We start from the raw sequence: 72,089 nt of genomic DNA on the forward strand, positions 1-72,089 counted from the left end.
ATGGGAGTACGTTCTCCCCGTGATCTGCGCGGGTAAATGGGCGCCACGGTGGCACAGCGGCAGAGTTGCTGCCTCACAGCGCCAGTGTCCCGGGTTCCATCCTGATTACAGGTGCTGTCTGTACGGAGTTTGTGCGTTCTCCCCGTGACCTGCGTGGGTTTTCTCCGGATGCTCCGGTATCCTCCCACACTCCAAAGACGTACGGATTTGTAGGTTAATTGGCTTGGTGTAGTTGTAAATTGTCCCTCGAGTGTGCAGGATAGGGTTAGTGTGCGGGGATCGCTGGTCGGCGCGGGCTCGGTCAGTAGAAAGCCCTGTTTCCGCGCTGTATCTCTAAACCAAACTGAACAAAAGGGAAATGGGCCAATTGTGGGCAAATGGGACTAGTTCCTTTCAAGGCACATACTTCCTTGAAAGTGGCATTAAAAAGGCTTTCGACACATTGGGCCTTAATCAATCAGAGTATTGAGTGCAGAAGTCATGTTGCAATTATTTAAGACATTGGTGAGGCAACATTTAGAATATTTTGTTTGGTTTTAGGCATCATGTTATAGGAAAGATGTTGTCAAGCTGGAAACGGTGCGGAGAAGATGTACGAGGATGTTGCCAGGACTAGAGGAGGGTGTGAGCTATAAGGAGTGGTTGAGTAGGCTGGGTCTCTATTCCATGGAGCGCAGGAGGATGCGGGGTGTTCTTAGAGAGGTATACAAAATCATGAGAGGAATAGATATTGCCAGGACTTGAGCGTCTGAGCTATAGGGAGAGGGTTGGGACCTGTTGTAGGGAATTTTGACAATTGTACGGAAGCCTGCTTTTCAGCAGAATTAGTATTAGCTATTTGACCCTTCTTCAGTCTTCAAAACCCAAACTTTAAGTCCTGACCCGAAGCATCATCTATCCATGTTCCCCATAGATGCTGCCTGACCCGCTGAGTTACTCCAGCACTCTGTGAAACGTCACCTATCCATGTTCTCCACAGATGCTGCCTGACCCGCTGAGTTACTCCAGCACTCTGTAAAACATCACCTATCCATGTTCTCCACAGATGCTGCCTGACCCGCTGAGTTACTCCAGCATTCTGTGAAACGTCACCTATCCATGTTCTCCACAGATGCTGCCTGACCCGCTGAGTTACTCCAGCACTCTGTGAAACGTCACCTATCCATGTTCTCCACAGATGCTGCCTGACCCGCTGAGTTACTCCAGCACTCTGTGAAACGTCACCTATCCATGTTCTCCACAGATGCTGCCTGACCCGCTGAGTTAATCCAGCACTCTGTGAAACGTCACCTATCCATGTTCTCCACAGATGCTGCCTGACCCGCTGAGTTACTCCAGCACTCTGTGAAACGTCACCTATCCATGTTCTCCACAGATGCTGCCTGACCCGCTGAGTTACTCCAGCACTCTGTGTTTTTTTGTGTGTAAAATAGGTAAAACTGTAAATTGTCCCTTGTGGGATAGAATGAGTGTACAAGCGATCATTGGTTGGCATGGGCACGTTGGGCCGAAGGGCCTGTTTCCACGCAGTATCTCTAGAACCAAAACTAAAACCTAAATGTTTGTCATTTAATTGACGTTGTACATTGTCCCTCGTGTGTGTAGGAAAGAGCTTGTGCACGGGTGATCACTAGTCGGCACGGACTCGATGGGCCGATGGGCCTATTTCCACACTGCATCTCAAAACTAAACTGAACTAAATCATGGAGTCATGGTATCATATTTTTAAAGTACAAATAAACAATGACACTCAAAAATATGCTGAATTAGATCCGATAGATCTGAAGAATTAAAACACTTCAATGACTCAAGGCCACACTTAAAACTTTCTATGTTCCCGTCTGCCCTCTGTTCCTGTTCAATTTATTCTACGCTAAGAGTTGATTCAGAGCGTATACTTGACTGCGAGAGCTCTTCATCCCCAGACCATCGAGTTTGTTGCTTGCTGCATATATTATACGGATCCAATCTATATATTCCCTGATGGAGTTTGAATATTTGAGCAATATTTCCACAGGTTTGCAGCGCTGCCTTTACTTCTAATAAGTCTGGCGTTGCAGACTCTGTCTTATTCTTGGCTTCCGAGGGAGTTTGGTGGGAACAGTGCAATTTTGATAATTTATACAATGGACAATGGGCAATAGGTGCAGGAGGAGGCCATTCGGCCCTTCGAGCCAGCACCGCCATTCAATGTGATCATGGCTGATCATCCCCAATCAGTACCCCGTTCCTGCCTTCTCCCCATATCCCCTGACTCCGCTATTTTTAAGAGCCCTATCTAGCTCTCTCATGAAAGCATCCAGAGAACCGGCCTCCACCGCCCTCTGCGGCAGAGAATTCCACAGACTCACAACTCTCTGTGAGAAAAAGTGTTTCCACGTCTCCGTTCTAAATGGCTTACTCCTTATTCTTAAACTGTGGCCCCTGGTTCTGGACTCCCCCAACATCGGGAACATGTGTCCTGCCTCTAACGTGTCCAAACTCTTAACAAGCTTATATGTTTCAATGAGATCTCCTCTCATCCTTCTAAAATCCAGAGGGTACAAGCCCAGCTGCTTCATTCTCTCAGCATATGACAGTCCCGCCATCCCGGGAATTAACCTTGTAAACCTACGCTGCACTCCCTCAATAGCAAGAATGTCCTTCCTCAAATTAGAGGACCAAAACTGCACACAATACTCCAGGTGTGATCTCACTAGGGCTCTGTACAACTGCAGAAGGAATTTATGGTAAGGTTTAATTCGAGATGGCACGGTGGTGCAGCGGTAGAGTTGCTGCCTCACAGCGCCAGAGACCTGGGATCCATCCTGACTATGGGTGCTGTCTGTACAGAATTTGTACGTTCTCCTGCGTGGGTTTTCTCCGAGATCTTCGGTTTCCTCCCACACTCCAAAGACGTACAGGTTTGTAGGTTAATTGGTTTAGTATAAGTGTGAACTGTCCCAAGTGATTCTAGGATAATGTTAATGTGCAGGGATCGCTGGTCGGTGGGCGGAAGGGCCTTCTTCCGCGCTATATCTCTAAACTAAAGAATTGTAGATGAGTACAACGATTGTGGTTTATTAGTAGACTTTACCAAGACAGTACACAAAGATTTGCCATGTTTCTGGCGGCCATAACGTTTCAAAGTTGAGTGAAGGCTTATCTTGGCCTTACAGGCCCGTTGCCATGGTGAAACAGATCCTCTCCTCCGTCCGCCGCCATCTTGTAAACGACTCAAAACGTCACCAATCCAGTCCTCCAGAAATGCTGCTTGACCGCCTTTCACCCCATCAGCCGTCGCAAACACCACATCATCCTCCGACATTTTCGCCACCTCCAACAGGATCCCACCACTAGCCACATCTTCCCATCTCCATCCCTTTGCACTTTCTGCAGAAACCGTTCCCTCTGCAACTCCCTGGTCAACTCGTCCCTTTCCCACGCAAACCATCCCCTCCCAGAGTACCTTACCCTTGCAACACCTGTCGCTATACTACTTCCTCCCGCGACTGTCCAGGGACCCCGACAGTCCTTTTCAGGTGAGGCAGAGGTTCACTTGCACCTCCTCCAACCTCATCTACTGTAACCGCTGTTCTGGGTCCTGTATATCAACAAGATCAAACGATGGTTTCGCTTGCGCTCAGCCTGCCTTTGCCTACGCGATCTCCCGATTGCCAAACACGTTAACTCCCCCTCCCATTCCCACACTGACCTTTCAGTCCTGGGTCTCCTCCACTGTCAGAGTGGGGCCCAGCGCAAATTGGACGAACAGCACCTCATATTTAACTTGGGCAGCTTACACCCCAGTGGCATGTGAATTGATATCTCTAATTTCCAGTAACTCCTGTATTCCCTCCCATCTCCCTCCCCCACCTTAGTCATCCTAGTAGTTCCACTGTTCGCATCATCGTATCCCTTCATTATCACCTCTTCCCCAGCCAACAATGGACCATTGTAGGCTCCACACTTCATTGGTCATCTGTTGCCGGCCATGCTTTTCCTCTGGCCTTTTCCTTCCCCCAGTCCCCATCCACTCTGCTTTCAGTCTGAAGAAGGGTCCTGACCCTGAACGTCACCCATCCTTTTACTCCAGAGATTACAGCGCCGGAGACCCGGGTACGATCCCGACCACGGGTGCTGTCTGTACGGAGTTTGTACGTTCTCCCCCTGACCCCGTGGGTTTTCTTCGAGATCTGCTGCTTCCTCCCACGCTCCAAAGACGTACAGATTTGCAGGTTAATTGGCTTGGTGTAAATTGTAAATTGTCCCTAGTGTGTGTAGGATAGTGTTAGTGTGCGGGGATCGCTGGTCGGTGTGGACTCGGTGGGCCGAAGGGCCTAAACTAAAACTAAACCTAAAAGTAAGATACTGCCTGACCCGCTGATTTACTCCAGCACTTTGTGTCTTTTTTTTGTAAACCTGCACCTGCAGTTCCTTGTGTCGCTGTTTGAATGGCACTTTGCTACCTGCCGGTTGCTGCTTAAAGCTTGAACCTGTTTCTAAATGCATCATTCTTTTGAAAGAATGTGAAGCTTAGTTGCTCTGATAAGTTTTCAATCTTCAATCCCTTTTCTTCATGAAATGTCACTCCTCGTGTTGCAAAGCAATTGACAATCCCGGAAATGTTATATCCATCGTAAATCCCGCGGCCCTGTGTGAACTCCTGCCACAACACCTGAGCTCCAGTTGAAGAGAAAAGCAGGAACCAGAACATAAGTTCATGTTCATGTCAAGTGATAGGAGCAGAATTGGGCTATTCGGCCCATCGGGTCTACCCCACCATTCCATCACGGCTGATCTATCTCTCAATAGACAATAGACAATAGGTGCAGAATCAGGCCATTCGGCCCTTCGAGCCAACACCGCCATTCAATGTGATCATGGCTGATCATCCCCAATCAGTACCCCGTTCCTGCCTTCTCCCCATATCCCCTGACTCCGCTATTTTTAAGAGCCCTATCTAGCTCTCTCTTGAAAGCAGCATCTCCCTCCTAACCCCATTCTCCTGCCTTCTCCCCATAACCCCTTGACGCCGGTACTAAACAACATTGTCAGCTGATCTTCGTACCTGGCCATTGATCGAGTTATACAGCGCAAAACAGGCCCTTCGGCCCAACTCATTCATGCTGACCATAATGCCCTCTCTAAGAAAGGCCTGCCTGCTTGAGTTTGGCCCATATTCCTCATGATGGTAGAGGGGCGACACGGTGGCACAGCGGTAGAGTCGCTGCCTCAGAGCGCCAGAGGCACTGGTTCCGATCCCGACTAAGGGTGCTGTCTGTACGGAGTTTGCACGTTCTCCCCGTGACCAGCGTGGGTTTTCTCCGGGTGCTCCGGTTTCCTCCCACTCCCCAAAGACGTACAGGTTTGTAGGTTAATTAGCTTGGTGTATTTGTAAATTATAAATGTCCCATTTTCCCAAGTTACTGACAAATTCTCCTGAGTTTTCCCCTTGATTCAAACTCGTAGGTGCTCGGGGCTAAGTTTTTTACTCGTGGACATTTTTCAACATGCTGAGTAAACGCCCCGACTTACCTGATGGCCCGAGTACCTACGGCTGGCATTACGAGCCGCTATGGTATATCTACGGACTCCTGCGGCCTCTTACGGACTCGCTACGGACATTCTTTAGCTTTCATAGCAAAAGGATTTGAGTATAGGAGCAGGGAGGTTCTACTGCAGTTGTACAGGGTCTTGGTGAGACCACACCTGGAGTATTGCGTACAGTTTTGGTCTCCAAATCTGAGGAAGGACATTATTGCCATAGAGGGAGTGCAGAGAAGGTTCACCAGACTGATTACTGGGATGTCAGGACTGTCTTATGAAGAAAGACTGGATAGACTTGGTTTATACTCTCTAGAATTTAGGAGATTGAGAGGGGATCTTATAGAAACTTATAAAATTCTTAAGGGGTTGGACAGGCTAGATGCAGGAAGATTGCTCACGATGTTGGGGAAGTCCAGGACAAGGGGTCACAGCTTAAGGATAAGGGGGAAATCCTTTAAAACCGAGATGAGAAGAACTTTTATCACACAGAGAGTGGTGAATCTCTGGAACTCTCTGCCACAGAGGGTAGTCGAGGCCAGTTCATTGGCTATATTTAAGAGGGTGTTAGATGTGGCCCTTGTGGCTAAGGGGATCAGAGGGTATGGAGAGAAGGCAGGTACGGGATACTGAGTTGGATGATCAGCCATGATCATATTGAATGGCGGTGCAGGCTCGAAGGGCCGAATGGCCTACTCCTGCACCTAATTTCTATGTTTCTATGTTTCTCCGAGTTTCAATCAAGGGGAAAACTCGGGAGAATTCGTGAGTAACTCGGGATAGTGGGACAGGGCCTTACTCCAGCTTTTAGTGTCTATCTTCGGTTTAAGCCGCAGTACACTCATCAGATATTCAACCTGTCTCTCCCTATTAAGATAAAAGTTGTGGCACCGAGCTAATCACTCTCTATTTGAAGAGATTTCTCTTGATTTCTTCATTGGATTTTTTTATAGTCTCTTATGTATTAAGGTCCTCATTATCTTGGACTCCCACACAGCAACTTAACAAGTGATTCTTAAAAAGGCACCAGCCAGCTGTTTTAAAAGGATACATTTGTGTTTTTCTTCCGACATGAAGTACTATGTGTTGTGACAGTTTTAACTCTTACGTCAATAGCAATTGCTGTTAGATAATCGTGAAGGCAATCAAAATCTGAAAATGCCAACCATGAGATGCATAGATAATGCTTGATTTGGAATTGCTTCCAACTATTTATAACAAGTTTAGTTCATTTTAGAGATACGTACAGCGCGGAAACAGGCCCTTCGGCCCCCCGGGTCTGCGCCGACCAGCGATCCTCGCACCCTAACACTATCCTGCACCCACTAGGGACAATTTACATTTATACCACACCAATTAACCTGTACGTCAGTGGTCGACAACCTACGGACCCCGGGCCGAATGTTCAAGTTCAAGAGAATTTATTGTCATGTGTCCCTGATAAGACAATGAAATTCTTGCTTTGCTTCAGCACAACAGAACATAGTAGGCATGAATACAGAACAGATCAGTGTGTCCATATACCATCATATAAATATATACACACATGATTAAATAAACTGATAAAGTGCAAATAACAGATAATGGGCTATTAATGTTCAGAGTTTTGTCCGAGCCAGGTTTAATAGCCTGATGGCTGTGGGGAAGTAGCTATTCCTGAACCTGGTTGTTGCAGTCTTCAGGCTCCTGTACCTTCTACCTGGAGGTAGCAGGGAGATGAGTGTGTGGCCAGGATGGTGTGGGTCCTTGATGATACTGCCAGCCTTTTCGAGGCAGCGACTGCGATAGATCCCCTCGATGGACGGGAGGTCAGAGCCGATGATGGACTGGGCAGTGTTTACTACTTTTTGTAGTCTCTTCCTCTCCAGGGCGCTCAAGTTGCCGAACCAAGCCACGATGCAACCGGTCAGCATGCTCTCTACTGTGCACCTGTAGAAGTTAGAGAGAATCCTCCTTGACAATCCGACTCTCCGTAATCTTCTCAGGAAGTAGAGGCGCTAATGTGCTTTCTTGATAATTGCATTAGTGTTCTCGGACCAGGAAAGATCTTCAGAGATATGCACGCCCAGGAATTTGAAGCTCTTGACCCTTTCAACCATTGACCCGTTGATATAAACGGGACTGTGGGTCCCCATCCTACTCCTTCCAAAGTCCACAATCAGTTCCTTGGTTTTGCTGGTGTTGAGGGCCAGGTTATTGTGCTGGCACCATTTGGTCAGTCGGTTTGGTTTGATTTTATCATTTAAAAATAAATTGGATAGGTATATGGACGGGAAAGGAATGGAGGGTTATGGCCTGAGTGCCGGTAGATGGGACTAGGGGAAAATAAATGTTTGGCACGGATTTGTAGGGCCGAGATGGCCTGTTTCCGTGCTGTAATTGTTATATGGTCATATGGTTATATGATTGAATGGCGGATTAGACTTGATGGGCCGAATGACCTAATTCTGTTCCAAGAACCTATGACCCCAAGACCCCAAGACCCCTCTGCACGTCAATGGTAGTATGCGAGAAATCTTTAAATCTTGTCACCTAACTTTGACATATCAGATTAAGCCCTGACCTGATAGTCAAGAAAGATAGTCATTCTGCTTTAAAATATTTAACAGGAGAAATTTACAGAGGCAAATTTTTGAAATGTTACATAATTGAAAATAAATAGATTGCTACCACTTCAAAGGGCACTTGAAAGGTCGCAGAGATTTGCTTGCTGTTTTTACCTCTAACATTTCCAGGCATGAGCTTTTAACTATTTTCAACCATAGAAGTCAAGCAAGCAACGTCCTGTCCACACACACAGATTGCTCTTGGACGAGTGGTTGCAGTTGATGGTGAGGAGCTGGTGGTAAAACCGAGAGAACAAATTATGCAGGGCTATTCCACCAAGGTTTACTTTAGTTTAGAGATACAGCGCGGAAACAGGCGCTTTGGCCCACCGAGTCCGCTCCGACCAGCGATCCCCGCACACTAACACTATCCTACACACACTAGGGAAATTTACAATTTTACCAAAGCCAATTAATCTACAAACCCGCACGTCTTTGGAGTGTGGGATGAAACCGGAGCACCCGGAGAAAACCCACGCCAAACACAGGGATAACGTACGAACTCCGTACAGACAGCACCCGTAGTAGACAATAGACAATAGACAATAGGTGCAGGAGTAGGCTCTTCGACCCTTCGAGCCAGCACCGCCATTCAATGTGATCATGGCTGATCATCCCCAATCAGTACCCCATTCCTGCCTTCTCCCCATATCCCCTGATTCCGCTATTTTTAAGAGTCCTATCTAGCTCTCTCTTGAAAGCATCCAGAGAACCGGCCTCCACTGCCCTCTGAGGCAGAGAATTCCACAGACTCACAACGCTCTGTGAGAAAAAGTGTTTCCTCATCTCCGTTCTAAATGGCTTACTCCTTATTCTTAAGGTAGTCAGGATGGAACCCGGGTCTCTGGCGCTGTGAGGCAGCAGCTCTAACGATGCGCCACCGTGCCGGTCCTGTGTCGGAAGGCAAAAAGTTGCCTGTGCAAATTTCTCCTGTTAATTATTTTAAGGTCGAGTTACTACCTTTCTTGACTAACAGGTCGTAGCTTAATCTGATGTGTCACAGTTAGGTGAAGTACGGAACTACAGATGTTGGCTCATGTGAAAGATTGATGCAGTCTATTGTGTCTGTCTTCTATATGAAACAGCATCCACAGTTCCTTCCTTCACCTAACTTTGACATATTAGATTAAGCAATGACCTGTTAGTTAAGAAAGATTGTAACACTATCTGGAGTAACTCAGAGGGATAGGCAGCATCTCTGGGGGAAAAGGACATAGGTTTAAGGTGAGCAGGAAAAGATTTAATAGCAACCCGACAGGTGAAGTTTTCTTATGGAAGTGTATAAAATCATGAGAGGGATAAATCGGATAGATGCACACAGTCTCTTGCCCAGAGATGGGGAATCGAGGACCAGAGGACACAGGTTTAAGGTGAGGGGAAAAAGATTTCATAGGAACCCGAGGGGTAACTTTTTTACGCAATGGGTGGTGGGTGTATGGAACGAGCTGCAGCAGGAGATAATTGAGGCAGGGACTATCGCAAGGTTTAAGAAACAATTAGACAGGTACATGGATAGGACAGGTTCAGTGGGATATGGGTCAAATGCAGGCAGGTGGGACTAGTGTATCTGGGACATGTTGGTCGGTTGTGAGCAAGTTGGGCCGAAGGGCCTGTTTCTGTCTGTATGATTCTATGACTATCAATCTTAATAAATAAACCAAAGCAAACCAAATATCCATACGCCAATCCAAAAGCCAAACAAAGTTATAACAAAATACTTCACTTTAATGTTGGCATTCCAGAACACTTGACAAGCAATAGACACAGAGTGCTGGAGTAACTCAGCGGGTCAGGCAGCATCTGTGGAGAACATGGATAGGTGACGTTTCACAGAGTGCTGGAGTAACTCAGCGGGTCAGGCAGCATCTGTGGAGAACATGGATAGGTGACGTTTCACAGAGTGCTGGAGTAACTCAGCGGGTCAGGCAGCATCTGTGGAGAACATGGATAGGTGACGTTTCACAGAGTGCTGGAGTAACTCAGCGGGTCAGGCAGCATCACTGGAGAACATGGTGAGATGAAGTCAACCAGCCCAACAGGTAGAGCAAAGGGGAAGATACAGAGTACAGAATATAGTTCTCAGCATTGTAGCGCATCAGTTCCACAGACAAAGTCCAATGTCCACAATGGGATAGAGGTGAATCGGACAGCACCCTAGCTTATGGAAGGGCCGTTCAGAAGCCTGATAACAGAGGGGAAGAAGCTGTTCCTGAGTCTGCTGGTGCGCGCTTTCAAGCTTCTGTACCTTCTGCCGGACGGGAGCGGGGAGAAGAAGGAATGGCCGGGTTTGGTCAGGGACAAGTCTTTGATGATGTCGGCTGCTTTCCCGAGGCAGCGTGAAGTGTAGATGGAGTCAATGGTGGGGAGTGTGGTCTGTGTGATGGACTGGGCTACATCTACAATGGTGGGGAGTGTGGTCTGTGTGATGGACTGGGCTACATCTACAATGGTGGGGAGTGTGGTCTGTGTGATGGACTGGGCTACATCTACAATGGTGGGGAGTGTGGTCTGTGTGATGGACTGGGCTACATCTACAATGGTGGGGAGTGTGGTCTGTGTGATGGACTGGGCTACATCTACAATGGTGGGGAGTGTGGTCTGTGTGATGGACTGGGCTACATCTACAATGGTGGGGAGTGTGGTCTGTGTGATGGACTGGGCTACATCTACAATGGTGGGGAGTGTGGTCTGTGTGATGGACTGGGCTACATCTACAATGGTGGGGAGTGTGGTCTGTGTGATGGACTGGGCTACATCTACAATGGTGGGGAGTGTGGTCTGTGTGATGGACTGGGCTACATCTACAATGGTGGGGTGTGTGGTCTGTGTGATGGACTGGGCTACATCTACAATGGTGGGGAGTGTGGTCTGTGTGATGGACTGGGCTACATCTACAATGGTGGGGAGTGTGGTCTGTGTGATGGACTGGGCTACATCTACAATTCTCCGCAATCTCTTGCGGTCGTGTGCAAAGCTGTTCCCAAACCAAGCTGTGATGCAACCCTCTGCTTCCTGTGGTTTTGAGCGTGATGTTACCTTCTTGGCCATGGGGTAATGGAGGCATGAAACGTTCAACTGGGAGTCAAGACTACGAGTGTTTCAATCTCATGAATGAATGGCAGGCAGTGACTAATGGGGTACCGCAAGGCTCGGTGCTGGGACCGCAGCTATTTAAAATATACATCAATGATTTAGATGAAGAGATTCAAAGTAACATTAGCAAAATGACACAAAGCTGGGAGGCAGTGTGAACTATGAGGAGGATGCTATGAGAATGCAGGGTGACTTGGACAGGTTGGGTGAGTGGGCAGATGTATGGCAGATGCTGTTTAATGCAGATAAATGTGAGGTTATCGACTTTGGTAGCAAAAACAGGAAGGCAGATTATTATCTAAATGGTGTAAAGTTGGGAAAAGGGGAAGTACAAAGGGATCTGGGGGTCCTTGTTCATCAGTCATTGAAAGTAAACATGCAGGTACAGCAGGCAGTGAAGAAAGCGAATGGCATGTTGGCCTTCATAATTGAATTGAATTGAATCCTTTATTTGTCATTCAGACCTTTCGGTCTGAACGAAATGCTGTTGCCTGCAGCCATACATGTAATAATAACAAAACACAATAAACACAAAATTAACATCCACCACAGTGAGTTCACCAAACACCTCCTCACTGTGATGGAGGCAAAAGTCTTAGAGTTACTGTCTCTTCCCTCCTCTTCTCCCTCTGCGCCGAGGCGATATACACCGGGCGATGGCATCAGTCCCGCGGTTCAAGCTCCGCGGCCCGGGGGTGGTCGAAGCTGCCCGCAGCTGTTGCAACGGGTGCTCCGGAAAACAGGCACCAGCCTGTGACCTGCGAGCTCCCGACATTGTCCTCCACTGGCCCGCGGCCGAGCCCCGGATCCAGGTCGCCGCCGCCAGAACGCCGCCTCAGCCGCCGTAACACCGTCTCCGCCCCGCACCGGGCCGCCCACAAGGCAGCGTCTCAGCCCCGCACCGGGCTGCTCACACGGGAGCGCCTTCCAGCCGGTAGCCGTGCCGCTCACACAGGAGTGTCTCAGCCCCGCGCCGTCCGCCCCCACCGGAGCGCCGAGTCGTGCCGCTACCCGGACGTCGCCACAGCTTGAAGACGGCCAGCCTCGCGTTGGTGAGTCCTGGCTGGCTCTACCTCCGGACCCTCTAGGTCGGTCGCAGGTTGGAGGCCGCCAGCTCCGCCATTAGGCCTCAGCGCAGATGGGGGAAGAGAAGGGGGATACGACAAAAAAGTCGCATTCCCCCGAAGGGAGAGACAGAAAGCTCTGTTTCACCCTCCCCCCACACACATAACACCACCTAATAACCAAAAAAATTACTAAACTAGACAAAAAAACAACACAAAAAGTAAAAACAGACAGACTGCAGGCGAGCCGCAGCTGTATCACAGCGCCGCCACTTCCGGAGCAAAGAGGAAAGAGCAAAGAGGTCCTTCTGCAGTTGTACAGAGCTCTAGTGAGACCACACCTGGAGTATTGTGTGCAGTTTTGGTCCCTAATTTGAGGAAGGACATTCTTGCTATTGAGGGAGTGCAGCGTAGGTTTACAAGGTTAATTCCCGGGATGGCGGGACTGTCATATGCTGTGAGAATGGAGCTGCTGGGCTTGTATACTCCGGAATTTAGAAGGATGGGAGGGGATCTTATTGAAACATATAAGATTATTAAGGGTTTGGACATGCGAGAGTCAGGAAACATGTTCCCAATGTTGGGGGAGTCCAGAACCAGGGGCCACAGTTTAAGAATAAGGGGCAAGCCATTTAGAACGAAGAGGAGGAAACACTTTTGATCAATGGTGTTTTATCATTAATGTTTTATTATTACTAATGTTTAATTTTTCCGAATCATTCGTAAATGTCACTGTATGCCATGTTGTTACTTGTGGGCGGAGCACCAAGGCAAATCCCTTGTATGTGAATACTTGGCCTATAAACGTACTTACTTTTTCTCACAGAGAGTGGTGAGTCTGTGGAATTCTCTGCCTCAGAGGGCGGTGGAGGCCGGTTCTGTGGACACTTTCAAGGGAGAGCAAGATAGGGCTCTTAAAGATAGCGGAGTCAGGGGATATGGGGAGAAGGCAGGAACGGGGTACTGATTGTGGATGATCAGCCATGATCACATTGAATGGCGATGTTGGTTGGAAGGGCCGAATGGCCTCCTCCTGGCACCTATTGTCTATTGGAACTGAGAACAGTAGCTCGGGCAAAATGGAGTCTGAAGAAAGACGGTCAGAGCAGATGTTACGTTGCGGTGCTGTAGACAGCGGCCAAGCCTTCTATAAAGCAATCATGCTTAGTTGTCTGCATGGCGATTAATTAGATGAAAAGTTGTTGAATAGTTATAAAGAGATCCTGGGCCCTGACTGAGAGACAGCATGAAGCTCATTATTTAATAATGTGACTGCACAACATGCGTTAGGAGAGGGAAGCGAAGCGGAATGACATCCACAAACTCCTCTGGGAAATAACAGTTGCTGATCACAGGATGTTTCAGGCAAAGGCAAGGAGCTTGTTTTTGACTTCCTGATGGAAGGGGCAGGCGGGCCTCAGCAGAACGCTGCTCGGGAATTTTAATTAGGGAACGGAAATTGCGATCCGTGGCGGCGGCGGCAACAGGACTCCCCGTCCCGATCGCTACCACGGAAGTCGAAAGGTCACCTGTGGTAGAAAGCGCTTTCTCTGTGATGAGAATGTATTGTATCTTTTCATCCCCCACTCAGATGCTGACCCAAGATGCCAGTTACAATTATTGCCACTTGGAAGGAAATGTCCCATCAAATTACATCTGAAGATGAACCGTTACCTGACTCTGGTTGGATTAGTCGGGCTGCGGCTAAAATTGCTCAGAAGTTCCTAAGTTGTTGGAGCAGGGTGAAGTCATCCAGCCCATCAGGTCTGCTCCGCCATTCAATCATGACTGACCTGCAAATGACAATAGACAATAGACAATAGATGCAGGAGTAGGCCATTTGGCCCTTCGAGCCAGCACCGCCATTCAATGTGATCACGGCTGATCATCCACAATCAGTACCCCGTTCCTGCCTTCTCCCTATATCCCCAGATTCCGCTATCATCAAGAGCCCTATCTAGCTCTCTCTTGAAAGCATCCAGAGAACCTGCCTCCACCTGAGGCAGAGAATTCCACAGACTTACAACTCTCTGTGTGAAAAAGTGTTTCCTCGTCTCTGTTCTAAATGGCTTACTCCTTATTCTTAAACTGTGGCCCCTGGTTCTGGACTCCCCCAACATCGGGAACATGTTTCCTGCCTCTAGCGTGTCCAAACCCTTAATAATCTTATATGTTTCAAGAAGGTACCCCCTCATCCTTCTAAATTCCAGAGTGCACAAGCCCAGCTGCTCCATTCTCTCAGCATATGACAGTCCCGCCATCCCGGGAATAAATCTTGTAAATCTACGCTGCACTCACTCAAAAGGAAGAATGTCCTTCCTCAAATTTGGAGACCAAAACTGCACACAATACTCCAGGTGTGGTCTCACTAGGGCCCTGTACAACTGCAGGAGGTCAACATGCCATTCACTTTCTTTACTGCCTGCTGTACCTGCATGCTTACTTTCATTGACTGATGAACAAGGACCTCCAGATCCCGTTGTACTTTTCCCAACTTAACACCATTCAGATAATAATCTGCCTTCCTGATTTTGCTACCAAAGTGGATTACCTCACATTTATCCACATTAAACTACATCTACCATGCATCTGCCCACTCACCCAATCTGTCTAAGTCACCCTCATAGCATCCTCCTCACAGTTCACACTGCCACCCAGCTTTGTGTCATCTGCAAATTTGCTAATGTTACTTGTGATCCCTTCATCTAAATCATTAATATATATATTGAAGGCCTGAGCTACAGGGAGAGGTTGAACAGGCTGGGTCTCCATTCCTTGGAGCACAGGAGGATGAGGGGTGATTGATGAACAAGGACCCCCAGATCCAGTTATACTTCTCCTTTTACCAATGGGACACCAGCTAGGTGCTGTCACATTCACCTCTAGCCCATTGCGGACATTGGACTTTGTCTCTGGAAATGAGAATGCTAAGAACTACATTCTGCAGTCTACAGCATGTAAAATCATATCGCTGGGGTGTTAACTGCACAAGCAGCTGTCATAGACATAGAAAATAGGTGCAGGAGGAGGCCATTCGGCCCTTCGAGCCAGCACCGCCATTCATTGTGATCATGGCTGATCGTCCCCTATCAATAACCCGTGCCTGCCTTCTCCCCATATCCCTTGACTCCACTAGCCCCTAGAGCTCTATCTAACTCTCTCTTAAATCCATCCAGTGACTTGGCCTCCACTGCCCTCTGTGGCAGGGAATTCCATAAATTCACAACTCTCTGGGTGAAAACGTTTTTTCTCACCTCATCTTAAATGACCTCCCCTTTATTCTAAGACTGTGGCCACTGGTGCTGGACTCGCCCAACACTGGGAACATTTTTCCTGCATCTAGCTTGTCCAGACCTTTTATAATTATATATGTTTCCATAAGAACCCCCTCATCCTTCTAAACTCCAGTGAATACAAGCCGAGTATTTTCAATCTTTCCTCATATGACAGTCCCGCCATCCCAGGGATCAATCTCGTGAACCTACGCTGCACTGCCTCAATCACAAGGATGTCTTTCCTCAAATTAGGAGACCAAAACTGTACACAATACTCCAGATGTGGTCTCACCAGAGCCCTATACAACTGCAGAAGAACCTCTTTAATCCTATAACCATATAACCATATAACCATATAACAATTACAGCACGGAAACAGGCCATCTCGACCCCTCTAGTCCGTGCCGAACACATAATCTCCCCTAGTCCCATATACCTGCGCTCAGACCATAACCCTCCATTCCTTTCCCATCCATATAACTATCCAATTTATTTTTAAATGATAAAAACGAACCTGCCTCCACCACCTTCACTGGAAGCTCATTCCACACAGCTACCACTCTCTGAGTAAAGAAGTTCCCCCTCATGTTACCCCTAAACTTCAGTCCCTTAATTCTCAAGTCATGTCCCCTTGTTTGAATCTTCCCTACTCTCAGTGGGAAAAGCTTTTCCACGTCAACTCTGTCTATCCCTCTCATCATTTTAAAAACCTCTATCAAGTCCCCCCTTAACCTTCTGCGCTCCAAAGAATAAAGCCATAACTTGTTCAACCTTTCTCTGTAACTTAGTTGCTGAAACCCAGGCAACATTCTAGTAAATCTCCTCTGTACTCTCTCTATTTTGTTGACATCCTTCCTATAATTAGGCGACCAAAATTGTACACCATACTCCAGAATTGGCCTCACCAATGCCTTGTACAATTTTAACATTACATCCCAACTTCTATACTCAATGCTCTGATTTATAAAGGCCAGCACACCAAAAGCTTTCTTTACCACCCTATCTACATGAGATTCCACTTTCAGGGAACTGTGCACAGTTATTCCCAGATCCCTCTGTTCACCTACATTCTTCAATTCCCTACCATTTACCATGTACGTCCTTCATATTAATTCATTAATATGTCTATACTGAAATCCTCTTGTTATGAAGGCCAACATTCCATTAGCGTTCTTCACTGCCTGCTGTACCTGCACGCCAACTTTCAGTGACCGGTGTACAAGGACACCCAGGTCTCGCGGCACCTCCCCCTTACCTAACCTAACCCCATTGTCGATATGGGCTCCTGTTCATCAGCAAGATCAAGCACAGTCTGGGCAAACATCTAAGCTCAGATTGAGGCTTACGGGATCTCCCCCTCCCATTCCCACACTGACCTTTCTGTCCTGGGCTTCCCATGGTTATAAGAAAGATGTTTGCAAGCTGGAAAGTGTGCAGAGAAGATTTACGAGGATGTTGCCAGGACCCAAGGATCTGAGTTATAGAGAGAGGTTGAACAGGCTGGGACTCTTTGGAGTGCAGGAGGATGTGGGGTGATCTTATAGAGGTATAAATAATCATGAGTGGAATCTATGTTTAAGGTGAGGGGGGGAAATATTTTATAGGAACCTGAGGGGTAACTTTTTCACATAAAAGATGCTGGGTGGAGGTGGTTGAGGCTGGGACTATCCCAATGTTTATGAAACATTTAGACAGGTACATGGATAGGACAGGTTTAGAGTGATATGGGCCAAACGCAGGATAATGGGACTAGTGGAGATGGGACATGTTGGCCAGTGTCGGCAAGTTGTGCCGAAGGGCCTGTTTTCACACTTTATGACTCCTTGACTCTGTGACTCTGTGTCTCTGTGTGTCTGTGACTGTGTCTCTGTGTGCCCCTGTGTCTCTGTGTCTCTGTGACTCTGTGTCTCTGTGACTGTGTCTCTGTGACTCTGTGTGTCTGTGTGTCTCTGTGACTGTGTGTCTGTGACTCTGTGACTCTGTGTCTCTGTGTCTCTGTGACTCTGTGTCTCTGTGACTCTGTGTCTCTGTGTCTCTGTGTCTCTGTGACTCTGTGACTCTGTGTCTCTGTGTCTCTGTGACTCTGTGTCTCTGTGACTCTGTGTCTCTGTGTCTCTGTGTCTCTGTGTCTGTGTCTCTGTGTCTCTGTGTCTCTGTGTCTCTGTGTCTCTGTGTCTCTGTGACTGTGTCTCTGTGTCTCTGTGTCTCTGTGTCTCTGTGTCTCTGTGTCTCTGTGACTCTGTGTCTCTGTGACTGTGACTCTGTGTCTGTGTGTCTGTGTCTCTGTGTCTCTGTGACTGTGTCTGTGTGTCTGTATGTCTGTGTGTCTGTGTGTCTGTGTGTCTGTGTCTCTGTGTCTCTGTGTCTCTGTGTCTCTGTGTCTCTGTGACTCTGTGTCTCTGTGTCTCTGTGACTCTGCGACTGTGACTGTGTGTCTATAATGTGACATGTAAGTAAGGCTTCAAGCTGTGTACTGGTAGCCCAGGTTAATTGCAAAACTCACAGCCATGTGAGACAAACACGATTGTAGTTGAAAAGGGAAATTAGTTTCACATTGATGGAGAAAGGAAGTGATGGACAACCTGATTGCGTTTAATGAAGGAGAAATGGGAGATGGCTCCTGTGATATTAACCTGTACAGTATTCTGTAATCCGATTAATTCTAATCCAGTAAACTTGATAACTTGTGACCATAGTGACAGCTTGTTATACAAATCTGGAATTCATTAATATGTCTTGAATTTTAGTTTAAACTCCACAAAATGTTTTGTGCAGCTTTATAATCTCTATGTGGGTTTCTTCCGGCTATCTATTCAGGTTCTGCTCTTAATAGCCCTGCCCCACGGTACGAGTTCATTCCAAGAGCTCTCCCGAGTTTAAAATAAAATCAAACTCATGGTAAGCACGGAGAATGAACGTAGCGGGTGCGTCGGAGCTCGGGGACGTCCCTTAGTGGCTTGTAACGTTAACGGCAGGTACTCGGGAAGACTCGCTAACGGCAGGTAAGCACGGGAAGACTCGTGAAGTTTTTTCAACATGTTGAAAAATGTCCACGAGAGCCCCGAGTACCTACGAGCGGCCATTACCGTAATTCTCCGAGATCGAATCAGGGCAAACTCGGGAGAACTCGGGAGAACTCTTGGAATGAACTCGTACAGTGGGACAGGGCTTTAATGATGAACAGATCACGGTATACCAGAACCAAACACAGTCAGTTAATGAGAAAAAAATATGTACAAATCCAGAATCAACAAATTTACCCCCAGTTGGGTAAATATACCCCAGGTTGGGAACCCTTGCAGTAAACATTCTTCCCTTTATCATGTATCTATACATGGCTAATGGCTCGTTTGTAATCATGTATTGTCTTTCCGCTGACTGGATAGCACTCAACATCAGCCATGATCAGCCATGATCACATTGAATGGCTCGAAGGGCCGAATGGCCTACTCCTGCACCGATTGTCTATTGTATCTATTGTAAAAGGTGACAATAAACTGAACTGAAGCGTAAAGGTTAAATCGGAAAGATACAGTAACACGTGCAACACTTCACTTGATGAAAGTGAAAAATAAATAAATCACCATAAAGCTATGAAACAGCATGTGGGCAGGAAACCGTCCAAACCAGCAGTACCAATGCACAGCGTGAAATACGATGGCATGCGTTTCCCTGTCAGACGAGCTCATTAAAGAATACTTACTGTACATCTTTTCAGTGACATCACCAGCTCAAAGACTCTCAAGTTAAATTGTGTGTCGGTACAAGTGTACAACCAGTTGAACAAGAACGCAGGAGATCTCCAATGTTCTCATCACTTGGAGGGATTGCCATCACAAGAATCACAAGGAAGGAACTTCAGCTGCTGGTTTACACCAAAGATAGACACAAAGTGCTGGAGTAACTCAGCGGGACAGGCCAGCATCTCTGGAGAGAAGGAATGGGTGACGTTTCGGGTCGAGACCCTTCTTCAGACTGAGTCTCCGTTCCATCTGAATGAATCTGTGGAATTCTTTGCCGCAGAAGGATGTGGAGCCCGTCACTGGATATTTTTAAGGCATCGATAGATAGATTTTTGATTCGTGCGGGTGTCAGCGGTTATGAGGAGAAGGCAGGAGAATGGGGTTTATTGGGAGAGATAGGTCAGCCATGATTGAATGGCGCAGTAGACTTGATGGGCTAAAATTGACTAATTCTACTCCCATAACATGAACTTATGACTCTCAGTCTGAAGAAGGGTCTCGATCGAAACATCACCCATTCCTTCTCTCCAGATATGCTGCCCGTCCCGCTGAGTTACTCCAGCATTTTGTCTGTCTTCGACTGATTCAAGTCAAGCATTGAATTGACATATGTCAATTGGGTGCAGTGTTGGTCCCCTAATTTGAGGAAGGACATTCTTGCTATTGAGGGAGTGCAGCGTAGGTTTACAAGGTTAATTCCTGGGATGGCGGGACTGTCATATACTGAGAGAATGGAGCGGCTGGGCTCGTATACTCTGGAGTTTAGAAGGATGAGAGGGCATCTTATTGAAACATATAAAATTATTAAGGGTTTGCACACGCTAGAGGCAGGAAACATGTTCCCGATGTTGGGGGAGTCCAGAACCAGGTTAAGAATAAGGGGTAAGCCATTTAGAACAGAGATGAAGAAACACTTTTTCTCACAGAGAGTGGTGAGTCTGTGGACTTCTCTGCCTCAGAGGGCGGTGGAGGCAGGTTCTCTTGATGCTTTCAAGAGAGAGCTAGATAGGGCTCTTAAAGATAGCGGAGTCAGGGGATATGGGGAGAAGGCAGGAATGGGGTACTGATTGGGGATGATCAGCCATGATCACATTGAATGGCGGTGCTGGCTCGAAGGGCCAAATGGCCTACACCTGCACCTATTGCCTATTGTCCTAATTCTGCTCCTGTGACATATGGACATTGCTTTTTGTTGAGAGAAAGTTGCAGAAGACCTTCCCTGAGCAGCCCACGTGAGCTCAGGCCCTCTGTTCATCATCCACATCCCTGCCGGCAAAATTAGAAACAGACTTAAAGGGAGTCAGCTCCTCTCGGTCATTAAATATTTAGCAGGCGTTCAGCAGGACACCTCTTCGGGGTGGTCATTCTAACAGTGCCACTTCTTTGAAGTCATCAACATGATGATATCAGTTCAGTGGAGAAGACTTTGTAGTGTTTGCACCAGCCGGGCGTTCATCACAAAGAGAAACCCGTGCGTAAGGCAGGCGCGCTTTCATTTTTCATCTCCGCAGGGCTCTCTTTGCCACCGTCAACAGCCACAGCCCGACATGCTTGTTCAATCCAACCTGAGTAAGAAAGATGATGGGGACTTGCTACCAATAAAGATAATGGCCACTTGCGATCCCCTCTCAACATGCAATGGACAACTAGGGCAATTTGTTAGCCAGTTAGTATATTGTCACATATACTGACTTGAGACAGAGTTCCTACAGCATTTTGCCTGTCTTCGACCAAGTCAAGTCAAGCCAAGTCACTTTTATTTCTATAGCATATTAAAAAAACAACTCTCGTTGGCCAAAGTGCTTTACATTGGTGGAGGTACTAACGTTACACACACTGGTTCATAGATTAAGTACATACATAAATACATACATGTAGCCCTCCCTCAGAGGACGTCAAGAAAGGCTTGAGAGTAAAGATGAGTTTTAAGTCTCGACTTAAAGGAGTCAATGGAGGGGGCAGTTCTGATGGGAAGAGGGATGCTGTTCCACAGTGTCCTGTGACTGATGCAAGAGTCAAGCATTTAATTGACATATGTGCTGGCTCAAAGGGCCGAATGGCCTCCTCCTGCACCTATTTTCTATGTCAATTGTGTACAGTTTTGTTCCCCTAATTTGAGGAAGGACATTCTTGCTATTGAGGGAGTGCAGCGTAGGTTCACCAGGTTAATTCCCGGGATGGCGGGACTGTCATATGCTGAGAGAATGGAGCAGCTGGGCTTGTACACTCTGTAGTTTAGAAGGACGAGAGGTGATCTTATTGAAACATATAAGATTATTAAGGGTTTGGACACGCTAGAGGCAGGAAACATGTTCCCGATGTTGGGGGAGTCCAGAACCAGGGGCCACACACAGTTTAAGAATAAGGGGTAAACCATTTAGAACAGAGATGAGGAAACACTTTTTCTCACAGAGAGTTGTGAGTGTGGAATTATCTGCCTCAGAGGGCGGTGGAGGCCAGTCCACTGGGAACTTTCAAGAGAGAGCTAGATAGGGCTCTTGAAGATAGCGGAGTCAGGGGATATGGGGAGAAGGCAGGAATGGGGTACTGATTGGGGATGATCACATTGAATGGCGGTGCTGGCTCGAAGGGCCGAATGGCCAACTCGTGCACCCATTGTTTATTGTCTATTGACTTTAGAGATGCAGCGTGGAAAGTTCAGCTTAGTTTACTGTCATCGTTACCGAGGTAGAGTGAAAAGCTTTTGTGGTGTGCTCAGGGCCGGATTTAAGTATAAGCTGGACAAGCTTCAGCTTAGGGCCTCCAGATCTCGGGGGCCTCGCAGAGCCGGATTTACCACTAGGCTTCATAGGTTGAAGCCTCAGGCCTCGAAATCTAGACGGGCTCCGGCCAAGGCAGGACACCTGCCGTTCATCTCTGGGCGGCCCCCCCTCTCTATCTCTCTCTCTCTCTGTCTGTCTGTCAATCTCCGTCTCCGCCCGCCATCCGTATCCATGTCCGGGCCGCCGGGTCTCCGTTCTCTGCTCGCTCCTCATCCGCCGGCACGGCACGGCAGGCCGCCTTGCACATGCGCACGGCTACGGCCAGCACGTCCTCACCCTTCACATGCGCACAACCACCGCCAGCACACCATTGGCCGCCCAGCGCATGCGTACTGCCACGGCAACTGGTCGGCGCTGGGCACTTTCTGCCTCGCTGTGAATTGTGGGAGATCTGGCCGCCATTGCTATCCGGTCGCTGCCTCGCCGCCAGCGCTGAAAACCAACGCAGAATCACTCCCTGACCCTGGATCTGGAGTAACTCTTGCTCCTGGTTTCCTGGTCCTCCATAAATATTCTAAATGGAATTTAAACTGGAGGTGGTAGAGGGCTGAACAATAACAGCCGATTGCATTTTATCTGTTTATTTATTGTGTATATATATGGTCTATGGTATATAAACACACTGAACTTTTATCTCCTGTTCTGTATTATCTTTACATATTGAGTTGTGCTGCAGCAAGCAAGAATTTCTTTTTTTTTTTTCTTCTTTTTTTTTTCTTAGAAGTACAGTAAGTTACAATAATACACAACACATATGTCTTAATACATTTTTTTGTACCGCTTCATTTTTTAAGCTTTAAGAAAAAGATAGAAGTAAAGAATGTAAGGAAAGTGCGCAAGAGTCGTGAAGGTGCAAGAGAGTGTTGAGAAAAGAAAGCCCCTTAGAAAAGAAGTTAGAGAAGGAAGTAAAGAAAGAAAGAAAGTAGACCCTAGAAAAGAAGGAAAAAGAAAGGAGAAACAATCGCTCTATTATAACATTAAACTCCGCAGAAAGGGGACTACCAACCAAGTCTGTTTTTGTTGTTTTACAGATCCTGGCACCATTTATTTATTTATTTATTTATTTTATTTTTTTAATTACTGTTGCACCTCATGCTTGTAATAGTTCCAAAAAACGTAGACCACGTCTTTTGGAATTGGTCTGCTTTGCCTGCTAAGAGGAATCTCATCTCTTCCAGATGTAGTGTTTCAAACATATCTGATATCCACATTTTTATTGTTGGTGTGGGCGCATTTTTCCAGAATTTAAGTATAAGCTTTTTTCCCATTATTAGCCCATAATTAAGTAAATTCTTCTGAAACACGTTTAGTTCAGGGTTACCTTCCGATATTCCAAAAATGACCCATTCTGGTTTTGGTACCAGTTTTATTTTAATTAATTTTGTAAAGATGTCAAATATTTAATTCCAGAATGTTTGTATTTTTGTACAAAAAACGAAAGAATGCGCTATGGTAGCTTCTTGATACAGACATTTATCACAGATGGGTGAGACATTAGGGAAGAATTTATTTATTTTAGTTTTTGAATAATATAGTCTATGTAATGTTTTGAATTGGATGAGCGTATGTCGTACGTTGATCGAACATTTATGCACCTGTAGTAAGTGATTATCCCAGCTCTCTTTTGAAATTTTTATAGCTAATTCTTGTTCCCAGTCTCTTCTAATTCCATCAGTTGTGGGTATTTCTATGTTTAAGATGATGTTATATAAGTACGATATTAGATTCGCTGATTCCGCCTTTGTCTTCATTGCTTCATCCAGTAAGTCTGGCAAGCAAGAATTTCATTGTCCTATCTGGGACACATGACAACAAAACTCCCTTGACTCTTGACTTGGACTTAAGCAAAAAAGGGTTCTTGGGGAAAAAAGATGTACCTTAAATTTATTTGCATCTGGGTGGGTAACTATGGTAGGGTGAAGACCATTCCATGCTTTAATTGTGCGGAGGAACTCCATGGAGCAGCCAGCAACTCTGGATAGAAGAAATTGGGTGACGTTTCGGGTAGAGATCCTTCTTTAGACTCCCTCTGGTTTTAGTGTTTTTAGTTTAATTTAAAGATACAGCATGGAAACAGGCCCTTCGGCCCACCGAGTCCATGCCGACCACCGATCACCCGTACACTAATTCTATCCCACACATTAGCGGAGTAAGTCAAGAGTGTTTTATTCTCTCACATCCCAGTTAGAACAATGAAATCCTTACTTGCATCAGCACAACAGAATATGTAAACATAGTACTCTGTAAACAATGTTATAAACGAGAAAACAAAACCGTGTATATTTATATATGAATATATATATATATATATATATATATATATATGTGTGTATAATATATTATATATACCCATACACACACAATTTCCCTCCTGGGATTTATAAAGTTCTATCGTATAGTATCGTGTGTGTAGGAAGGAACTGCAGATGCTGGTTTAAACTGGAGATAGACACAAAAAAGCTGGAGTAACTCAACAGGTCAGACAGAATCTCTGGACAAAAGGAAAATATAAAGTTTTGGGCTGGGTCTGAAAAAGGTTCCTGCACACTTTTGGAATGTGGAAGGAAACAAGAACACTCGGAGAAAACCCATGCGATCAAAAGGAAAAGGAGCAAAATCTATACAGACAGCACCCATATTCAGGATCAATTCCGGGTCTGTGGCACTTTTAGGCAGCGGCTTCATGGCCAATGTACTGCCCCATAGTCTTGAACTGAATTAAAACATACAGTAGCTGTAAAGGGGGACATAGCGTCACTTGGAGATTTAAAACTGAAAATGGATATTTTCATTTTTTTAGTAACCAAAGTTATCAACGTATAATTTTTTGTGTGTTGGAAAACAAAATATAGTGGCACAGCTGGTAGACTTGCAGCCTCACACACCAGAGATCTGTGTTCGATCCTGTCCTCGGGCACTGACTGTGTTGAATTTGCACATTCTCCATGCAAGCGTGTGGGTTTCCTCCCACATCCCAAAGATGCATGGGCTTTGTCGGTTAACTTGTCTCTGTAAAATTGCCCCTAATGTGGAGGGAGTGGGTGAGGAAAGTGGGATAACAGAACTTGTGTGAATGGGTAGACAAAAATGCTGGAGAAACTCAGCGGGTGAGGCAGCATCTATGGAGCGAAGGAAATAGGCGACATTTCGGGTCTTCAGATTGATGTCGGGGGGGGGGATGGGAAAAAGAAAGGAAGAGGCGGAGACAGTAGGCTGTGGGGGAGCTGGGAATGGGAGGGGAAGGAGGGAGAAAGCAGGGACTACCTGAAATTGGAGGTCAATGTTCATTCCGCTGGGGTGTAAACTACCCAAGCGAAATGTGAGGTGCTGCTCCTCCAATATGCGGTGGGACTCACTCTGGCCATGGAGGAGGCCCAGGACAGAAAGGTCAGATTTGGAATGGGAAGGGGAGTTGAAGAGCTGAGCCACCGGGAGATCAGGTTGGTTATTGCGAACTGAGTGGAGGTGTTGGGCGAAGCGATCGCCAAGCCTGCGCTTGGTCTCACCGAGGTTGATCATACGCTGAATAATCCAACCACATTTTTGTTTGGAAGTGGAAAGAAATAATAGAAATTGCATTCATTGCAATGTGTAAAAAGAGTTGAGATACTGTATTATAATTTTGCTGCATGTCATTGTGGTATATATCATGTCTTGATTGGTGAATATCAAGTTCAAGTTCAAGTTCAAGTGAGTTTATTGTCATGTGTCCCTGTGTAGGACAATGAAATTCTTGCTTTGCTTAAGCACACAGAAAATAGTAGGCATTTACTACAAAACAGATAAATGTGTCCATATACCATGATATAAATATATACCCACATGAATAAATAAACTGGTAAAGTGCAAATAACAGAAAGTGGTTACTAATAATCAGAGTTTTGTCTGAGCCAGGTTTAATAGCCTGATGGCTGTGGGGAAGTAGCTATTCCTGAACCTGGTTGTTGCAGTCTTCAGGCTCCTGTACCTTCTACCTGAAGGTAGCAGGGAGATGAGTGTGTGGCCAGGATGGTGTGGGTCTTTGATGATACTGCCAGCCTTTTTGAGGCAGCGACTGCGATAAATCCCCTCGATGGAAGGAAGGTCAGAGCCGATGATGGACTGGGCAGTGTTTACTACTTTTTGTAGTCTTTTCCTCTCCAGGGCGCTCAAATTGCCGAACCAAGCCGCGATACAACCGGTCAGTATGGTCTCGACTGTGCACCTGTAGAAGTTAGAGAGAGTCTTCCTTGACATACCGACTCTCCGTAATCTCCTCAGGAAGTAGAGGCGCTGATGAGCTTTTTTGATAATTGCGTTAGTGTTCTCGGACCAGGAAAGATCTTCAGAGATGTGCACGCCCAGGAATTTGAAGTTCTTGACCCTTTCAACCATCGACGCGTTGATATAAATGGAACTGTGGGTCCCCCTCCTACTACTTCCAAAGTCCACAATCAGTTCCTTGGTTTTGCTGGTGTTGAGGGCCAGGTTATTGCGCTGGCACCATATGGACAGTTGCTCAATCTCTCTTCTGTATTATGACTCATCCCCATCAGTGATACGCCCCACAATAGTGGTGTCGTCAGCGAACTTGATGATGGAGTTCGCACTGTGGTTGGCTACGCAGTCATGGGTATAGAGTGAGTACAGCAGGGGGCTGAGCACGCAGCCTTGAGGTGCTCCCGTGCTGATTGTTATCGAGGCTGACACATTTCCACCAATACGGACAGACTGTGGTCTGTGGATGAGGAAGTCGAGGATCCAGTTGCAGAGGGATGCGCAGAGACCCAGTTCTGCGAGTTTGGTAACCAGTTTGGAGGGGATGATTGTGTTAAATGCCGAGCTGTAATCAATGAATAACAGCCTGACATATGAGTTTTTGTTGTCCAAGTGGTCCAGTGCGGAGTGGAGGGCCAGCGAGATCGCATCCACCGTTGATCTGTTGTGGCAGTAAGCGAACTGCAGTGGGTCCAGGTTTTTGTCGAGGTAGGAGTTGATTTGCTCCATGATCAACCTCTCAAAGCACTTCATCACCACCGGCGTTAGTGCCACTGGTCGATAGTCATTGAGGCATGTCACCTTACTCTTCTTGGGCACTGGTATAATTGATGCCCTTTTAAAGCAGGTGGGGACCTCAGACCTCAGAAGTGAGAGGTTGAAAATGTCCGTAAAAACTCCCACCAGTTGGTCCGCACAGGTTTTTAGAACACGACCGGGTATACCATCAGGACCAGGTGCTTTTCGGAGGTTCACCCCTCTGAAGGATTTCCTGACATCGGCCTCTGTGACTGAGACTGAAATGCCATCACAGCGAATGGGGGATCGGGAAGGTACATCAGTATTCTCCCTGTCACAGCTTATCTCATTGGCTACGCTAGGCTGCAAATCTGGTGGGTGGGGGATTGGGGGGGGGGGGGGGGGGGGGGGGGGCCTCACAAGTGGAACAGCTCTTCATCTAAATCCAGCCCTGGGTGTGCCATCCAGTCAGCCCATAGACTATACATGGCGGCACTGTGGCAGAGCGGTAGAGTTGCTGCCGCACAGCGCCAGAGACCGGGTTAGATCCTGTCCGCGGGTGCTGCCTGTACTGTATTCAGGTTGGTACTGGGACCCAAGAAAGGGAGTTTGTCGAGTGCCTCCGAGATGGATTCTTAGAGCAGCTTGTATTGGAGCATACCAGAGAGAAGGCAATTGTGGATTTAGTGTTGTCTAATGAACCAGATTTAATAAGGGAACTCAAGGTAAAGGAACCGCTCGGGGGTAGTGACCATAATATGATGTTTTTATCTGCAGTTTGAGAGCGAGAAGTGTCAGTGTTGCAGTTGAACAAAGGGGACTATGAAGGCATGAGAGAGGAGCTGGCCAAGGTCAACTGGAAAAGGATCCTAGAGGAATGATGGTGGAACAGCAATGGCTGGAATTTCTGGGCATAATCCAGAAGATGCAGGATCATTTCATTCCAAAGAGGAAGAAAGATTCTCAGGGGAGTAGGAGGCAACCGTGGCTGACAAGGGAAGTTAGGGACTGTATAAAACTAAAAGAAAAGATGTCTAACACAGCAAAGAGTAGCCGGAAGCCAGAGGATCGGGAAACTTTCAAAGGACAACAGAAGTTAACAGAAAGGGCAACACCGGGTGAAAAGGTGAAGTACGAGGGTAAGCTGGCCAAGAATATAAAGAAGGATAGTAAAAGCTTCTTTAGGCATGTTAAGAGAAAAAGATTAATAAAGACAAATGTGGTCTTTGTAGTTGAGGCTATCACAAAGTTTAAGAAACAGTTCGACAGGTACATGGATAGGACAGGTATGGATGGATATGGACCAAACACAGGCAGGTGGGACTAGTGTAGCTGGGACATGTTGGCCAGTGTGGGCAAGTTGGTCCAAAGGGTCTGTTTCCACGCTGTATCACTCTATGACTCTATTAGTCTAAAGGGCCTGTCCCACTTGGCGATTTTTTCGGCGACTGCCGGCATAATTGACTAAAGTACCAGGTCACCGAAACATGCGCGGCGTAACACGGCGTTATGCGCCGAGTCTTTGCATGACGACGTATTGATGCGCGGTGTTTTTTCAAGTGTCGCAACATTTTTTTGTCACCGCTGGATTTTTGAAATGTTCTAAATCTTTTGGCGACACTGATATGAAACCGACAGTCGCCGAAATAATCATCAAGTGGGACAGGCGCTTAAGGCGTCCATGCAGTTTCTTAAGGCCCTGTCCCACTTTCCTGAGTTACTCATGAACTCTCCCAAGTTTTCCCCTTGATTCGAACTCGGAGAATTACGGTAATGGCCGTTCGTAGGTACTCGGGGCTATTTTTTTAACCCGTGGACATTTTTCACCATGTTGAAAAAACCGTCCCGTCTTACCTGATGCCCCAAGTTCCTACGGTTGGCATCACGAGCCGCTACAAAACATCTACACTCCAATGGCCTCCTATGGGCTCACTACCGACATTCCCCGACATTGCCCGAGTTCGAATCAAGGGGAAAACTCGGGAAAGTTTGTGAGTGACTCGGGAAAGTGGGACAGGGCCTTAACAACACCAGAATCATCTCATGCTTCATATCTTCAAGATTACTTTGTTTAGATTTAATACCATCGTACCAAAGTGAGTTGTATTGCATTCAGTCTTAATATAAAATTCTGTCACGTTATGAGTATTCTTTATTAGTACACAGTAATTAAGTAAACATTTTTTTATTATCTAATATTAAATCTAAGATGCCGTGTTTCCAGTTGATTCCACAACACAGTGAGTGTTTTGCTGTCTTTCTGTAGTCTCATGCCTTTTCCCACCTCTGTTTCTCCACCTCGAACTTATTATCGTGTATACTTTTTGAAATGACACCGCCTGCATTCAGCTTAGACCTTACTTTAGAGATTCATTCCCACCGAATCCGCACCGACCAGCGATCCCCGCACACTAACACTATCCTACATACACTGGGGACAATTTGCAATTTTATCAAAGCCAATTAACCTACAAATCTCGCCCGTCTTTGGAGTGTGGGAGGAAACCGGAGCACCCGGAGAAAACCCACGCAGGTCACGGGAAGAACATACCATCTGGCGCTGTGAGGCAGCAACTCTACCGCTGTGTCACTGTGGCACCCTAGTTGCTGGGATAACATTACTGTTATTCCAACCATTTTCAATTCCGTGGAACTTCAGCAAACTTCCTTCATTGTGTGTAGAAAGGAACTGCAGATGCTAGTTTATTTTATTGGGGAGAATGTAAAAACGGGACGTGCGGGGCTGGGGAATGATAAGGTTGGAGGCTGTTGGTGACCCTTAGACTATTTATGATGGGACTTTACTGGCTTTACCTTGCACTGAACATTATTCCATTATCCTGTATCTGTACACTGTGAATGGCTCGATTGTAATCATGTATTGTCTTTCTGCTGACTGGTTAGCACGCAACAAAAGTTTTTCATTGTACCTCGTTACACGTGACAATAAACTAAACTGAACTTCTGTGCAGTCACTTCTGTGGATGGTTAAAAGAAGATTCTCAGCGGGTCAGGCAGTATCTGTGGAGAACATGGATAGGGGACGTTTCACAGAGTGCTGGAGTAGCTCAGCGGGTCAGGCAGCATCTCTGGAGAACATGGTGACGTTTCACAGAGTGCTGGAGTAACTCAGCGGGTCAGGCAGCATCTGTGGAGAACATGGATAGGTGACGTTTCACAGAGTGCTGGAGTAACTAATCGGGTCAGGCAGCATCTCTGGAGAACATGGATAGGTGACGTTTCAGGACAAGACCCGAAACATCACCTACCCATGTTCTCCACAGATATTGCCTGACCCGCTGAGTTACTCCAGCACTCTGTGTCCTTTTCTGTATTAACCAGCATCTGCAGTTCTTCGTTTCTACAAGTTATGATTAAAAGTGCCGCTGCATTGGCAATAGTGATCTTTAATATTATTGAAGGAAAGAGAGAAGATTGAGCAGAAGTGTAGAGTAACTGGCCCTTCGGCCCACAATATCCCTGCTGAACATGATGCTCAAGCTAAACTAATCTTCTCTGCCCGTTCATGCCCTTTCTGCTCTCTGTTCTATTTTCAACGGCAGTAGAAACATATAAGATCATTAGGGGTTTGGACACGCTAGAGGCAGGAAACATGTTCCCGATGTTGGGGGAGTCCAGAACCAGGGGCCACAGTTTAAGAATAAGGAGTAAGCCATTTAGAACAGAGGCGAGGAAACACCTTTTGTCACAGAGAGTGGCGAGTCTGTGGAATTCTCTGCCTCAGAGGGCGGTGGAGGCCGGTTCTCTAGATGCTTTCAAGAGAGAGCTAGATAGGGTTCTTAAAGATAGCGGAGTCAGGGGATATGGGGAGAAGGCAGGAACAGGGTACTGATTGGGGATGATCAGCCATGATCACATTGAATGGCGGTGCTGGCTCGAAGGGCCGAATGGCCTACTCCTGCACTTATTGTCTATTGTCTATAGCATTATGCAACCATGGTGAGTTATCTTGGAGTTATTATTGTTCATGGGGAATTTTAAATCCACTGATGCGTCTCAATGCAGTGCCGTGGACATGTTGCTAGTTTCAAAGATAATATCCCTTCGTTAAACAGGAAAGCAGACTATTATCTAAATGGTGGCCGACTAGGAAAAGGGGAGATGCAGCGAGACCTGGGTGTCATGGTACACCAGTCATTGAAAGTGGGCATGCAGGTGCAGCAGGCAGTGAAGAAAGCGAATGGTATGTTAGCTTTCATAGCAAAAGGATTTGAGTATAGGAGCAGGGAGGTTCTACTGCAGTTGTACAGGGTCTTGGTGAGACCACACCTGGAGTATTGCGTACAGTTTTGGTCTCCAAATCTGAGGAAGGACATTATTGCCATAGAGGGAGTGCAGAGAAGGTTCACCAGACTGATCCCTGGGATGTCAGGACTGCCTTATGAAGAAAGACTGGATAGACTTGGTTTATACTCTCTAGAATTTAGGAGATTGAGAGGGGATCTTATAGAAACTTACAAAATTCTTAAGGGGTTGGACAGGCTAGATGCAGGAAGATTGCTCCCGATGTTGGGGAAGTCCAGGACAAGGGGCACAGCTTAAGGATAAGGGGGAAATCCTTTAAAACCGAGATGAGAAGAACTTTTTTCACACAGAGGGTGGTGAATCTCTGGAACTCCCTGCCACAGAGGGTAGTCGAGGCCAGTTCATTGGCTATATTTAAGAGGGAGTTAGATGTGGCCCTTGTGGCTAAGGGGATCAGAGGGTATGGAGAGAAGGCAGGTACGGGATACTGAGTTGGATGATCAGCCATGATCATATTGAATGGCGGTGCAGGCTCGAAGGGCCGAATGGCCTACTCCTGCACCTAATTTCTATGTTTCTATGTTATCACCTCTTCTGCAGCCAACAGGAGAGCATTGTGGGCTCCACCTTTCCTTGGTTGTCAAGGAAGGTGGAGTAACATGTCTTCCTTGGAGTAACATGTTGCAACTCCAAATTTTCGGCATGGAGTCAGATCACAGTGTAGTTGAGGATATGACCTGAAGTTTGAACCAAGAAGTTAATTCGATGCATAAAAATAACTAGAGCATAGAGAAGATTTACGAGGATGTTGCCAGGTCTAGCTGGTCTGACCTCTAGGGAGATCACGGTGGCGCAGCGGTAGAGTTGCTGCCTTACAGCAAAAATGCAGCGCCAGAGACCCGGGTTCGATCCCGACTACGGGCGCTGTCTGTACGGAGTTTGCACGTCCTCCCCGTGATCATCGTGGGATTTCTCCGAGATCTTCGGTTTCCTCCCAAAATCCAAAGACGTGCAGGTTTGTAGGTTAATTGGCTTGATAAAAATGGCAGAAAAAAAAATTGTCCAAGTTGGCGATATGCAGAGTACTGACCTGCCGACTACAAAATTCAGAAGGTTCAGAAGGTTCAGAAGGATCATGACAGAAGACTCCTCATGGCGATCCCTGGAAGCGACGACGCGATGCACTCTGGGACGCACGGACGCCAATTCTGTCAACATATTGGATGGCTATAGAAGCCAACAGGGAGCTACATCATCTGACACACACAAGCCAACGAACCTCTCAGGAGAGGTTGAATAGGCTGGGACTCTATTCCTTGGAGCGCAGGAGGATGAAGGGTGGACTTATAGAGGTGTACAAAATCATGAATATATCGTGTCTCTTGCCCAGAGTAGGGGAATCGAGAACCAGAGGACGTAGGTTCAAGGTAAAAGTGAAAAGATTTAATAGGAATCTGAGGGGTAACATTTTCACAGAAAGGATGGTAGGTGTATGAACCAAGCTGCCAGAGGAGGTAGTTGAGGCTGGGACTATCCCAACGTTTAAGAAGCAGTTAGATAGGTACATGGTTAGGTCAGATTTGGAGTGTTATGGACCAACGCGCAGGCTGGTGGGACTAGTGCAGATGGGATATGTTGGCCGGTGTGGGCAAGTTGGGCCGAAGGGCCTGTTTCCACGCTGTATCTCTCTGTGACTCTAAGTAACGTAAATACCAAGTGGCGTGAAATTGCCCCTGGTGTGTAGGGAGTGGATGAGAACGTGGGATATCGTAGAACTAGTGTGAATGGGTGATCGATGGTCGGTGTGGACTCCCGTGGACCAAAGGACATGTTTCCATGCTTCAATCAATCAATCAAAATATGGAAACCTCAAACACAGAAGTCTCTAACACTCTGACCTCTGAACTCTGAACTCTCCACCTCCCTGAATCATCTAACTCTCTGGAACAGACTGCACCCTCTAACACTAAACTCTGTAACATAGACCTCTCTAACTCTCTGCTACTGAATCCTCTATCAATGATCTCTGTATCATGGAGCTCTCTCACTCTCCGCACCAATCTAACACGGCGGCACGGTGTTCATCCACGGGCTCACTAGTACGGAGAGAATTTTGCTGGAAGAATCTATCTCGCTTTTTTATAACACCCAAAATAAAAAGCAGACAACTTGCTGTCCAACAACAGTGTTGGAGGTTGTGTGGGAGTACGGAGGCAGACCACTCGCATATTTTCTGGAACTGTGTAAAGATAAGGCCATACTGGGAAAATGTTAATGCAGCTGTAATAATATCTTGGGTTATAAAATCCCAAATACCTGCCCTGTGATGTATCTGGGGCGTATTAAAGATAGTGTAAACATAGAAGATACATATTTGATTAAAGTTTTGCTTGCAGCAAGTAAGAAGGCCATTACCAGGCAGTGGCTTAATGAAAAAAGTCCAAAACAGGAACAGTGGTTAGAAATTGTGCGAGACATCTTTAATATGGAGAAATTGACATATTCCTTGAGAGTCAAGGAGAATTCATTTGAGAAGACCTGGGAAAAATGGACTGTTTATTTGAGCCATGACCAATTAGATAAATGCCGAGCTAGATATGGAAAGATTGCGTTATATAGAACTAGATGGTATTTGTATGAATGTTGAATTATCTCCAGATAACTAATCAATGTAATGGTTTTTCTTTTTTTAATTTGGTAAGTGAACCACACGGTCTTATTCCAATTTTTTTTTTTTTCTTCACTTTTTTTTTTTTTTTTTCCCCCCATCTACTTATTTTTTTTTTTTAATTGCTGTTTTTCTTACTTTGTTTTATTTATGGTGATGGTGTTGCACTGTTTTGAAAATATCTCTTAAAAATCAATAAAAATTTAAGTGAAAAAAAAAATAACACGGCGGAACGGTGGCGCAGCGGTAGAGTTGCTGCCCCACAGCGCCGGAGACCCGGGTTCCATCCTGACTACGGGTGCTGTCTGTACGGAGTTTGTACGTTCTCCCCGTGACCTGCGTGGGTTTTCTCCAAGGTTTCCTTCCACACTCCAAAGGCGTACAGGTTTGTAGGTTAATTGGCAGACCCGGTGGGCTGAAGGGCCTGTTTCCACGCTGTATTTCTAAACTAAACTAAATTAAACTAACCTGTCTAACTCTCAGTACGCTAATAGTCTAAGTACTGAATCACTGAACCCTCTATCACAGAACTTTACCGCGGAACTCTCTCATTCTCTAACCCTCTGAACCCTCTAACCCTCTAACTCTTTACCCTCTGACGCTCTGAGCCCTCTAACCATCTCATACTAAACTCTCCTCTTCTTCTTGCGTGTGGTGTGCACAGCCTAAAGTGGTAGGACAACTTATTTGATCTTATTTGATTGTGCACGCCGGGTTGATTGCATTCGTCGAAACAGGGCGGACCACGTGATGGTTGCAATCTCCCACCCCTAACACTAAACACTCTGAACTCTCTAACTCTCTGAACGACCACTCTAACTGTGATCTTTCTCCTCTCTGATGTCATAGTTGTGGTCAGTGCGCTGGGTGAGTTCTCGCGAAAGCCCCTGTCTCACTTTCACGACCTAATTGGCGACCTCTGCCGAGTTTGCCCTTGACTCATACTCGCAGCGTGGTCGCCACGAGGTCGTAGGAGGTCTTCGTAACTCTTCCTCGTGCTCGTGAGTGGTCTCCGCGTACTCGTGGCCTCAAGTAGGTCGCGGCGGTTTTTCCAACCTGATAAAAAATGTCCACGAGTAAAAAAAAGGTCGGCATGGAAAAAATTGATACTTTTTACTCGTAGGTAGGTCGTAGGTCGGTAACTGGCCCGAGAAAAAATGCAAACATGACATCATTTTATCATGTGATAATTTTCCACTCGTAGCTAGTCGTAGTTGGTCTAAGGTATGGAAGACTGAGGTCGAGGGGGGTCATAGGAGATCATAGACATAGTCGTAGGAGGTCGTAGACATAGTCATAGGGAGGTCTTTTACTTCGGCGAGTCAACCCGACCGTGACATTTTTTTCAACTCATCTAGGGTCTTCTAAACTCGTGGATTAGGTTGTCCAAGAGGGAAAGGCCCTTTACACTGCATGGAACGGCAGCAATATCAGTGCCTGTTCCTGTATACTGCTCGCTGACAATGGCTTTTGGCTTTTCAACCAAATTAGACGCTACTTTACAACGCACAATTAAACAATTACTGATTGTACGACAGAGGTTGATCCCGTCCTGCTGTGCACAGCTGGAAGCAGATGTGTTTAATCAATCCTGATGCCACCTTTGCTCTCTGCATATGTTAGTTAGTTTAGTTTCATTCAGTTTAGTTTATTGTCACGTGTACCTTCTTCTTCTTGCGAATGAAACATAAATAAACCAAAGGAATAGTTAGATCTGGCGCCGGGTGTTGAGCAGCCAGTTTGTTGTCTCTGTTGGCGTCAATGTCTGCCAGGCCCTGACACAGCTCCATTTGGTGGGTGGTAGAGCGGGCACCCAGAGATGACATGGTTGGCTGTCTGTTGTTCTGCTCCACATTCACAGGCTGGGCGCTGGCGGAGGGAGCCCCCATCTATCTCCACACGTTGGCGTTGAAACGCCCAACTCCAGTACCAAGTCTGTTGAGCTTCATCCAAGCTCCTCTGGGGAGGTCAGACCCTGGACAGCTTTTATCTGGTGAAGAGATGTAGCTGTGTAATGGAGATGAGGTTGCCTTCCACCCCTGTGACCACTTGGTGGCTATCCAGTGTGCTTCTGTCCCAGTTGGCTGGATGGATGGATGCTGGGAGTTGTTTTCCATGTGGAGCAAAGGGGTGACGGGACTTCAGTCGGGGTGGCCTCTGCTCTCTGCTGATAGCCCGATGGAGGAGGTGATCTGGGTCTATGGCACGACAAGATAGGGCCAGAGTTGCTGCTTGCCTTCGGATCCCTGCAGTGAAACCGAGGTACCTAGATACTGTGGAACAGCATCCCTCTTCCCATCAGAACTGCACCCTCCATCGACTCTTTTAAGTCGAGACTTAAAACTCATCTTTACTCTCAAGCCTTTCTTGACGTCCTCTGAGGGAGGGCTACATGTATGTATTTATGTATGTACTTAATCTATGAACCACTGTTGTGTAACGTTAGCACCTCCACCAATGTAAAGCACTTTGGCCAACAAGAGTTGTTTTTTAAATGTGCTATAGAAATAAAAGTGACTTGACTTGACTTAGGAGAAGGCCATTCGGCCCTTCGAGCCAGCACCACCATTCAGTGTGATCATGGCTGATCATCCCCAATCAGTACCCCGTCCCTGCCTTCTCCCCATATCCCCTGACTCCGATATCCCCTGACTCCGCTATCTTCAAGAGCCCTATCTAGCTCTCTCTTGAAAGTATCCAGAGAACCAGCCTCCACCTCCCTCTGAGGCAGATAATTCCACAGGCTCACAACTCCCTGAGTGAAAAAGTGTTTCCTCATCTCCGTTTCAAATGGCTTGCTCCTTATTCTTAAAGATGTTGTGTTGCTTGCTAACCAGTCAGTGGAAAGACTATAATCAGAGGGTGGTGAATCAGTGGAATTAATTGCCACAGACGGCTGTGGAGGCCAAGTCAATGAATATTATTAAGGCGGAGATAGATAGATTCTTGATTAGTACAGATGTCAGGGGGTTATGGGGAGAAGGGTGGTGAACTCTTGGCTCCATGATTGAATAGCATCGAGACTTGATGCTTGAGTGAAAAGCTTTTGTTGCGTGCTAACCAGTCAGCGGAAAGACAATACATGATTACAATTGAGCCATTTACAGTGTACAGATACATGATAAGGGAATAACGTTTAGTGCAAGGTAAAGCCAGCAAAGTACGATCAAAGATAGTCCGATGGTCACCAATGAGGTAGATAGTAGTTCAGCACTGCTCTCTGGTTGTGGTAGGATGGTTCAGTTGCCTCATAACAGCTGGGAAGAAACTGTCCCTGAATCTGGAGGTGTGTGTTGTAGTGTCTGAAGGAGTGGCGCAGCGGTAGAGTTGCTGCCTCACAGCGCCAGAGACCGGGTTAAATCCCGACTACGGGTGCTGTCTGTACGGAGTTTGTACATTCACCCCGTGACCTGCGTGGGTTTTCTCCGGGTGCTCCGGTTTCCTCCCACACTACAAAGACGTGCAGGTTTGTAGGTTCATTAACTTTGGTAAAATTGTAAATTGTGTGTGGGATCGTGCTCGTGTGCAGGGATCGCTGGTCAGAGCAGACTCGGTGGGCCGAAGGGCCTGTTTCCGCGCTGGAAACATCCTCTCCACATCCACTCGATCCAGCGCGGAGTTGTCTAACACTGAGCCGAAGAAGGGTCTCGACCCGAAACGTCGCCTATTTCCTTCGCTCCATAATGCTGCCTCACCCGCTGAGTTTCTCCAGAATTTTTGTCTACCTTCGATTTTCCAGCATCTGCAGTTCCTTCTTAAACAGAAAAAACGCTGATAATTTCTACTTTATTTATGCAAAATGCATTAAAATTCCATGTCATTACAGGCTATTTATCTGCTTGAGATGCTTATTGACTTAATTTCACACATTTACACCATAACAGCATAATTTCATATTAATTACTCCATATCTATTATAATTAAGCTGAGGAATATTACTGAGGTTCAACTGATGTGTAATGTCAAACTCAGTCATTCACTGTAAGGCAAGCAATAATATGGTTCTTGAGTTGCTAATATGGACAGCGCTGGCAACTGATACAAGGCTGGGTCTCTATTCCTTGGAGCGTAGGAGGGTGGCGGGTGGCCATATAGAGGTGTACAAAATCATGAGGGGAATAGATTGGGTAGACGCAATAGACAATAGACAATAGGTGCAGGAGTAGGTCATTCGGCCCTTCGAGCCAGCACCTCCATTCAATGTGATCATGGCTGATCATCCACAATCAGTACCCCGTTCCTGCCTTCTCCCCATATCCCCTGACTCCGCTATCTTTATGAGCTATATCTAGCTCCCTCTTGAAAGTATCCAGAGAACCGGCCTCCACCGCCCTCTGAGGCAGAGAATTCCACAGACTCACAATTCTCTGTGTGCACAGAATCTCTTGCCCAGAGTAGGTGAATCAGAACCAGAGGACATAGGTTTAAGGTGAGAGGGAAAAGAGTTATAGACAATAGACAATAGGTGCACGATTAGGCCATTTGGCCCTTCAAGCCAGCACCGCCATTCAATGTGATCATGGCTGATCATCCCCAATCAGTTCCCCGTTCCTGCCTTGTCCCCATATCTCCTGACTCCGCTATCTTTATGAGCCCTATTTAGCTCTCTCTTGAAAGCATCCAGAGAACCTGCCTCCACCGCCCTGACCAGCAGACCAGCGATCCCCGCACACTAACAACATCCTACACACATGAGGGACAATCAACAATTTTACCAAAGCAAAATAACCTACAAACCTGCACGTCTTTGGAGTGCGGGAGGAAACCGGAGCACCCGGAGAAAACCCACGCAGGTCACGGGGTGAATGTTCAAACTCCGTACAGACAGCACCCGTAGTCAGGATGGAACCCGGGTCTCTGGCGTTGTGAGGCAGCAACTCTACCGCTGCGCCACCGCGCTGCTTAGTAAAGCTTGACATTCAAGGCATGTCTGGCTGCTCTGCTATTAAAGAAACAAAAACACTTTAATCTGCTTCCAGTGGACACATTAACTCAGTTAGTCTCACTACACCAGATGTAATCGTACAGCGTGGATTCAGGCCCTTCGGCCCAACTCCGCCATCAGGGAAGATACCCCATCTAAGCTAGTCATATTTACCTGCGTTTGGCCCAGATCCCTCTAAACGTTTGCTTTATATTCCTTTTATTCTATCCTTCTCTCCTTCACCTCTTCTCAGGCAGCATCTGTGGAGAACATGGATAGGTGACGTTTCACAGAGTGCTGGAGTAACTCAGCGGGTCAGGCAGCATCTGTGGAGAACATGGATAGGTGACGTTTCACAGAGTGCTGGAGTAACTCAGCGGGTCAGGCAGCATCTGTGGAGAACATGGATAGGTGACGTTTCACAGAGTGCTGCAGTAACTCAGCGGGTCAGGCAGCATCTGTGGAGAACATGGATAGGTGACGTTTCACAGAGTGCTGGAGTAACTCAGCGGGTCAGGCAGCATCTGTGGAGAACATGGATAGGTGACGTTTCACAGAGTGTTGGAGTTGAAACATACAGAATAGTGAAAGGCTTAGATAGTGTGTATGCAGTGAGGGTGTTTCCACTAGTGGGATAGTCTAGGAACAGAGGCCATGGCCCAAGAAATAAAGGACGTTCCTTTAGAAAGGATATGAGGAGGAATCTCTTTATTCAGATAATGTTGAATCTGTGGGATTTCTCAGTGAAAATCCATTCCTCAGCCTTTCCTGCAGGATTGAGCCAGCCAGGGTGATAATTTAACACATGGGTATAAGAAGTCAAGAAATAAACATCTTTCCTAGGGCTGCACAGTGGCGCAGAGGTAGAGTTGCTGCCTTACAGAGCGAAAAGCACCGGAGACCGGGTTCGATCCTGACGACGGGTGCTGTCTGTACGGAGTTTGTACGTTTTTCACACAGAGAGTGGTGAGTCTGTGGAATTCTCTGCCTCAGAGGGTGGTGGAGGCCGGTTCTCTGGATACTTTCAAGAGAGAGCTAGATAGGGCTCTTAAAGATAGCGGAGTTGGGGCATAGGGGGAGAAGGCAGGAGCGGGGTACTGATTGTGGATGATCAGCCATGATCACATTGAATGGTGGTGCTGGCTCGAAGTTGGCCTACTCCTGCACCTATTGTCTATTGTCTAATGTTTTCCCCGTGACCTGCGTGGGTTTTTTCCGAGATCTTCGGTTTCCTCCCACACTCCAAAGACGTACAGCCTTGTAGGTTAATTGGCTTGGTGTAAATGTAAACTGTCCCTTATGTGTGTCGTTGGTCGGCGCGGACTCGGTGGGATGCAGGTCCTGTTTCTGTGCTGTCAAATCTGAGCTAGATTAAACTAAAACCAATTCTAGAAGCTCGGACGATTGCAGTCTTGAGTGGAAATTCATAAACCCCAAAAAGCAACTGCTAAACAAGGAGCATTTTCAGACGTGGATGCTTTACCTGAAAGCATTTGCAAGGATTTGCAATATTTAGTTATTGAGTTCCTCATTGTGTCTCACTAATACATTGCAGAACACTTTGCATATATTATCCAGCCATTAACCATGAATTAGTAGAAATTAAAATAAATGATTTTTGGTTGGTAATAACATGGTGGAAATACAACCATTACATGCACAGCATGATGTCACTAAACAGTAATGAGATCAATGACTAATTAGTCTATTTTAAAGTATGTTTATTGAAAAATAGTCGTCGGTCGAAACATCAAAGCAATATTCCTTTCTCATCTTCATATGTTTAATTACTATAAGATCAAATTAATCCGGGAATTGGCTGGTGTCTATAATGCTCTGCCCTTGCCCCAGTGTGCAAGGTTTTCGAAACAAACATTGTTTAGAGGCATAGAGTGATACAGCGTGGAAACAGGCCCTTCGGCCCACCTTGCCCACACCGCCCAACAATGTCCCAGCTATATTAGTCCCATCTGCCTGCGCCTGGTCCATATCCCTCCAAACCTGTCCTATCCATGTACCTGTCTAATTTGTTCTTAAACGATTGGATAAATCGAAGGTAAACACAAAATGCTGGAGTAACTCAGCAGGTCAGACAGCATCTCTGAAGAAAAGGAATAGGTGACGTTTCGGGTCGAGACCCTTCTTCAGTCTGAAGAAGGGTCTCGACCAGAAACGTCACCCATTCCTTCTCTCCAGAGATGTTGCCTCTCCTGCTGAGTTACTCCAGCATTTTGTGTCTATCCCCTGGCAGCCTGTTCCATATACCCACCACCCTTTGTGTGAAAAAGTTACCCCTCAGATACCTATTAAATCTTCTCCACTTCACCTTGAACCTGTGTCTGCTGGTCCTCGATTTCTCTGCTCTGGGCAAGAGACTCTGTGCATCTACCCGATCTATTCCTCTCATGACTTTATACACCTCAATAAGATCACCCCTCATCCTCCTGCACTCCAAGGAATAGAGACCCAACCCCCTCAACCTCTCCTTAAAGCTCACACCCTCTCGTAATGATGTAGGAGCAAGATATAAAGGCCATGAAGAGGTTTAGCTTAAGGTTTATTATTGTCACGTGTAACGAGTTAGTTTAGTTTAGTTTAGTTTAGTTTAGTTTAGTTTAGTTTTACTTTACTACTGGGCCCACTGAATCCGCACCGACCAGCGATCCCCGCACACTAACACTATCCTACACACACTAGGGACAATTTACAATTTGCAGAAGCCATTTAACCTTCGAATCTGCACGTCTTTGTAGTGTGGGAGGAAACCGGAGAGCCTGGAGAAAACCCACGCAGGTCACGGGGAGAATAATACAAACTCCGTACAGACAGCACCCGTAGTCAGGATCGAACCCGGGTCTCTGGCGCTGTGAGGCAGCAACTCTACCGCTGCACCACCGTGACGGATGCTAAACTAGTTTAGTTTAGTTTAGTTTAATTTATATAACAAATGTGCAGAGGTACAGTGAAAAGCCTTTTTGTTGTGTGCTATCCAGTCAGCGGAAAGACTGTACATGATTACAATCGAGCCGTCCACAGTGTACAAGATAAGGGAATAAGGTTTAGTGCAAGATAAAGTCCAGTAAATTACGATTAAAGATAGTCCAAGAGTCTCCAATGAGGTAGATAGTAGTTCAGCACTGCTCTCTGGTTGTGGTAGGATGGTTCAGTTGCCTGATAACAGCTGGGAAGAAACTGTCCCTGAATCTGGAGGTGTGCGTTTGTTTTCACACTTCTGTACCTCTTGCCCGATGGGAGAGGGGAGAAGAGGGAGTGGCCAGGGTGCGACTGGTCCTTGATTATGCTGCTGGCCTTGCCGAGGCAGCGTGAGGTGTAGATGGAGTCAATGGAATAATAATAATGTTTGCAAAGGCAAAAACAATGGCCCCCTGCATCTAGCCTGTCCAATCCTGTAAGAATTGTATATGTTTCTATAAGATACCCCGTCATCATTCTAAATTCAGTGAATATAAGAGATGGAGAAGGGGAGGGGGGGAGAGCCGGAGGTGGGAAGTGGAGGAAAGGGGAGGAGAGGAGAGGAGGGAAGGGAAGGGGGAGAGGAGAGGTGAAAGTTGGGGAAGGGGAGTGCTTGCGAGGGGAGGAGAGATCGATATTAGGGAACCATTATGTAGCTGTATCACAGAGACAGAGCTGCCAACTCTCACGCATTGAGCGTGAGAATCACGCATTTCGCCAAATTCTCATGCTCTCACATTGAGGAAAGGATTTCTCACGCTCTGTCGTGTGAAATTCTGTGATCAACGAGAATTTCAAAACTAATAACATGTGAAATACAGTGTGAAAACAGGCCTTTTGGCCCAACTTGCCCACACCCTCAACATGTCCTAGCCTCACTACCTGCCTTTGGTCCATATCCCTCCAAACCTGTGCTATCCACATATCAGTCTAACTGTTTCTTAAATGTTGGGATAGTCCTTGCCTCAAGTACCTCCTCTGGCAGCTTGTTCTATATGCCCATTGTGTGGAAAAGGTTACCCCTTAAAAAGTTACCTCTTAAAAATACTTCAAACAAAAAACATTGAAATCATACTTCTACAATGCACGAAAACATGATTTTAATATATCATATTTGAAAATGTCCCTACCGTGGGAGTGGGGACACCCCCTTCCCACACCCTCCCCCCACTCGGTCGCTCCACTCCCTCGCTGGGTACCCCCAAGGCCAGTGATCAGTGATCGCTCAGGCCCCCCACTTTCAAAATCACTCCGCGGCCCCTGGTTCAGACGGAGAGCACTGCCAGATGTGAGCGGGGAACTGAGGCCAGTTGCCCGTGATGTCTGGATCCCAATGCTCAGCGCTTCGTGTTTTGGAGTTGGCTTGGCTAATATTATTGATTTGTAATTAGCCTGATTTGTAATTAGTTGACAAAACCTTAATTTATTAATCTGGAATATCTAGGGGGATGGTATAAGTGTAATATTAAAGTGACATGCAAGGTGTCAGACTGTCACAACATACAGCCCCGATAACCCATTATTTCCTTCAGTTAAATATTGAGAAAGTTGCACTATTGTCATTTGCCACTCAATTATTGTGTTTGTATTCCTCACTGACTATTTCTAACCCCCCCCCCCCCCCCCCACCCAAATTCCTTTGACAGGTTGAATAGAAATATCCCCAATCTCAGTGTTTTATTAATTGAACATGTAGATGAACATCCTCAAGGAGTGTAATCAGATGGAAACTGATTCAGATGCGATATTTAAGAGCTTGTTCAAAGAAGGGGCATGTTTTAAAGGAGTGACAGATACTTGCAGGGGATTGTGTGAGGAGGTTATTATTCGTTTTTAGTTTTAGCTTGAACCAGGACATCTGAAGATTCAAAGTTTAATATAGTAATTGTGCTGATACTGACTCCAACCAACCACGTAATGAATATCATCCATTCCGGAGGTTTCATTTATCTGATGCCATTTAAACTTCACTTGGATTTCAATTACTTCAATGTAACTGTAATATAATAATATATGCATGTTGGTAGGTACAATCAAAACAAATATATTTTTTATCATTGCTGTGTTATAAATACCACAGAAAATATTATGTACTCTCAAGATCACATTAAATAGAATATTATGCTTAAATATATAGTTAGTGGACTTTGCATTTCGGAAAAGTCCCAGCTGAGAGGAAGACAGCAAATTACTGAAAATATTGGGGGTGAAAATAACTTCAGGTCAGTTTGTTAGGAAAATGAAGGAATTGGTAACAGAATACTTATACAGCTGAGTGAGTATAATTTTATGGATGAGAAATTATGTTCAACCAATTGATGAGTTCTTTGACAAAGTAACTGGGATGTTAGATAACAAGGAAGCCAATGGATGTAGCACATTTTGTTATACAAAATTTGGTCCTTAAAGTGCCCCATAAAAGATTACTGCATTAGATAAGCACCTGTGGACTTGAACATATTAGGTTAAGTCCAGGGGGTCAGATATGGGGCTTTATGTGTGGGCCAGATATATTGTCAGTGCAAAGGGGCTAGGAGCAAGGCCAAGTGTGCATCCAGAGTCAAGGTCTGGAATAGTACTAGGTGTGCAGTCAAAGCTGGGACAATGGGAGTGTTCAGCACTGGGAACTGAAGCAGGTAAGCAGCTATGATCAGGGTAGATTAGGGGGCCAGGTGTAAGGCTGGACTCAGGGTCAGGAATGAGAGAAGGTATGCAGTAGGAGTCAGGGTCAGGAGTAGTACCAGGTGTGCATTGAGACCCAGGTTGGTCAACATGGGACAAGTGATTAATTATAATCTTATTCCCATACATGAATATACTAAGATCATTCATATGCTGCACATGTTGATCAGAGCCTGGGCTCTACTGTGGAATGTAATTAGGAATGTAATTTAGCCTAACCTTATTCATAGCTGATCCAATTTAAAGCATAAATATTGCATTCAAGTGTAAGTTAAAAGACTCGCTACAGTATGCACCAGATTGCACAATTTCAAGCTGAAAATTACAAAAGCTCCGTACCAATGGGAGGGGGACACCCAATGATAGATCCACCCAATGTCCCTCCATTACAGCATATCCATGTTCCTATCGAAAACCCTCTTAAACATTTACCTCGGCTTCCACTGATGCCTCTGACAGCGCGACCCAGGCATCTACCATCGTCTGTATAAAAACAACTGCCCTGCACATCTCCTTTAAACTTTGCCCCTCTTGCTTTAAAGCTTGCCTTAACATTTCCATCTTGGGGAAAAAGCTTCTACCCTATCTATGCCTCTCATAATTTTATATATATATATATATATATATCTCAGGTGTCCCTTTAAATCAAACTTTCCAGAGAAGACAATCCAAGTCCAGGCATCATTCTTGTAAATTTCAGGTGGACACAAAAAGCTGGAGTAACTTAGCGGGTGAGGCAGCATCTATGGAGAGAAGGAATGGGCGACGTTTTGGGTCGAGATCCTTCTTCAGACTGATCAATCTCTTTTCGTTCTGGTGAACCTCTTCTGCACCCTGTCCAAAGCCACCATCTCCTTCCTTTGATGGGGTGACCAGAACTTCACGGCAGCTAGGCAGACATTCTTTGTTATAGAAACATAGAAACATAGAAATTAGGTGCAGGAGTAGGCCATTCGGCCCTTCGAGCCTGCACCGCCATTCAATGTGATCATGGCTGATCATTATAGGATTATGATGGAAAGGATGCAGAGAAGATTTACAAGGATGTTGCCAGGACTCGAGGGTCTGAGCTACAGGGAGAGGTTGAGCAAGCTAGGGCTTTATTCTTTGAAGCGCAGGAGGATGAGGGATGATGTTATAGAGGTGTACAAAATCATGAGAGGAGCAGATTGGGTAGATGCACAGAGTTTCTTGCCCAGAGTAGGGGAATCGAGGACCAGAGGACACAGGCTCAAGGTGAAGGGAGTAAGATTAAATGGGAGGGGTAACTTTTTTACACAGGATGGGTGTACGGAACAAGCTGCCAGAGGAGGTAGTTGTGGCAGAGACTATCGTAACGTTTAAGAAACATTTAGACAGGTACATGGATAGGACAGGTTGAGATGGATATGGACCAAACGCAGGCAGGTGGGACTCGTGTAGATGGGACATGTTGGTCGGTATGGGCAAGTTGGGCCGAAGGGCCTGTTTCCACGCTGCATCACACTATGACTATGACATAATGCAATTTAATTTGGCAATTAAAATTGTCCATTTAATCTGCACCTGCCCTGACCTGGGATAATATGACTTTTTTTTCTCCCTGAAGTAAAAATAAATTGTGATGCTTCTCCATGCTCTGGAGATTGTGGGCACTGGACTTTAAAGCTTGCTTGCTCTCTCTTCTCTGTGAAGAATCAATGCCCCTGGTTATATCTGACTTACTAGTGGACTGAAATGTCTTGATGCCCCATAAGTTAATCACAAGAGAACTTCTTGGAATTTGTTCAAAGAAGTCCCACGTAAAACTGTTCAATATTTTCCTCAGATGTGTCTGGGTCTTATGGATCAAAACAATAGCTGTGGGCGGCTGATTTGTCCTTTATCCTTGCAAAGTCCCCTTTCAATCGACTTAAATCTGTCCGAGGGAAATAGGTTTGCTTTAGTTTAGAGATACAGCGCGGAAACAGGCTCTCGCACTGACCTGAGATCCCCGCATGTTAAAGGTCCTGTCCCACTTGGGCGCCATTTGTGCGTAATTTACACGACATCTTTTACGCGTCATGATGTACAAAGCGCGCGTCGCGCACGTAGGCAGTGACGCGCAGTCACGCACGGCGCCCCAGGATTTTGGGATGTACAAAATCTTCGCACGCCATCAGCGTGACGCGCAAATGACGCCCAACTGGGACAGGGCCTCTACCCTACACACACTGGGGAACCAATTTTTACATTTACACCTAGCCAATTAACGTACAATCCCGCACGTCTTTGGAGTGTGGGAGGAATTCGAGCCAAGTGCCACAGTTTAAGAATAAGGGGTAAGCCATTTAGAACGGTGATGAGGAAACACCTTTTCACACAGAGAGTTGTGAGTCTGAGGAATTCTCTGCCTCAGAGGGTGATTGAGGCCGGTTCTCTGGATACTTTCAAGAGAGAGCTAGATAGGGCTCCTAAAGATAGTGGAGTCAGGGGATATGGAGAGAAGGCAGGAACGGGGTACTGATTGGGGATGATCAGCCATGATCACATTGAATGGCGGTGCTGACTCGAAGGGCCGAATCGCCTACTCCTGCACCTATTGTCTATTGTCTATTGTCTGTTGAAACCGAAGTTCTTGGTGCAAATCCTCGCAGGCCACGGGGAGAACGTACAAACTCCAAAGCTTGAAAAAGTTGAAAATCTTCTTTCGATAATGTTTTATTATTCATGTTTAACTCGACTAAGTGGGACCCATTGGGTCCCATGTTCACACAATATTCCACCTCTCCACCAATTCCAATATTAGTGGCCAGGGAGGGGGGGCTTTCTGGAGCATTAGCATGGATGTTGTGGACCGAAGGGACTGGTTTCCAGAGGGCTAGTGGGACATTGTGGGCAGAATGAATTATTGGGCTGGCAGCTCAGTCACTGTGGCCAGGCAGCTCAGTCACTCAGGCCTGGCAGCTCAGTCACTCAGGCCTGGCAGGCTGGCAGCTGAGAAACTGCCAGAAATTCTGCCCAAAACAGGTGACAGACTCTGTGAGGGAGAAGGGAGAGAGGGTGGACTGAATGGATTATTGGACTCGCAGTTTAGTGAGTCATGGCTGGTGGGCTGGCACTTCAGTCACTTACAGCTAGTGGGCTGACAGTTCACTTCAGGGACTGTCCCACTTGGGCATCATTTGCGCATCACGTAGATGGCACGCAAAGATTTTGTACAGACCAAAATCCTGGGGTGCCCCGCGCGACCGCGCGTCACTGCCTACGTCACCATGCGCGCATCACGTGCGCGGCACCAGGGGAGCGTCGTGACGCGTAAATGATGAGGCGCAAATGACGCCCAAGTGGGACAGGCCCTTTACTCATGGCTGGTGGGCTGGCACTTCAGTCACACACACACCCTCCACCTCACACAAACACACACTCACACACACACACACACACAGTCACTCACACACTCACACCCTCCACCTCACACACATACTCACACACACACACTCACACACACACGAACACACACAGTCACTCACACACTCACACCCTCCACCTCACATACACACACACACATACACTCACACACACACATATACTCACACTCACACATACACACACACACTCACTCATTCGCTCACTCACACACTCACTCACACTCTCACTCACTAACTCACTCACTCACTCACTCACACACAGGCTCACTCACACTTACACTCACACACTCACAAACTCACACATGCACACATACACACATGCACTCACATACACACATGCACTCACACACACTCACACACACACACATACACTCACACACACACATACACTCATACACACATGCACTCACACACACACACACACATACACTCACACACACATGCACTCACACACACACACACACACATACACTCACACACACATACACTCACACACACACACATACACTCACTCACACATGCACTCACACACACACATATACTCACACATACACACACACTCACTCATTCACTCTCTCACACACTCACTCACTCACTCACTCACTCACTCACTCACTCACTCACTCAGTCACTCACTCACTCACTCACTCACTCACTCACACACAGGCTCACACACACTCACACTTACACTCACACACACTCACAAACTCACACACGCACACATACACACATACACTTACACTTACACACACACATACACTCACATACATACACTCACACACACACATACAGACTCACACACAAACATACACTTACACACACACACACACACACTCACGCATTCACACACACACACACACACACACACACACACACACACTCACATACACACACACTCACACACACACACACACAACCTCACACTCACACTCACACACACTGACTCACACCATATATATGACAGTGAACTTTCTTGAATCAACTCACATGGCTGAGCGCCGTCTCTCCACTGTGGGGCTTCTGCAGTCAGCGGCACTTCCGCAATCAGCACGACCTCTGCACTCACTGGAAATTATGCAATTAGCGCGACCTGTCCAATAAGCAGAAGTCACGAAATGAGCGGGGTCGGACCTAATAAACCATGCATTCCTTCCAAACACAGACTTAATAAAGCATTGCAGTTTCAAGCACAGGCAGGGCAGCAGGCCAAACAATTCATGGCAATGTCATTTCATCTCATTTCATTTCCAATTAAGCATTGCACTTTTAAGCACAGACAGGACAGCAGGCATTGGCATTCTCATGGCATTGGCATTCTCATGGCATTGTCATTAAGGGCTAACAAATCATTTATTGCAAGTACATTGCAGACTCACAGTTCAGTTGATTCACACCTTAGAATAACAGTCGTGGCCTCTCCCTCGCGATCTTGCAGAGTGACTGACACGCTCATGCATCCGGGATTTTATAGACCTGCCCCCTCCCCTCCCCCCCCGGAAGGGGCGTTACCTTCATCGTGGTGATTGACAGGCGAGAGGACCAATCAGCTGATCTCAAGGTTTTTTAAACACTCGTTACTTTTTTATTTTTCATCGATAGGAAAAATCCTCGGGGCTGCCTCAGCGGAAGTGGACTGTGAGTAAGGTGGCCAAAAATCATAGCGATATATGGCAGCATTTTTCTAAAATCAATATACAGCGCAGACAGGAAGTGGTCAAGATGAGACTTTTAATTATATAGATGTAGTATGAGTCATTCCTAACTGTCACTCTGTCATGTTGTCACTTGCGGGCGGAGCACCAAGGCAAATTCCTTGTATGTGAATACTTGGCCAATAAACTTATTCATTCATTCATTCTACTTTGTCAACAACACCTAAATTAAGCTTACCAGGCAAGTCATCCTTTAACCAGACATATTGTAGCCTTTGGATTTAAACACAGTAACTTTTAGGTAACAAAGTCAAAAAGTCAAAGCGTCGTACAGCATGAAAACACACCCTTCAACACTACTTGTCCAGGGTAGGGGAATCAAGAACCAATGGACGTAGGTTTAAGGTGAGGGCTGGAAAGATCATGTATTGTCTTTCCGCTGACTGGTTAGCACACAACAAAAGCTTTTCACTGTACCTCGTTACAGGTGACAATAAACTAAACTGAACTGAACTGAAAGATTTACTAGGAACATGAGGGGCAACCTTTTCACTCAGATGGGCGTATGGTACGAGCAGCTAGAGGAGGTAGTTGAGGCAGGGTCTACAAGAAACTTGGACAGGTACATAGATAGGACAGGTTTGGAGGGATATGGGCCAGAGGGGGGGCAGGTGGAACTAGTGTAGATGAGACATGTTGGTCGGTGTGGGCAAGTTGGGCTGAAGGGCCTGTTCCACGCTGTATCACTCTATGATACATAGTTATCACGCACAACAAAGCTTCTCACTGCACAATAATAAACCTAAACTTAAATTTCTTTAAGCACCACTGAGGTTCAATCGTCAGGAGTGTGTTTCTACATTTACAGTACGTGTGTGTGTGTGTGTGTGTGTGTGTGTGTGTGTGTGTGTGTGTGTGTGTGTGTGTGTGTGTGTGTGTGTGTGTGTGCGCGTGCGTGCGTGTGTGTGTGTGTGCGCGCGCGTGTGTGCGCGTATGTGCGTGTTTGTGTGTGTGTATGTGTATGTGTGTGCGTGTGTGTGCATGTGTGTGGGTTTGTGTGTATGTATGTGCGTGTGTGTGTGTGCGCGTGTGAGTGCGTATGTTTCTATGTATGTGCATGTGTATGGGTGTGCGTGTGTGCATGTGCATGTGTGTGCGTATGTATGTACATGTGTGCATATGTGTGTGTGTGCGTATGGGTGTAGGTGTGTGTGTGTATGTGTGTTCATGTATGTGTGTATGTATGTACATGTGTCTGTGTGTGTGTATGTGTGTGTGAGTGTATGTGTATATGTATTTGCGCGCGTGTATGTGTGTGCGTATGTGCATGTGTGTGCGCGTGTGTATGTATGTATCTATGTATGTGCGTGTGTATGTGTGCGCGCATGTTTGTGTGCGCGCGTGTTTGTGTGCGTGTGCATTTGTGTATGTGTGTGTACGTGTGTACGTGTGTATGTGTGTGTGCATGTGTATGTGTGTGTGCATGTGTGTTTGTGTGTGCGTGCGTGTGTGTGCGTGTGTATGTGTGAGTGCATGTGTGCGTGTGCGTGCGTGTGCGTGCGTGTGTGTGCGTGTGTGTGTGTGTGTGTGTGTGTGCATGTGTGTGTGTGCATGCAGGTGTGTGTTCATGCATGTGTGTGCGTGCATGTATGTGTGTGTGCGTGCGTGTGCGCAGGTGTGTGTGCGTGCATGTGTGTGTGTGCATGTGTGTGTATCTCTGTGTGTGTGCATGTGTGTACATGTGTATGAGTGCGTGCGTGTGTGTATGTGTGTATTTTACGTATATGCACGTGAAATTTTAGCAAATTGCTAATGTGCTTCATTGCAAATCATTTACTTATTTAATTGTTTCAGCAAAAACCTTCCCACCAGCCTTCCATTAACACATTAATTGGTATGAAGATGGAAAGATCAAAAATAGAACACCCATTATAATTGTTTTATAAAGCTGCAAATATTTATGTCATCTTTGCAGCATTTCTCTCTTCCAACTTTTACCCAGAGCAGTGGCATCAAGAACCATAGGTTTAAGGTGAGAGGGGAAAGCAGGGCTCGCTCTTAACTTTTTTCCCCTGTTGCCAGCAGGGCAACCTTGGCAGCTTTTTTGGTTGCCAAATGACAGTTTAGGTGGTCATTTAAGATGGCTTGCATGACGCGTGCTCGGACGAAGTGCGTAGTTACCAGTCGGAATTATGCTCAATGAAGCATTCACATATTATTTCTGCTTCAAATAAAGTCACAAACTAACATATTCACCAATCAAGACATGATATATACTGTACCACAATGACATGCAGCAAAATTATAATACTGTATCTCAACTCTTTTTACACATTGCAATTAATGCAATTTTTTCTTTCTACTTCCAAACAAAAATGTGGTTGGATTATTCAGCGGTTTTAATGTTTCACGTGTTCACTATTTAATTAATCCATCATTATGGATTAAAACAAATAATAACGTTTGGAATTAAAACATATTTGATTGCATTACGTTACGGGGGGGGGGGGGGCTTGAGAAGGCGATCGGTGCGGATTGGATGGATTGAGGCAGGGGAATTAGTGTGTGTTGGTTGGAGTAGGTAAAATTGTGAGGGGAGAGCGCGGGGGATGACAGTGGGTTGAATGGGGGGGGATCTGTGCAGGATGGATGGGAGGCGCAGTGCAGGATGAAGAGGTGGAACAGTACAGGATGGATGGGAAGGGGGGTCAGTAAAGGATAAATTGGGGGACCAGTGTAGGATTGATGGGGAGTGGCAGGAGAATCAATGCGAGGTGGATAGGGAGATCAGTGCAGGATGAATAGATGGGGGGGGGGGGGGAATAGATGAGGAGGGGAGCACAGGGGATGTCAGTGAGGACTGAATAGAGGCAGGAATGTGGATCAGTGCGGGATGGAGAGGAGGGGGTCTCAGGATAAGGGCGGTGGAGGGAGGCATACAAGAGAGGTAGAGGAAGGGGCAGAGGAGGTGGGGAGGAAGGTCAGCGCTCCTTGGATAACACCGGCATCATCGATCAAATCGCTATCAAAATATGGAGGGAACAGAATATCTTGGCGGCCGCACACACACACACACACACACACACACACACACACACACACACACACACACACTGCCCCGTGAACAGTAATTTCAGCTCAATCCAGCGCTAAATGCAGCTCAACTGCCTGTCTCGCCTACAGCCCTGTCTCAATCCAGACAGGGACAGGGTTTAGCGCTGCTTCTCTGCGCTGGCTGTGGGCACCGCTCCCGTCTGACCCCGACGTCTCTGGCCACCTTGGAGGAGGGAGTTGTCGGTCTGTGTCGGTTCGGCAGCGTTTGCAGCGCCGGAGTCCGGGATCGGTCCTGGCTGCGGTGCAGGTCTGCCGAGAGTGTTTTGGCACGTCTCCCTCCTCCAGTCACCGCGCTCTATCCTCAGCCCCACCCCCCACTCTACTTCCGCCACCGGCCGACACCTCCCTCCTCCAAGGGTCTGTTTTGAAAGCGCCGTTGGCGGAGTGGCAGCAGCGGCCGTTATCAGGCCGGGCGGGTTGCGGGAGGAGGAGGAGATGGAGCCGTCGCCATCGCCGCTGCTGCTGTGCGGGGCCCGTCATTCGTTCCGACCCTCCGTCACGCCACACTTTCCCACAACCGTCGCCGACACAAAACGTCACGTTCCTTTTCTCCAGAGATGCTGCCGGACCCGCGGAGTTACTCCAGTTTTTTGTGTCTATCTTCGGTATAAACCAAGTTGCCAAGCCGGGCAAAATGACTCGCCGTTTAGGTTGCCCGGCGGCACTTTGAGTGGTCAATGGCACCCGGGCAACCACTAATTTCGAGCCCTGGAAAGATTTAATAGGAATCTGGGTGTATGGAACGAGCTGCCAGAGGAGGTAGTTGAAGCAGGTAGACATTTGGACAGGTAAATAGATAGGACAGGTTTAGGGGGATATGGGCCAAATGTGGCCGGGTGGGATAAGTGCAGATGGGGCATGTTGGTCGGCATGGGCAAGTTGGGCCGAAGGGCATTTTTCGTGCTGTATGATTCTCTTATGTCATTGGAGTGTGGGAGGAAACCGGAGCACCCGGGGAAAACCCACGATGTCATGGGGAGAACGTGCAAACTCCGTACAGACAGCACCCGTAGTCAGGATGGAACCCGGGTCTCTGGCGCTGTGAGGTAGCAACTCTACTGCTGCACCAATAAGGACAATTTGTAATTTTACCGAAGCCAATTAGCGTACAAACCTGCCTTCTCCCCATATCCCCTGACTCCGCTATCTTAAAGAGCCCTATCTAGCTCTCTCTTGAAAGTATCCAGAGAACTGGCCTCCACCGCCCTCTGAGGCAGAGAATTCCACAGACTCACCACTCTCTGTGAGAAAAAGTGTTTCCTCGTCTCCGTTCTAAATGGTTACTTATTATTCTTAAACTGTGGCCCCTGGTTCTGGACTCCCCCAACATCGGGAACATGTTTCCTGCCTCCAGCGTGTCAAAACCCTTAATAATCTTATATGTTTCAATAAGATCCCCTCCCGAAACGTTGCCTATTTCCTTCGCTCCATAGATGCTGCTGCACCCGCTGAGTTTCTCCAGCACTTTTGTCTACCTTCAATTTTCCAGCATCTGCAGTTCCTTCTTAAACACGATATCCTCTCATCCTTCTAAACTCCAGAGTGTACAAGCCCAGCCGCTCCATACTCTCAGCATATGACAGTCCCGCCATCCCGTGTACATTAGACGGCCATTTTGTGAGAGGATTGAAACATGACCCTGAGGAACAATGAATGGAGAGAACTGGACCTCACCACGATAAAACTGGCACATTAAACATCACTCTTCTGACATTATATTCTTTCTCCTCAGTATTCTGACCTTTGGCCGCTCTGACATCCAAATACCTTCATGCAAAGAAAAGTCGTTTTGCTGGAAAAAAGAATCCAGCACAGCAGTTAATTTCAATCGGTGTCCCGCTGTTTGCAAGGATTTGCTGAATTTCCTCTCAGTGAAAAATCTGAGAGCTCACAGCTCGTGTGACTGTTGATGAGACAGAAGGAATCCAATTAATATTTCACACGTTTGCAATCCCTAATCACACAATTGATCATTAAGTTTGCTAATTTAAAAAGGAATTACTTTTTGGAAAGTAACACAAACAATCTCAGTGCAGTCTGAGTTTAGTCTATTGTCACGTGTGCCGAGGTACAGTGAAAAGCTTTTGTTCCGTGCTAACCAGCCAGCGGAAAGACGATATATATGAGTACAATCGAGCCGTTTGCAGTGTGCAGATGCATGATAAAGGGATAACGTTTAGTGCAAGGTAAAGCCAGCAAAGTCCAAGTAGACAAAAGCGCTGGAGAAACTCAGCGTTTGCAGCAGCATCTATGGAGTGAAGGAAATAGGCAACGTTTCGGCCCGAAACCCTTCTTTAGACTGATGTGGGGTGGGGGGGGGGGGGGAGAAGAAAGGAAAAAGGAAGAGGAGGAGCCCGAGGGCTGAGGAGAGCTGAGAAGGGGAGGAGACAGCAAGGGCTACCGGAAATTGGATAAGTCAATGTTTATGCCGCTAGGGTGCAGACTGCCCAAGTATGCTCACTCTGTTGGAATATGACGTGCTCCTCTTAAAACCACAGTCCAATCAAAGATAGTCCGAGGTAGATAGCAAAGGGGGCAAAATTGTTTTAATTCATAGTCACCAAGAAATTTAAATTAAAAATTAAAAATCTAAAATAGGTAAATATGTTACTGGTGACCACGGAGCATAGAAGGAATATATCGGGTAGATGCGCGGAGTCTCTTGCCCAGAGTCAGGGAATCGAGGACCAGAGGTCATAGATACAACGTGAAGGGGAAAAGATTTAATAGGAATCCGAGGGGTAACCTTTTCACACAGAGGGTGGTGGGTGCATGGAACGAGCTGCCAGAGGAGGTAGTTGAGGCCGGGACTATCCCAACGTTTAACAAAACAAGATTATTAAGGGTTTGGACAGGCTAGAGGCAGGAAACATGTTCCCGATGTTGGGGTAGTCCAGAACCAGGGGCCATCATTTAAGAATAAGGGGTAAGCCATTTAGAACGGAGACGAGGAAACACTTTTTCACACACAGAGTTATGTCTGTGGAATTCTTTGCCTCGGTGGAGGCTGGTTCTCAAGAGAGAGTTAGATAGTGCTCTTAGGGATAGAGGAGTTAAGGGATATGGGGAGATGGCAGGAACGGGGTACTGATTGGGGAGGATCAACCATGATCACATTGAATGGTGGTGCTGGCTCGAAGGGCCGAATGGCCTACTCCTGCACCTATTGTCTATTGTCTAATGAAATAGTTGGACAGGTACATGTATGGGACAGGTTTGGCGGGACTTGGACCAAACGCAGGCAGGTGGACTAGTGTAGATGGGACATGTTGGTGGGTGTGGACAAGTTGTACCGAAGGGATATATGACTCGATGATTCTATAACACTGAAGTTCACATCTTTGATTCACACTCACCACCATTGTAGATGTAGCCCAGTCCATCACACAGACCACACTCCCCACCATTGTAGATGTAGCCCAGTCCATCACACAGCCCACACTCCCCACCATTGTAGATGTAGCCCAGTCCATCACACAGACCACACTCCCCACCATTGTAGATGTAGCCCAGTCCATCACACAGACCACACTCCCCACCATTGTAGATGTAGCCCAGTCCATCACACAGACCACACTTCCCACCATTGACTCCATCTACACTTCACGCTGCCTCGGGAAAGCAGCCGACATCATCAAAGACTTGTCCCACCCCGGTCATTCCTTCTTCTCCCCGCTCCCGTCCGGCAGAAGGTACAGAAGCTTGAAAGCTCGCACCACCAGACTCAGGAACAGCTTCTTCCCCTCTGTTATCAGGCTTCTGAACGGCCATTCCATAAGCTAGGGTGCTGTCTGATTCACCTCTACCCCAAAAGGGGCAGAGGTTAAATGGAGGCCGCAGCATCAGAGCAAGGCGAGTGAGGCTCGTTTATTAGTGCGGGTGGATATCATGCAGATATTCTCATGTGATAGGAGCAGAATTAGGCCATTCAACCCATCGAGTCTACTCTACCATTCAATCATGGCAGATCTATCTCTCCCTTGTGCCTTCTCCCCATAACCCCTGACACCCGTACTAGTCATGAATCTGTCCATCTCTGCCTTAAAAATACCCATTGACTTGGCCTCCACAGCCGTCCGTGGCAATTAATTCCGCAGATTCACCACCCTCTGACTGAAGAAATTCCTCCTCATCTCCTTCCTAAAAGAACGTCCTTTAATTCTGAGGCTGTGACCTCTGGTCCTGGACTCTCCCACTCATGGAAACATCCTCTCCACATCCACTCGATCCAGGCATTTCACAAGTCGGGAATGGGCCTGTCCCACTTTCATGACCTAATTCACGACCCTTGACTCATACTCGCAGCGTGGTCATCACGAGGCCGTAGGTAGGCCGTGATGTAGGTTGTAGGTACTCGTGGCATCAAGTAGGTCGGGGCGTTTTTTCAACGTGATGAAAAATGTCCAGGAGTAAAAAAGGTAGTGAATTAAGTGGTGAAAGTGGGACAGTTTCAATGAACCGCCCCCTCATCCTTCTGAACTCCAGCGAGTACGGGCCCAGCACCGACAAACGCCCATCCTATGGCAAACAGAGAGAATCTAAGAAGATTATGACACAACTGTAAAGGTTAAAAAGATTAAACGTTTTTTTGTTTGTTCGTTTCTAAAGAGGAAGGACTCGTGGCACACTGCGTGATGTGCCATCACCTGCAGTTCCTCTCCGCTGGCCACATGCTCAATTGGGTGCCAGTTGTCGTTTCAAGACCAGAAGGGGTCTATTGATTTTTAAATCTTCCTCCTACTGCTTGATCGCCATTGGCCAACTCGTTACCGCACAACATTTAATGCCATGCAATCAATAATTGCCACTGAGTATTCACTGTTAGAAGATGAGCCACAGAACCACTTAAAAAGGAATCGAAGGGCCAACACAGAATAGTAACGTACAAACTTCACATTAGTGATGGACTGGATGAGTTCAGATTGGCTGCACAGTCCTTGCCCTGCGAGAAAGGTAACTTAACAAAGACACCGAGTGTCGGAGTAACTTAGCGGGTCAGGCAGCATCTGTGGAGAACATGGATAGGTGACGTTTCACAGAGTGCTGGAGTAACTCAGCGGGTCAGGCAGCATCTGTGGAGAACATGGATAGGTGACGTTTCACAGAGTGCTGGAGTAACTCAGCGGGTCAGGCAGCATCTGTGGAGAACATGGATAGGTGACGTTTCACAGAGTGCTGGAGTAACTCAGCGGGTCAGGCAGCATCTGTGGAGAACATGAATAGGTGACGTTTCACAGAGTGCTGGAGTAACTCAGCGGGTCAGGCAGCATCTGTGGAGATTGGACGACTCTGGATTGCTTTCTCTGGAGCATCAGAGACAGAGGAGAGACCTGATAGAAGTATCTGAAGCGGAGGAAGGAACTGCAGATGCTGGTTTAAACAGAACATAGACAGAGAATGCTGGTGTAACTCAGCGGGACGGGCAGCATCTGTGGAGAGAAGGAATGGGCGACATTTCGGGTCCAGACCCTTCTTCAGACTGAAAGTCAGGGGAGAGGGAAACGAGAGATATGAAGAGGTGAAAGAAACAAATGGGTGAAAGGTATGACAGGAACCTATCAAAGCAAGCAACGATGATGAATGCAAGATGGAGCCTTGTGTCAGGTGATCTGTGTGCTGCTCATGCATGCAGTCTGTGGTGTGTTGTGTATTGTCTGTGTGTGTATTGTGTACGGGTGTGTTATTTGAGTGTAGGAAGGAACTGCTGATGCTGGCTTAAACCGAAGGCAGACACAAAATGCTGGAGCAACTCAGCAGGACAGGCAGCATCTCTGGAGAGAAGTAATGGATGACGTTTCGGGTCGAGACCCTGTCATAGTTTGTGTGGTAGGTGTGGTGCATCTATTTATATATGCGTTGTGATCTGTAATTGGCCTGGAGCATTCTGGTCAGACTGAAGAAGGGTCTTGACCCAAAACGTCACCCATTCCTTCTCTCCGGAAATGCTGCTTATCCCGCTGAGCTTCTGCAGCATTTTGTGTCTATCTCAAGTATAGACCAGCATCTGCAGTTCCTTCCTAAACTGTTGGAAAGAAGGTTGGATGTGGGGGGAAAGACTATGGGGCACAATCCTAGATGCGGAGAGCAATGGTCCTGCATTGTGCTTCTTCCTCCCTGTTATCAATTACAAATCACAATCACAATCACAGTCACTGTCACAGTCACGATCACAATCACAATCACAGTCACTGTCACAGTCACAGTCACAGTCACAATCACAAATCACAAATCACAAATCGCAATCACAGTCACGATCACAAATCACAAACAATCCCAATCACAATCACAAATCACAATCACAGTCAGTCACAATCACAAATCACAATCACAAATCACAATCACAGTCACGATCACAAATCACAATCACAATTCACAAATCATAAACACAATCACAATTACAAATTACAATCACAAATCACAATCACAAATCACAATCCCAGTCACGATCACAAATGACAATCACAATCACAAATCACAATCACAATCACAATTCACAATCACAGTCACAATCACAAATCACAATCACAAATCACAAATCACAAATCACAATCACAATCAGTTACAAATCACAATCACAATCACAATCACAAATCACAATCACAAATCACAATCACAAATCACATTTCACAACACAATCATAATCACAAATCATAATCACTAATCACAAATCACAATCACAAATCACAACCTCAATCACAAATCACAAATCACAATCACAATCACAATCACAATCACAATCATACATTATTAGCCTGCAACATACGAGGAATTTCATTTGCCAAGACAGTCATACAAATAAAAAGCAACGGAACACACATCTCAGGCATCTAAATGGTCCTTCCATAAGCTAGTGTACTTGACATCGCCGATCTACTGGACTCTGACAACTTCTATTTATTTTCCAGACACACGTTATTTACCTGTGAACGAGGAGAATGGCACAGTCCCAGTTACTATGAGATTGCACTCGGAATGGTCAGCTTTTATACGGATTTTGACCTTTGAAATTGTGCGCACTTTCCAATTTCTTATCATCAATAACAAGGCGTTCTCAAAACATCAATACACAACTGCAATAACACTAATAGAGGTAAACCTACATGCTATTTAATCCTTTATTTAATTTTCAATGTTAAGAACCTTGTGTGTGTCAAGGAGCACCCATGCCAAAATATTGGGGTACGTCATTGAAAATTAATGAGCGTCAATGAATTCCTAAAGGGCCTGTCCCACTTTTTCGGCGACTGCCGGCATCCGTCATAGTCGCAGCAGGTCGTCGAAAATGTTAAACACGTTGAAAATCCAGCGGCGACCAGAACAAGGTACGACTCTTTGGGCGACTACTCACGACCATACAGGCTTCACCCCGCGACATGTCGCCTGTACGGTCGTGAGTCGTCTCCTCAGTCGCCCAAAGAGTCGTAGCGTCTTTCTGGTCTTCGCTGGATTTTCAACATGTTGAACATTTTCGGCGACCTGCAACGACCTATGACGGGTGCCGGCAGTCGCTGAAAAAGTTGCGTAAGTGGGACAGGCCAATAAAGGTTGTTGTGCTATACAGCTATCCGAACCTTTGTCATACTGCAGCTTCCACATACTGTCTGATTCACCTCTACCCCATTGCGGACATTGGACTTTGTCTGTGGGACTGATGCGCTACAATGCTGAGAACTATATTCTGCACTCTGTATCTTCCCCTTTGCTCCACCTAGTGTACTTGCGTTTGACTTGAACGCATTTATGTATTGTATCATGTGACTTCATTGGATAGTGTGCAGAACAAAACTTTTCACTCTACACGTGACAATAATTAACCTGAATCTCAATAGAATTATTAGAGGCATGGACGGAGTAAACAGGTGGAAATATCACAGACTAGCGGGCATAGCTTTAAGGTGAGAGGGGCAACGTTTAAAGGAGAGTTTTCTTTACACAGAGGGTGGTGGGTGCCTGGAACGCGCTGCCTGGGGTGGTGGTGGAGGCAGAATCGATAGTGGCTTTTTAGAAGCTTTTGGATAGGCACATGGATAGGTTGGGAAGGGAGGGATATGGATCGCGTGCAGGCATAGGAGATCAGTTTAACTTGGTATTATGCTGAAGAAACTCAGCGGGTGCAGCAGCATCTATGGAGCGAATGAAATAGGCAACGTTTCGGGCCGAAACCCTTCTTCAGACTGGTTTCAGCCCGAAACGTTGCCTGTTCAGTCTGAACTGGGTTTCGGCCCGAAACATTGCCTATTTCCTTCGTTCCATAGATGCTGCTGCACCCGCTGAGTTTCTCCAGCATTTTTGTCTACCTTCGATTTTCCAGCATCTGCAGTTCTTTCTTAAATATCTTGGTATCATGGACACAGTGGAGGCGGGTTCTCTGGATACTTTCAAGAGAGAGCTAGATAGGGCTCTTAAAGATAGCGGAGTCAGGGGATATGGGGAGAAGGCAGGAACGGGGTACTGAGTGGGGATGATCAGCCATGATCACATTGATTGGCGGTGCTGGATCGAAGGGCCAAATGGCCTACTCCTGCACCTATTGTCTATTGTCTGCTGTTAAAGGGTCTATTCATTGAGTTACCATTCTATTTACTGCTAACTGGGTTTAATAAGGTTTTAGGAAGTAACTTTTACAATCTCTTAAATTGTGCACTTAAATTGTGACCATTTCCACAAGCTAAATCTTCATTGTTCGATGGAATGTACGTGGCATGATGCCTAATGTTATTCTGTGGCAGTCTGGTGGAAGATTTCTTCTGGACAAAAACGAAGTGGTTAAAGAATGTAACAATATTTTTGTCAAGTGATATCAGAATCAAGTTAAACGGCAAATCATTAGAAGGAATTTTTATCTGAAGAATTTGAATTAATTTCCAAGAATGAATACAGAATAGTTACGTTGGGCGTCACGGTGGCGCAGCGGTAGAGTTGCTGCCTCACAGCGCCGGTTTCCATCCCGACTACGGGTGCTGCCTCTGCGGAGTTTGTACATTCTCCCCGTGATCTGCGTGGGTTTTCCCCCAGATCTTCGGTTTCCTCCCACACTCCAAAGACGTGCAGGTTTGCAGGTTAATTGGCTTGGAATAAGTGTAAATTATCCCGAGTGTGTGTAGGATAGATGTTCATGAAAGAACTGCAGATGCTGGAAAATCGAAGGTGGACAAAAATGCTGGAGAAACTCAGCGGGTGAGGCAGCATCTATGGAGCAAGGGAAATAGGCAATATTTCGGATCGAAACACTTCTTCAGTGTTAGTGTGGGGGGAGATCGCTGGTCGGCGGGGGGAGGGGGGTGGAGGGGGGGGGGGAAGGGCCTGTTTCTGTACTGTATCTCAAAACTAGACTTGGCACAGTCACTGAAACTTCTGTCCATGAAAAAAACGCGTTGAATCTATGTGAAAATACAAGTGGCTTATCCTTGTGATATAAGGACAGGCTCTCAAGGGTCCCTCAAATAAATCCAAATATACAAACAACAGAATAGAGCAAAGATAGACACAAAATGCTGGAGTACCCAAAGTGCGAGCCGTACTGTACAATTCTCAGAGATACAGTGGAGCAGCGGTAGAGTTGCTGGCTCACAGCGCCAGAGACCCGGGTTCAATCCCGACTACGGGCGCTGTCTGTACGGAGTTTGTACGTTCTCCCCGTGACCAAGTGGGTTTTCTCCGGGTGCTCCGGTTTCCTCCCACGCTCCAAAGACCTACAGGTTTGTAGGTTAATTTGCTTCAGTTAAAAATTGTAAATTGTCCCTAGTGTGTGTAGGATAGTGTTAGTGTGCGGGAAGATCGCTGGTCGGCGCGGACCCGGTGGGCCGAAGGGCCTGTTTCCGCGCTGCATCTCTAAACTAAACTAAATAAAAACTGAGCGAGCTCTAATTTAAAGAAATATTCAAGCTAGTGAACGGAACAGCAGTCAAAGATTATTCACTCATTTGGAAAATAAGCAAATACACACACAGCATGTTCTCCTAGTATTGAAATATATGTAGACAAAGCTGCCAAGAAATTCATCTCCTTGGATCATGTGTTGTTTTACATAACACCATCAACATATTATACTCTGCTCCAGGAGAACCATTAATGTCAAGGGAAAGCATGCAATGTACTGACATTATTTTTCAAGTGTGTTTTGGGCAATTGCTTATTATGCTTAACAAGATTATTGCGCTCACTTCAAACTAGTTTTCAAGTCTTTCGTTGTCAGAGTGAGGCCAAATGCAAAATAGAGTAACAACATCTCATATTTTGCTTGGGCAGCTTACGCCCCAGTGGTATGAATATTGATTTCTCTAACTTGACGTAGCCCTTTCATCCCCTCTCTCTCCACCTCTCCCCCACACAAGTCGTACCGGCTTCAAAGCCGTCTTGTTGAGTCTCATTGTCTGTAAAGAGCCTGTCCCACTTGGCCATCATTTGCGTGTCATTTACGCGACCTTCAAAAATGTGGTGGTCGCGTTGTGACGCACGGGTAGTGTGTGGGTAGCGCGGGACGGGCGCATGGAGAGGCGTGGAGGAGTGTGGAGCTGCGCGCGGTATCGCGCGGCGCTCCAGGATTTCGTGCTGCACGACATCTTCGCGCGCCACTGGCGTGGCGTATCGCTTACGCACGCGGACGTACCGCGGTCGCATGCTGACGTCCTGACCTCGTACGTGTACTGCGTGGTGACGCATGATTACGTTACCGTGCGTAACCATGCGCCGCCGCGGGCCGCCCATACGCAGATGGCCACAATGAGAAAATAATTACGCCGTAAGCATCAATGCTTTCAGAGTAATGCCTTCAGAGTAACACCTTAATAAGTATTTTTGAAACATCCTAAGTTAAGTTTCATAAGTTAACATCCAGGTAAGGATTGCAGATTTTATATCCGAAAAGAACACTAGTAACCAAATTAGTTTTTTTTAAATAACCACCAACAATTTTACTAACACCATTTTTTTTTTAAATTGCTAACTAATTCTTAAGCTGGGTTCAAACCCTCAAACTGCTATCTATCTTTCTTATATTACTAAAAGTCTGATCTTGACCGCTTTTGGCTCGCTGTGGTGTGATTTCCGAAAGAACGCCGCCACCTTTCGGCCGTCATTTTTGGCCACCTCGCTCAGAGCTCCCGTCTGCCTTCCGGGACCAGAGGATGTTTCCAATCGATGAAAAATCAGAGATATATTAATGTTTTAAAAAATTCCCCATTCTCTCTGCTGCCCCCGCTGGCGGCAGGGGAGAGGGACTATAAAATCCGGAAGTATAGTTCCTCACTCAGTCTCTTCCAGACCCAGGAAGTGAGAGGGTCACGGCTCTCTGAGCTGCGAATAACACTGAACGCACGTCTACTCCACGGTGAGTCCCCTCGATGCGGCTGTAAAGTGGCTGCTGCCCAATTGTTTGCCTCGCCTTTTTAACAAGTTTGTGTTCACAAAATTAATTTTGGTTGTCGGGTGGCTGCAGCCAAATTGTTTGCCTTGGCTTGGCTTTTAAAATCGTTGCAACAGTTGGCTGCCAGCCCAAGAATCCATTTGGCCTACAATGTCTATACTAGCCCTCTGGAAACCAGTACCTTCGGCCCAGAACACCCATACTAGCGCAACAGAAAGCTCCCCTCTCCACTGGCGAGCAATGTTGGAATTGCTGGAGAGGTGGAATATTGCGTTGGTGACCAGCCCTCCCGTGTGATGCTGGGACCCAACTCGTTTTCATCTGGCGCACAGCCTGTTTCCTTTATCATCGGTACTTTGTTGCATTCCTTTCATCCATTTGTTCTATATATATATGACGATACTGTATAGTATATGAGGGTTTTTTCTTTTCTTTTTTCTTTTATTCTCTCTTGTTTTGTATGGCTTTGTAAATATTTGTTTAGTGTATAAATATAAATAATATGGTGTACGTATAGCTGCTGGTGTACATATGGTATCAAAGGTATCAAAGGTATTTTATTAGTCACATTCACATACACCCAGGTGTAGTGAAGTGAAATGCTTCTTGCCATTTTGCAGCACACAAAAAAAAGAATACAGACATAACACCAATAAGAGTCTTAAACACAAAGAACATCCCCCCACAATGGCTCCCACCATGAGGGAAGGCACAAAGTCCAGTCCCCAACCCCAGTTCACCCATAGTCGGGCCCATTGAGGCCTCCACAGTTGCCTCTACGGAGGCCCGATGTTCCAGGCCGTTCTCGCCGGTTGATGTTGCTCCGGCGTCGGGAGAGTCCTCCCAGTGGCCTGGGAACCCTGGAACGGCCGCTTCCGCACTGGAGGCCGCGGCTTCCGAAGCCAACAAGGCCGCGCCGGTTGGAGCTCCACAACTGGCGATCTCATCTGTAAAGTTCAGCGCCGCCGCCCGCAGCTGGTCGCTCCACAGTCCCGCAGCTCCGCGATGTTTTCCCCAGCGATCCTCAGCTCACCGGAGCTCCAGCGCGGCGACCCGGGCAAGGCATCGCCCGCTCCGCGATAGCGCTCCAGCGCTGTGCCGCCGCCGAAGCCGAGGTTCTGGGCGGTCCCCGACAGGAAACGCCGCTCCAGGCCCGCTGGTAGGCCGCAAGGACGGGTGTACATATAGCTGCTGGTGTACATATGGTGTACATATTGCTGCTAAATTTGTATAAGATAATTATAGCAGCTGAATAAGTGGTGGGAATTAATAAGCTTTGGCTTCTTCCTGCTCCTTTTCGAACACATACAATTTCATTTATTTATAGATATTGCGTATGACACTATACATATTCTTGTTTTGTTTTTTTTGTATGCTGTTTCACACTTGCTTTTTATTCTTTTATTCTGTTCGAAATAAAGAATAAAATAAAATAAAATAAAATAAAATATATTTCTACATCACCATCTATATCTCTGGTTTCCCGCTCCCCTGACTCTCAGTCTGAAGAAGGGTCTCGAATGGGGTGCTGATTGTGGATGATCAGCCATGATCACATTGAATGGCGGTGCTGGCTCGAAGGGCCGAATGGCCTACTCCTGCACCTATTGTCTATTGTCTATTGACACGAAACGTCACCCATTCCTGTTCTCCAGAGATGCTGCCTGACCCGTTGAATTCCTCCATCTTTTTATGTCTATCTGCGATTTAAACCAGCATCTGCAATTCCTTCCTGTACATAGTTTTATTGTCTAATTGGTAAGCATAATGTGTAGTGCAAAGTAATTTGAAATGGGTGCATGCAAGCAATCACATCGTCTGCTTCTGAATGTAGCTAGAACATGTTCAGGAGCCTCAAACTATTTACACATCAAAATAGTTCATGTAATCATCCCGTCCTTAGAATATAGAACATAAAACAGTGGGAAGGAGTGTGTAGGAATGTACTTCAGATGCTGGTTTAAGGGCCTGTACCACTTGGCCATTTTTTCACGGACTGCCAAGCGTCATATCAGTGTCGCCAAAAGATTTAGAACATTTCAAAATCCAGCGTCGACAAAAAAAATGTTGCGACACTTTAAAAACCACCGTGGGTCAATAGGTCACCACGCCGCGTCACGCCGTGAATGTTTCGGTGACCTGATACGTCAGTCAATGATGCCGGCAGTCGCCGAAAAAATCGCCAAGTGAGACAGGCCCTTTAGACGAGCATCCGAAGGACATTCTTACACAAAACTGAAGGTAGACACAAAGAACGGCAGGTCCAGTAGATACTAGAGTAGAGAGAGTGGTGGAGGCCCGGGACAGTGAGGTCAGTGTGGGGAAAGGAACTGCAGATGCCGGTTTACATCGAAGGTAGACGCAAAATGCTGGAGTAACTCAGCGGGTCAGGCAGCATCTCCGGAGAGAAGGAATGGGTTAGAACTGCAGATGCGTGGTTTAAACTGAAGATAGATACAAAAAGTTGGAGTAACTCAACGGGTCAGACCGTTGATCTTGAGGGTGCGGAAGGTAACCATTCCCCTGGTCCTTCTTACAGGCCCTTTTGTCCAGCATCCCTCCACCCTCGACCCCGGTTCCCATTCTCGGGGTGAGCGGGAGATGAGCCTCAGACCTACTCCAGAACGGTGCTTCCACTAGCTAGGGTACTGTCTGATTCACCTCTACTCCATTGCGGACATTGTCTGTGGAACTGATGCGCTACAATGCTGAGAACTATATTCTGCACTCTGTATCTTCCCCTTTGTTCTATCTATTGGACCTGGTCTATTATCTAATTTGATTGGGAGGCATGCAAAACATTGCATTTTGGTAGACTTTGTATGTGAGTTACAGTGTGGAAACAGGCCCTTCGGCCCACTGAGTCTGCACTGACCGATGATCCTAGCACAGTAGCACTATCCTACATACATAGAAACATAGAAAATAGGTGCAAGATACTAACAAACCCCACAATTAAAATGTGGATTACAGAAATGACCGAGACCTTACATTTGGAAAAATTAGATTTGTCTTAATTGACAAACCAGAACTATTTTTCAAAAAATATGGTCTCCATTTATTGAATTTAAAAAAAAAGTAAATTGGATTAACACAAAATTAAAGTCACAACTTGAGTTTAGGGTTGGATGAACAACTATACTCAACATCTCCCGGATCTATCTCCACAATTTTTATATTTGTAATCTCCTTTCTTTCTTGCTCCCCTTTCCTTTCTATTAGCTTACAGTTTCTCTTAACTCTTTCTTTCTCTATTTATTTTCTTTAAAAAATTGAAGTTATGTAAGAACTCTGTAACCAGTTCGTCGTTTATTATCATTTGTACATATGCTTTCCATAAAAAAATAATTTATGAAAAAAATAAAATATGTGCAGGAAGAGGCCATTCAGCCCTTCGAGCCAGCACCGCCATTCATGGTGATATAGGACAATTAAATTCTTGCTTTGCTTCAGCACACAGAACATAGTAGGCATTTACTACAAAACAGATCAGTGTGTCCATATACCATGATATAAATATATACACACATGAATAAATAAAGTGCAAATAACAGAAAATGGTTATTAATAATCAGAGTTTTGTCCGAGCCAGGTTTAATAGCCTGATGGCTGTGGGGAAGTAGCTATTCCTGAACCTGGTTGTTGCAGTCTTCAGGCTCCTGTACTTTCTACCTGAAGGTAGCAGGGAGATGAGAGTGTGGCCAGTATGGTGTGGGTCTTTGATGATGCTGCCAGCCTTTTTGAGGCAACGACTGCGATAGATTCCCTCGATGGAAGGAAGGTCAGAGCCGATGATGGCTGATCATCCCCTATCAATAACCCATGCCTGCCTTCTCCCCATATCCCTTGATTCCACTAGCCCCATGAGCTCTATCTAACTCAAGAGATCCATACAGTGATTTGGTCTCCACTGCCCTCTGTGGCAGGGAATTCCACAAATTCACAACTTTCTGGGTGAAGAAGTTTTTTCTCACCTCAGTCTTAAATGGCCTCCCCTTTATTCTGAGACTGTGGCCCCTGGTTCTGGACTCGCCCAACATTGGGAAAATGTTTCCTGCATCTAGCTTGTCCAGTCCTTTTATAATTTTATATGTTTCTATAAAATATCCCCTCATCCTTCTAAACTCCAGTGAATACAAGCCTGCAACTCCAGTGAAACAAGAATACAAGCATACAGGAGGGACAATTTACATTTATACCGATTAACCTACAAACCTGTACGTCTTTGGAGTGTGGGAGGAAACCGGAGCACCCGCAGAAAACCCACGTGGTCACAGGGAGAACGTACAAACTCCATACAGACAGCACCCGCAGTCGGGATGGAACCGGGGTCTCTGAACAGCCGCAACTCCACCGCTGCGCCACCTTACCGCTCCCCTAAACTTTGGGAATTTGGTGTTCATCCAATTGGGTTGTAAGCTACCCAAGTGGAATAGCGTCATAGAATGAAGCAGCGTGGAAAGAGGCCCTCCGGCCCAACTTGCACACATAGACCAACACGTCACAGCTACACTAGTCCCACCTGTCTGTGTCTGGTCCATATCCCTCCAAACCTGTCCTATCCATGTACCTGTCTTAACCGTTGCAATAGTCCCAGCCTCAACTACCTCCTCTGGCAACTTGTTCCACACACCCACCATAGGAATTTCCTTTTAATTCTAAACGTTAATGTTAAAAAGTTTTCTCTCACAATTGTTTATAATGATCAAAACTCTTTTAGTGTAGTAAAAGTAATAATTACTGTGTTATTAATTATAACTATATATATAAATGTTTTCTAATATTTATAATAATTTTAGTTAAAAAATGTAAAAGCAATAATAACATATTTTATTAGTAATTATAATTAAAACAATTATAACTTGTTTTCTGATATTTAAAAATATAAAAAGATAGGGTGTATACAGAAATTAGAAATTCTCCAATTTCAGGTAGTCCCTGTTTTCTCCCTCCTTCCCCTCCCCTTCCCAGATCTCCCACAGCCCACTGTCTCCGCCTCTTCCTTTCTGCTTCCCTCCCCCCCACCCCCACATCAGTCTGACAGTCTTAAATATAGCCAATGAACTGGCCTCAACTACCCTCTGTGGCAGAGAGTTCCAGAGATTCACCACTCTCTGTGTGAAAAAAGTTTTTCTCATCTCGGTTTTAAAGGATTTCCCCCTTATCCTTAAGCTGTGACCCCTTGTCCTGGACTTCCCCAACATCGGGAACAATCTTCCTGCATCTAGCCTGTCCAACCCCTTAAGAATTTTGTAAGTTTCTATAAGATCCCCTCTCAATCTCCTAAATTCTAGAGAGTATAAACCAAATCTATCCAGTCTTTCTTCATAGGACAGTCCTGACATCCCAGGAATCAGTCTGGTGAACCTTCCCTGCACTCCCTCTATGGCAATAATGTCCTTCCTCAGATTTGGAGACCAAAACTGTACGCAATACTCCAGGTGTGGTCTCACCAAGACCCTGTACAACTGCAGTAGAACCTCCCTGCTCCTATACTCAAATCCTTTTGCTATGAAAGCTAACGCAGTCTACTTAACCATCATCATTCATTTAACGCCAACTACTGCGGACTACACTCCACTACTATCCTCATTCTTCTCTACTTTCTCTTTTCTCTTTTTCTATTACTGGTTAAAGTTTTTTTTTTAAAGTTGTACACAAAATGTATTATGTTGCTTATCGTGATTAAGATGTATGTACGACGCTTCTAATAAAAATGAATAAATAAATAAATAACTAAATAAATGAATAAAGAGATACAGCACGGAAACAGGCCCTTCGGCCCACCGAGTACGCACCGACCAGCGATCCCCATAAATTAAAACTATCCTACACGCAGGAGGGACAATTTACATTTACACCAAGCCAATTAACCTTCAAACCTGACACACTAGAGGCAGGAAACATGTTCCCGATGTTGGGGGAGTCCAGAACCAGGGGCCACAGTTTAAGAATAAGGAGTAATCCATTTAGAAAGGAGATGAGGAAACACTTTTTCACACAGAGTGAATCTGTGGAATTCTCTGCCTCAGAGGGAGTGGAGGCCGGTTCTCTGGATGCTTTCAAGAGAGTTAGATAGAGCTCTTAAAGATAGCAGAGTCAGGGGATATGGGGAGAAAGCAGGAACGGGGTACTGATTGGGGATGATCAGCCATGATCACATTGAATCGTACATTGAATCTCGAAGGGCCAAATGGCCTACTCCTGCACCTATTGTCTATTGTCCATTGTCTTCGGAGTGTGGGAGGAAACTGAAGATGTGGGAGAAAATCCACGCAGGTCACGGGGAGATAATCCACGCAGGCCACGGGGAGGCACAGACAGCGCCCGTAGTCACGATGGAACCTGGGTATCTGGCGCCGCAAGGCAGCAACTCTACCGCTGTGCCACCGTGACGCTCTGTCTTAATATATTTTACAACTGCTTCTTGGCGTGAGTGCCTTTCCTGATTAAGTCTTTCTCTTTTATACGGTTGTAGGGCTATGATCTGCACCATATGTGAACACACATGGGAAGAGTAGATAGGACAGCAACCGCTGCCTGGAGCGGAATTAGAACTTAAGTGAAGTGTCAGCTGATTCTGCCTGGTTGATGCCCTGTGTACGTTTAATTATCTCTTTGTCACTTGTAGTTTGTCAACCGACTGGGTTCATAACGCTGCTGACAATAAACATTGGGAGAACAGTGATATAGACCATGAGCCATGCCTTCAGTCAGAGGGTGGTGAATCTGTGGAATTCATCGCCACAGACGCCTGCGGAGGCCAAGCCAAGGCAGGGATAGATAGATTCTTGATTAGTACGGGTGTGTCAGGAGGTTATGGGAAGAAGGCAGGAGAATGGGTTTGTGTGGGAAAGATAGATCAGCCATGATTAAATGGCGGGGTAGACTGGATGGGCCGAATGGCCAAATTCTGCTTTGAGTATAGGAGCAAGGAGGTCCTATTGCAGTTGTACAGGGCCCTAGTGAGACCACACCTGGAGTATTGTGTGCAGTTTTTGTCTCCTTATTTGAGGAAGGGCATCCTTGCTATTGAGGGAGTGCAGCGTAGGTTCACCAGGTTAATCCCCGGGATGGCGGGACTGTCATATGATGAAAGAATAGATCGACTGGGCTTGTATTCACTGGAATTTAGAAGGATGAGAGGGTATCTTATCGAAACATATAAAATTCTTAAGTGATTGGACAGGCTAGATGCAGGAAACATGTTCCCGATGTTGGGGGAGTCCAGAAGCAGGGGTCACAGTTTAAGAATAATGCCGCTGTCCCAGTTAGGCAATTTTTTTTAGGCGACTACAGGCGAATAATCTGTTGCCACATGGTCGCCGGGGTGTCGCCTGTATGGTCGTGAGTCGTCTCCTCAGTCGCCCAAAGAGTCGTTGCGTCTTTCTGGTCGCCGCTAGATTTTGAAATGTTCAAAATGTTTCGGCGACAGTGGGTTTGACGCCAATGAGCGTAGCTTGACTTCTCCTGACGTAGGTGCTGTCGTAGGCTGTTGCCGGTGCTGACTTCAGTGAATTCCATTGGCGACTGATAACGTCAACCGGCGACAGGTACAGATGAATTGACTTACCTTGTCGTAGCTTGTCGCGGATGGACGTAGGTTGTCGTAGGTGTGGTCGTAGGTGGACGTCCTAACAGGTCGCCTGTTGCCGGCAGCTTGCCGTAGCTTGACGTCGACTAGGTGGTAGGTTGTTGTAGACATTGTCGTGGGGGGGTGCCAATCGCCGTTTTTTTAGCGACCTGCTACAACTGTGACAGTCACCGAACAAATCTCCTAAATCAGACAGGCCCATAAGGAGGAGGCCATTTAGGACTGAGATGATGAAAAGCTTTTTCACCCAGAGATTTGTGAATCTGTGGAATTCTCTGCCACAGAGGGCAGTGGAGGCCAATTCACTGGATATATTTACGAGCTAATTAGATATAGCTCTGAGGGCTAACAGAATCAAGGGATATGGGGAGAAGGCA

At 46.4% G+C, this 72,089-nt stretch overlaps 1 long non-coding RNA gene across 1 annotated transcript; it reads right to left on the reverse strand.

Annotated features, from left to right (window-relative positions):
• Positions 1 to 34,928: 34,928 nt before the first annotated feature.
• Positions 34,929 to 57,137, reverse strand: LOC116970733. The gene is made up of 3 exons (XR_004411297.1): positions 57,053 to 57,137; positions 41,270 to 41,276; positions 34,929 to 34,957 (listed from the first exon to the last, which is right to left on the reverse strand). It is a non-coding gene; the product is annotated as an uncharacterized LOC116970733 (long non-coding RNA).
• Between the last annotated feature and the right edge of the window lie 14,952 nt (positions 57,138 to 72,089).

Source organism: Amblyraja radiata, chromosome 3 (assembly GCF_010909765.2).
Source record: "Amblyraja radiata isolate CabotCenter1 chromosome 3, sAmbRad1.1.pri, whole genome shotgun sequence".
Lineage (NCBI taxonomy): Eukaryota > Metazoa > Chordata > Chondrichthyes > Rajiformes > Rajidae > Amblyraja > Amblyraja radiata.